This window comes from Eleutherodactylus coqui, chromosome 5 (genome assembly GCF_035609145.1).
Source record: "Eleutherodactylus coqui strain aEleCoq1 chromosome 5, aEleCoq1.hap1, whole genome shotgun sequence".
In the NCBI taxonomy this organism is placed as follows: domain Eukaryota; kingdom Metazoa; phylum Chordata; class Amphibia; order Anura; family Eleutherodactylidae; genus Eleutherodactylus; species Eleutherodactylus coqui.
The window spans coordinates 187,282,117-187,354,205 of NC_089841.1; the positions used below are offsets into that span (position 1 = coordinate 187,282,117).

General features: G+C 46.4%; 1 gene segment (V, D, J or C); it reads left to right on the forward strand.

Annotated features, from left to right (window-relative positions):
• Positions 1-30,744: 30,744 nt before the first annotated feature.
• On the forward strand, positions 30,745-32,635 carry LOC136628905 (T cell receptor alpha variable 26-1-like). The segment is given in 2 exon segments: positions 30,745-30,817; positions 32,301-32,635. Coding segments are annotated over 2 exon segments (408 nt in total).
• The last annotated feature ends 39,454 nt before the right edge of the window (positions 32,636-72,089 follow it).

Below are 72,089 nucleotides of genomic sequence, written 5' to 3' on the forward strand. Positions count from 1 at the left end.
GGTGCAGAGAGTCCTCCGCACCTGCAGTGCAGCAGTGTGATCGTGCAGAAACATGGGCGGATCGGCACCCGTGGGACATAAATGCAGGACCAGAACCATCTTTATAACATAAATATAGCCCTAGAAGCAAGCTGATAATATATATACAACCCTAGAACCAAACTCAAAGCATATATAGAATCCCAGAAGCCCTCATAAGGTATTAGTGCCCCATTTTCTCCCCATAAGGTAATAGTGCTCCCATTATGCCCTGTAATGTAATAATCAAAATTAAAAAAAACAATTGCCTAAGGCAATATTGGCTATATGCTGTGTCGCACTAAAACATAACCTTTATTAGAAACATTTTAATTCACACCACAGATAAAGGATAAAAGTACAGATCTTATGATTAGCTAATAGAGATGAGCGAGCACCAAAATGCTCGGGTGCTCGTTGCTCGAGTCGAACTTTCCGCGCTGCTCGAGGGTTCGTTTCGAGTAACGAACCCCATTTTTGTATATCGCCGATGCTCGCTAAGGTTTTCATTTGTGAAAATCTGGGCAATTCAAGAAAGTGATGGGAACGACACAGAAACGGATAGGGCAGGCGAGGGGCTACATGTTGGGCTGCATCTCAAGTTCCCAGGTCCCACTATTAAGCCACAATAGCGGCAAGAGTGCCCCCCCCCCAACAATTTTTACTTCTGAAAAACCCTCATTAGCAAGGCATACCTTAGCTAAGCACCACACTACCTCCAACAAAGCACAATCACTGCCTGCATGACACTCCGCTGCAACTTCTCCAGGGTTACATGCTGCCCAACCCCCACGCACGACCCAGTGTCCACAGCGCACACCAAAGTGTCCCTGCGCAGCCTTCAGCTGCCCTCATGCCACACGCTGGCCTCATAGCCACACCACCCTCATGTCTATGTATAAGTGCGTCTGCCATGAGGAGGAACTGCAGGCACACACTGCAGAGGGTTGGCAGGGCTAGGCAGCGACCCTCTTTAAAAGGGGCGGGGCGATAGCCCACAATGCTGTACAGAAGCAATGAGGACTCCAATCCTGTGCCACCTCCATCAGGAGCTGCAAACATGGCCATGGCAATGGGGAATCCATGTGCCACACAGTATTCATTCTGTCAAGGTGTCGCATAGCTCAATCCACACTGCAAGGGGAAAGCCGTCAGCTCTCTGCCCCCTACCAAAGTCAGTCAGTGCCTTTGTGCCAGACAGGTCAAACACCGCAATGGGAACTAAGTTTGCACTAACAGCATAGGTGGGTCCTAGGAAGCCCAAGACATGAACAAAAAATTGATCTGAGCGGCCAAACATGGCAGACTTGCACCACACCCACGGCATAGGCCTCGGCCCACAGATTCAGCAATCCTAGGCTGGAAGCGGACTTTTACTGTACCCAGGACATAGACTTTTGCACAAACCCTTAGCAATCGCGGGTCTACAGCGGACTCCAATGCTAGCGTAGCTGTGCACGTCTCATTAGCGCTGTACTGCTCCTGTAGTTTGTCCCAATGCAGTGCCCCGGATAGTAGAGCTAACGTCAGATTAAATACAGGTGGGCTTCGGCCAACACTGCATGACGCAGTCAGACTGGGGTTCTTTATAAGTAGACACAGGCAGGTACAACTCCGTGTGGACCGACAGCATGGGTGGGTCCCAGGAAGCCACCGACATTACATAAATAAATCCCATTGCATTGCCCAGCACAGCTGAGGTAACGTCAGATGATATGCAGGTGGGCTTTGGCCCACACTGCATGCCCCAGTCAGACCGGGTTTTTTATAAATAGTCACAGGCAGGTACAACTCTGCAATGGGAATTCCGTGTGCACCCACAGCATGGGTGGCTCCCTGGAACCCACCGGCGGTACATAAACAAATCCCATTGCAGTGCCCAGCACAGCTAAGGTAACGTCAGGTTTAATGCAGGTGGGCTTTGGCCCACACTGCATGCCACAGTCTGACCGGGGTTTTTAATACATAGACACTGGCAGGTACAAATCACTAATGTGAAGTCCCTGTGGACCCACAGCATGGGTGGCTCCCTGGAACCCATCGATGGTACATAAATGTATCCCATTGCAGTGCCCTGCTCAGCAGAGCTAACGTCACATACAATACAGGTGGGCTTCGGCCCACAGTGCATGCCCCAGTCAGACTGGTAATATGTACCTTAACAGTAACCGCGTTGGTGGGAAATGGCCTCGCCACCATCATGTCTTTGGGAAGCCACCGTTTCCACACCCCAGTGACATAGCATTAGCAGCGGTATAGTTAGAGCCCAGAATTAGTAACATTTCAGCGGTAGCATTAGGGACAGGCCCCAGTAACATATCACTAGCAGCAGTATAGGGGGAGCACAGTCTTAGTTCCATTTCAGTAGTAGTAGCAGTCAAGACAGGCCACAGTAACATTCCCGTTGCAGCAGTTTAGGGAGATAACAGTCTCTTTCACATTTCAGTAGTTGCAGTATAGACAAGGCCCCAGTTACATTTATGTAGCAAAAGTGTAGGCCAACCCCACACACCTTGCTGTAGCATGAGTGCAGACGAAGCCCATAAAAATTACTAGGATTACACTGTAGGCGAGGGCCCCAAAAAATTGGTGTACCAACAGTACTAATGTACCTCAGAAAAATTGCCCATGCCCAACCAAGAGGGCAGGTGAAACCCATTAATCGCTTTGGTTACTGTGGCTTAATTTGTAACTAGGCCTGGAGGCAGCCCAGTTAAAATAAAAATTGGTTCAGGTGGGCCTAAGAAAAATTGCCCGTTCGGCGTGATTACGTCAGGTTTCAGGAGGAGGAGCAGGAGGAGGAGGATGAATATAATACACAGATTGATGAAGCTAAAAGGTCCCCCTTTTTTATGGTGATAGAGAGCGATGCTTCCATCCGCGAGTGCAGCCTACGTATTGTTTAGGTACCGCTGCTGTCCGCTGGTGGAGAAGAGAAGTCTGGGGAAATCCAGGCTTTGTTCATCTTTATGAGTGTAAGCCTGTCGGCACTGTCAGTTGACAGGCAGCTACGCTTATCTGTGATGATTCCCCCAGCCGCACTAAACACCCTCTCTGACAAGACGCTAGCCGCAGGACAAGCAAGCACCTCCAGGGCATACAGCGTGAGTTCAGGCCACGTGTCCAGCTTCGACACCCAGTAGTTGTAGGGAGCAGAGGCGTCACGGAGGATGGTTGCACGATCGGCTACGTACTCCCTCACCATCCTTTTACAGTGCTCCCGCCGACTGAGCCTTGACTGGGGAGCGGTGACACAGTCTTGCTGGGGAGCCATAAAGCTGGCAAAGGCCTTGGAGAGTGTTCCCCTGCCTGCGCTGTACATGCTGCCTGATCTCCGCGCCTCCCCTGCTACCTGGCCCTCGGAACTGCGCCTTCTGCCACTAGCGCTGTCGGATGGAAATTTTACCATCAGTTTGTCCACCAGGGTCCTGTGGTATGGCATCACTCTCGAACCCCTTTCCTCTTCGGGTATGAGAGTGGAAAGGTTCTCCTTATACCGTGGGTCGAGCAGTGTGTACACCCAGTAATCCGTAGTGGCCAGAATGCGTGTAAAGCAAGGATCACGAGAAAGGCATCCTAACATAAAGTCCGCCCTGTGTGCCAGGGTACCTGTACGCAACACATGGCTGTCCTCACTAGGAACATCACTTTCCTCCTCCTCCTCCTCCTCCTCAGGCCATACATGCTGAAAGGATGACAAGCAAGCAGCATGGGTACCCTCAGCAGTGGGCCAAGCTGTCTCTTCCCCCTCCTCCTCATGTTCCTCCCCCTCCTCCTCCTCCTCCTCCTCAACACGCTGAGATATAGACATGAGGGTGCTCTGACTATCCAGCGACATACTGTCTTCCCCCGCCTCCGTTTCCGAGCGCAAAGCGTCTGCCTTTATGCTTTGCAGGAAACTTCTCAAGAGGCATAGCAGAGGAATGGTGACGCTAATGATTGCAGCATCGCCGCTCACCATCTGGGTAGACTCCTCAAAGTCTCCAAGGACCTGGCAGATGTCTGCCAACCAGGCCCACTCTTCTGTAAAGTATTGAGGAGGCTGACTCCCACTACGCCGCCCATGTTGGAGTTGGTATTCCACTATAGCTCTAAGCTGCTCATAGAGCCTGGCCAACATGTGGAGCGTAGAGTTCCACCATGTAGGCACGTCGCACAGCAGTCGGTGCACTGGCAGATTAAACCGATGTTGCAGGGTCCGCAGGGTGGCAGCGTCCGTGTTGGACTTGCGGAAATGTGCTCTGACCCGGCACACCTTTCCGAGCAGGTCTGACAAACGTGGGTAGCTTTTCAGAAAGCGCTGAACCACCAAATTAAAGAGGTGGGCCAGGCATGACACGTGCGTGAGGCTGCCGAGCTGCAGAGCAGCCACCAGGTTACGGCCGTTGTCACACACGACCATGCCCGGTTGGAGGCTCAGCGGTGAAAGCCAGCGGTCGGTCTGCTCTGTCAGACCCTGCAGCAGTTCGTGGGCCATGAGCCTCTTCTCTCCTAAGCTGAGTAGTTTCAGCACGGCCTGCTGACGCTTGCCCACCGCTGTGCTGCCACGCCACGCGACACCGACTGCTGGCGACGTGCTGCTGCTGACACATCTTGATTGCGAGACAGAGGTTGCGTAGGAGGAGGAGGGTGGTTTAGTGGAGGAAGCATACACCGCCGCAGATACCACCACCGAGCTGGGGCCCGCGATTCTGGGGGTGGGTAGGACGTGAGCGGTCCCAGGCTCTGACTCGGTCCCAGCCTCCACTAAATTCACCCAATGTGCCGTCAGGGAGATATAGTGGCCCTGCCCGCCTGTGCTTGTCCACGTGTCCATTGTTAAGTGGACCTTGGCAGTAACCGCGTTGGTGAGGGCGCGTACATTGCTGCGTGAGACGTGGTCGTGCAGGGCTGGGACGGCACATCGGGAAAAGTAGTGGCGACTGGGAACCGAGTAGCGTGGGGCCGCCACCGCCATCATGTTTTTGAAAGCCTCCGTTTCCACAAGCCTATACGGCAGCATCTTAAGGCTGATCAATTTGGCTATGTGCACGTTTAACGCTTGAGCATGCGGGTGCGTGGCGGCGTACTTGCGCTTGCACTCAAACAGTTGCGCAGGCGACGGCTGGACGCTGCGCTGAGAGACATTTCTGGATGGGGCCGAGGACAGCGGAGGTGAGCGTGTGAGTGCAGGCCGGGAGACGGTCGTGCCTGTGTCCTGAGAGGGGGGTTGGATCTCAGTGGCAGGTTGGGGCACAGGGGGAGAGGCAGTGGTGCAAACCGGAGGCGGTGAATGGCCTACGTCCCACCTTGTGGGGTGCTTGGCCATCATATGCCTGCGAATGCTGGTGGTGGTGGCTCCCCGGCTGATCTTGACGCGACAAACCTTGCACACCACAGTTCGTTGGTCGTCTGCACTCTCAGTGAAAAACTGCCACACCTTTGAGCACCTCGGCCTCTGCAGGGTGGCATGGCGCGAGGGGGCGCTTTGGGAAACAGTTGGTGGATTATTCGGTCTGGCCCTGCCTCTACCCCTGGCCACCCCACTGCCTCTTCCAACCTGTCCTGCGGCTGCAATTGCCTCCCCCTCTGCAGACCGGTCCTCAGTTGGCTTATCACACGAGGTGGGGTCAGTCACCTCATCGTCCAGCGGCTCTTCCTCCGAATCCTCTGTGCGCTCCTCCCTGGGACTTACTGCCCTTACTACTATCTCACTGATAGACAACTGTGTCTCATTGTCATCGTCCTCCTCACCCACTAAAAGCTCTTGAGACAGTTGTCAGAAGTCCCCAGCCTCATCCCCTGGACCCCGGGAACTTTCCAAAGGTTGGGCATCGGTCACGGCAAACTCCTCCGGTGGGAGAGGAACCATTGCTGCCCAATCTGGGCAGGTGCCCGAGAACAGTTCCTGGGAGTCTGCCTGCTCCTCAGAATATGTCATTTTCATGGAGTGAGGAGGCTGGTTGGAAGGAGGAGCAGCAGCCAGAGGATTCAGAGTTGCAGCTGTGGACGGCGTAGAAGACTGGGTGGTCGATAGATTGCTGGATGCACTTTCTGCCATCCACGACAGGACCTGCTCACACCGCTCAGTTTCTAATAAAGGTCTATCGCGTGGACCCATTAATTGTGAGATGAATCTGGGGACGCCAGAAACTTGCCTCTCTCCTAATCCCACAGCAGTCGGCTGTGATACACCTGGACCAGGAGCTCGGCCTGTGCCCACACCCTGACTTGGGCCTCCGCGTCCTCGCCCGCGTCTGCGTCCTCTAGGCCTACCCCTACCCCTCAGCATGGTGTATTACAAGTAGAGCAGAAACAGAATGCTGTAATTAAATGTGCCGCTTATTGGCCTGTGGTTAGCGGCTGACTTCGCTTACGCAACGCACAGCAGAGCCAGGAAACAATTATGCGCAAGCCTGTAGTGAGACCTAGGTGCGTATGACTGAGCTGCTGCAATGCACAGTGCAGAACCAGTGAAGTGGACAAAGCCCAGTGGTAGGCCTTAAGTATTTTGCCTTAATTTTTTAAAATGGTGAGGTGAAAAACCAGAGACACCGCATGCAGCAGATATAATGTGTACTGTTTCCCTGTGGCGGGATGACGACAATGATGTTACGGAACGCACAGCAGAGCCAGGAAACAATTATGCGCAAGCCTGTAGTGAGACCTAGGTGCGTATGACTGAGCTGCTGCAATTCACAGCGCAGAACCAGTGAAGTGGACAAAGCCCAGTGGTAGGCCTTAAGTATTTTGCCTCAATTTTTTTAAATGGTGAGGTGAAAAACCAGAGACACCGCATGCAGCTGATATAATCTGTACTGTTTCCCTGTGGTGGGATGACGACAATGATATTATGGAATGCACAGCAGAGCCAGGAAACAATTATGCGCAAGCCTGCTGTAACGCTTAGCTGGGTATTAATTAGCGACTACTACCCCCAGCAGACACGCAATAAACTGAAGACGGTCACAGGCAGCCTAAATATAGTATGTTTTTGAAAAAGCCCACTGCCTATATAGCCAGTATACCTCTTTCCCTGTACCACTGACCCTGCCTCACCAGTACTGCCCCTATACTCTGTAAAATGACTGCTGACTGAGGACGCTATGGTCTGCACACCCGATATACAAAAAAAAAAATGTGCAACACTGCTAAAAGCAGCCTAAACAGTACTGCACACGGTCAGATGTGGCCCTAAGAAGGACTGCTGGGGTTCTTGAAGACTGAAATTAAACCTAACACTCTCCCTATAGCAGCAGCAGCACTTTCCCTGATCTCTGTCAGCATGCATCTGTGGCGAGCCGCGGGCGGGGCAGATTTAAATACTTGGGTGTCATCTGATCTCCCCAGCCACTCACTGCAGGGGGGTGGGATAAGGCTGGAATGTCACAGGAGGAAGTTGTAATGCCTTCCCTGTGCTTCTATTGGCCAGAAAAGCGCGCAAATTTCTCAGGGAAGGAAATGTAATGGAGTCGAGTACCGCGTGGTGCTCGTCTCGAGTAAGGAGCATCTCGAACACCCTAATACTCGAACGAGCATCAAGCTTGGACGAGTACGCTCGCAGATCTCTATTAGCTAATAATTAGATTGTGAGAAGCCAGGTGAACAATCACCCTAGTAATACTAATATCCACCAGACACTCGAAAAATAGGAGATAGGGATCCCTCCAAAATACCAACCTCCCTAATAGATGGAGGGGAAACAGTATAGTTCAGGAGATCTGAGCTAAAAATAGATCACCTCTACTAGCCCACTGACATTTTTTGCCAGACCACTGACACTCTCAGGGGAAAATACAAGCTTATAAAAACACTGATTTTGATTAAAATATATAGCCTGGTGTGTTTCTACTTGACCACTTTTCTTTAATCCATAATGTAATAATGCCCCTCACAATATAATAGTGCTACATCTGTACCCCCACAAGGTAGTAGTGTTCCATAAGATAATAGTGCCTCTTTTATGCACCTATAAGGTACTAGTGCCCCATAGGTTACTAGTGCCAGCTTTGTGTCCCATAATTTAATAATGCTTCCTTTGTTCCTCTACAAGGAAATAGTTTCCCTTTTGTGCCCCTATAAGTTAATAGTGCCCCTTTTTCCCCCACAATATAGTAGTGCTTCCTTTGTGCTCTCATAAGATATTAGTACCTAATTTGTGTCCAAGAAGTCCCTCCTCAGTGCAGAGTTTAGGCTTTCTTGTTTAATATGATGGATTTCTCTGTACAGCATTGTCTTATGGAACTATGTAAATTATCCCCCCCCTCCCTGCTCTGTCTCCTCCTCCCTCATGTTCTGAGGTGCTTCACAAGATGCATACCGCATAAAGGTAAAAGATCATCTACCCTAGTGAACCGAAGGGAGACAATCACTACTGCATGAGTTGCATATAGCAAAGTCCAGTCATAGATATAAACATAAACACATACTTTCAAAAATAAGTAAGGGCTCACACTCACTTGCGATAGCGTTTTTTGCAAGAAAAAAAAATCGCAGCGAAATTGCATTTTTTGTGCAATTGCGATGTGTTTTAGTTCTTTGAAAACTCGCATCACATGGTAGGAGTATTTAATAGAGATGAGCGAGCATCCCTGAAAATCCAGTAAAAGTAGTGTAAAAACAAAAAAAAAAGATACTCACCTCCCTTCAGCTGCTGGGGCTCAGCCGTGTCTTCTCGCTGTCCTGGCTCTGAAGCACTGATCTATCAGCAGGCGGGGATTGCAGCAGCACCAACCCCACTGAAAGCAATGGGATAGCATGCTGGACTTCTGCCACAACTGTGACAGCTGTGGTAGAAGTCCGCGGTCTTCTCCCTATGTTTTCAATGGGGCTAGCTCTGCTGCCGCTGGCCCCATTGAAAACACTGGCGATATCACAGCATTTTTCTTGTGCTGCGAGGCGAGCGTTTTCACTTGCTCTCGCAGTGCAAGAGAGAATTAAACGCCAGTGGGTGTGAGCCCTAAGATATCTAAAAATGTTATTTTACGTTTTATTTTTATTGGTTTATATTTTACTATTTGTCACTGAAAGTGCCTGAAACTAAAATATAACCTTTATTAATATTAATGATAAAAAACCAATACTGCTAAGGCAGGATGGTTCCGACCTAAACGGACACAAAATGACAGACAACCATACAAAACAACCACAAAATTAATTGCCTATGGGATTAGCGCAATTTGCTTAAGTAATTAGAATGACTCAAATACAGAATTTTAATATATTATTTAAATTGATAATGATAAGAGGGGCTACCAGATAAGGTGGTGACCGTAGCGGGCCGTTATCAGGTATACAAGGGACCAGAAAGTGGTAGCGCCTACTGAGATAACTCCATGTTGTTATGCATTAATAAGAACATGCCTATTGATGGAAAGACACTGTTCCAAAACAACTAGAGAGCGTCACTCATAAAACCCTAAGTGGTGGATAATGACAATTAGATCATCCACACTAGACAAATATTATACTAGTACACTCGCTTATGGGAGCACTGTACTGAGTCCGTAACCTTATTTGTTACTAGACTTATTCACTTCCCCATAGGGTCATCGATCTGACAAGACCCAGTTCTTAAATTAGGTCAAAGTCTGTATCATCGGAAACAGGCTAGAAGGCTGGACTTGTAATGACAATTAAGTCAGGAGAAGTCCAAGCTACTTATAATATATGTCAATTCGCAAAATTGCGAATTTGATGAACATATAAATAGTTAGCTGAAATCCAATGTGGACCAGGGCGAACAAAATCGTCCGTAATCGTCTAATCGTCAACGCGTTTCCGCAGCGCAAGACAGATTATTTGGCGCGCTGCTTCATCAGGACGAAAATAAGACTGAATGATGCCCAAAAATTGTGCGATGCCAATCAACTGCACACAATTTTTGTTGCAATGGGTTCGAATAGCAAACAGCAGTTGCACAAAAATTGCGCGTAAGAACTGGTTTTTTAATGCGCCAATGTAAGAAGGCTGGTAGATTAATTGCACATTATGTAAAAGCAAATAGAATGGTTTTTAGTGTAGTGTAATTAATAACACTGCTTTACACTAAACAGACGACTGTGGAGGCTGATTTACACAAACAGATTGATTTGCGATTATAATGCAATCAATCTTGTTGCCTTACACTAGACAGTCGACTGTAAAGGCAACCCGATTGGTTTGCAAATAGTGCAATTGACCATGCTGTTTTATAATGAACAGACAGCTGACATAGCAATCCTTATGTTAGATAGGTCCATTAATTGAACACTATTGAACAAACATAGGTGCTAGTGATTAAACAGTCTGAACACCTGATACTTGGCGTTTATTGTCCCAGACTGACAAAAGAGCCAGGGAGGTCAATTAGAAATTGTGATGATAAATTTTCTAACCTGGCTAAAGTACAATACGGTCCTAGATGGTGACCGCTATCTAAACTACACTACCAGCCTCTGTGAGGCATTATTTCAAACTGACAGACCTGGTAACTGTCTGTGCCTGGTCGGTTTAAGTAGGGGTAGCTCCTCCTTGTGGGAGGGGAAGGAACAAGGTGCAACCAAATTGGGTAAAGCATAGGGGAGGGACGGTCCGGAGTGACACGTCTACTAGCCAATCGGGCATATAGTCCAATGTCTGTTTATGAATGACAAGTAAAGATTGATACACGAAAAAAAAAAAAAATGATGCCGCTGCTTACGCGTTAAATGTGGCGCCAGATCGCGCAACATAGTGCCGCTGGTATTGGGTATAGGGCGACATGGTCGCTGGGTTACGGGGATGCGGTTTATTTACGCGATGACGTCAGCCGCAACGTCGCACGTGATGACACTAACACGGCCGAAGCCACGCCCCCTATTCTGCAACCTCGCCGCTAGCATCGGGTTATTAAGCGACGGAGTCGCTTGGTAACGGGGAAGCGGCCTATGACGTGATGACGTCAGCCACAATAGCGCACATAATGATGTTAACCGCGTCTGAAGCCGCGCCCCTTTTGGTGACGTGGGACATGTTAACCAAACGGATCTCCCAATCAGAATACACTCAAACAGACATACTAACGATATTATCGCTACGTCGTGGATTCAGAGGCAAAGCCGTACAAGATATTGATTGGTATAATATAAAATGGGATCAAATAAATGGGAAAGGCTGCGTACCTGGTTACCAACTATTAAATGCTGATAATATTAATCACACAGTGAAAACTAGTTGGTAAGATGAGGTGATGCTATATATAGTATTTCTCATATTGATGTAATATTATATTGCAAACCCTGCTGAACAGGATTCTGCGCAATAATTATAGAGCACCAACAACAACTCAACACCAGGACTAATGCTTATATATTATTAAAGATTATATTTGTTGTTGATTCCATACCAAAGAAATCGCCATTTCCAATTCCCATTAATATCCTCAACCACACACATCCTAGAAGAGAACTGCCCACCGTTGGAACGGATAGGGCAGATCTTTGCGGGTAAGTGCAGAAAAAGGAATTATATTACACCTTTACTTGTACTAGGCTACTTCATTTACCATACCCATTTGGATTGATTAATAAAGTGTTCAATATCTTACAATTTAAATTGTCCAATTCGTCATTGTGAGTATTGTTAAGTTATATCATAATTAAACAGTACTGTATACCGAGAACATTGAAACTAGTACGTTTTAAGCCATGATTACCCCTCGGGATGAAGATCTTAAATAAAAGAAACAAAAGATAAATTTTCGTTTAATCCCTTGGGTGCTAAACAATCAAGTTTGTGAATCCAAAAGGCCTCCTTTTGGAGTAGCCGTCGGTTCATATCGCCTTTACGGCCATTGTCACGTATCAATTCGATACCTCTAAACGAAACCGCTTCAGGATGGTCGGGATGAAATTCCCGCATGTGGGTGGAAAGACTTGTATCCTCGTTTCTATCAATGTTTCCAAGGTGGGCCAACGTACGTCTACGTAGTTGTTGGATAGTTTTGCCCACGTAGTCTTTGGGGCAAGGGCAGGTTGCCAAATATACGACATACGATGATCGGCAATTTATAAAGTCACGAATGAAAAACCTTTTTCCAGTTGTTGCACTTTGGAAATATTTGGTTTTTTCCATAACTGGGCAAGCCTTGCAGCCATGGCATCGAAAGGAACCAACCACCGGGCTTGTTGTAAGCCAAGTTGGGGGGGCAGGTGGTCTTGTATAATGGCTCCGCATGAGACGGTCCCTGAGACTCCTCCCTCTTCTATATGTGATGGCGGGATAGGGATGCAAGGAATCCACTAAATCGGGATCTTCCCGTAAGATGTCCCAGTATTTGGAGATTATTTTCCTGACTTTAGAAGCCTCGTCGTCATAGGTGCCAATAAGTCGTATAAATTTGTCACCTTCGATTTTATCTCTCCCCTGTAATAATTCAGTTCTAGTTTTAGTATTTGCCCCCTCACGTGCTTTTTCCAAAACCTCAATGGGATAACCCCTCCTTTGGAATCTCCGTGTGAGATCCTGGGCTTTTTCGTTGAAATCTTCTTCGTTCGAGCAGTTCCGTTTAGCACGAATATACTGGCCCTTCGGAATGCCATCTTTCAGTGATCTCGGATGATGACTGTCATAATGAAGAAAATTATTAGTAGACGTGGATTTTCTGAACAGTGTCGTAGAAATGACCCCTGATTCCGTTTTTGAAATTTGCAGGTCCAAAAACGTTATAGATTGTTTCTGTACTTCTGATGTCAAAAAAAGGCCCAAGGAATTGTTATTGAGTTCACCAACGAAATCCAGAAATTGTACCTCCGTACCTGTCCAAAGAATAAAAATGTCATCGATATATCGAATCCACATATCGATATATCGGGTCCAATTGGTGGTGCTATCCGCAAAGACGTACTTTTCCTCCCACCAGCCCAGGTACAGACACGCATAATGGGGAGCACAGGGACTCCCCATCGCGGTCCCCCTGAGCTGGTGGAAGTACTTTCGGTCGAACACAAAATAGTTGTGTTCCAAAATGAACTGCAACAGTTCTAGAACCATCTTGTTATGGTCAAAGAGATACCTCCCTCTTTGTTGTAGATAGAAACTCGTAGCCTTTAGACCACCCTCATGCGGGATTGAGGTATAGAGCGCATCTACATCAAGGCTTGCCAAAAGGGTGGTATCGGAAACATGCACATCCGCTAAGCGTCTAAGTACATCTGTCGTATCTTGTACGAATGACGGTAATGATTCTACAAATGGTTTGAGGACGGTTTCAATGTACTGGCTAGAAGCTTGCGTGATGCCGTTTATGCCGGATACAATAGGGCGTCCTTTTAGAGGTGTTAAGCCCTTGTGAACCTTAGGAATGCCGTAAAAGGTAGGAATTTGGGGATGATGTGGATACAAGAAGTTGAATTCAGTGTTGCTAATAAGATGTTGGTCTTTAGCACGTGTCAAGATGTCAAGTAAGTCTTTTTGGAAAGAATCGGTTGGATCCTGATCTAATCTTCCATAACTGGTATTATCGCCTAGGAGATTCATACACATCGTTCTGTATGCTAAATCATCCATGACGACGAGGTTTCCACCCTTATCGGATTGTTTTATCACTATGCTCTTATCGTTTTCGATTTCAAGTAAGGCTTTTTTTTCACCCTGAGTTAGATTTTGATAATGAAAACATCTTTTTTCCGATAGGGGTTTTAGCTCTTCAAATACCATTTTTTCGAACATATTGATGTAAGGGGAGTCATTTATGGGCGGCATACTGGTGCTCTTCAGTTTGAGGTCGGTGAATGGACCCTCACCCGGTGACGAATCGGCCTCTCTTGCCAAGTCCTCAAGATCATTAAGAGCTTGTAGATCCCTAACATCAAGCCCCAATTCAGCACTTTTTTTACGGTTTTGTATGGCATAAAACTTCTTCCATTTGAGTTTCCTGAGGAATAATGATATATCTTTTTTCCAAATAAAAGGGTCATAACGATATGTGGGAACAAATGACAGGCCTTTAGTCAAAAGTTGAGTTTCCTCTATAGAAAGAGATCTTGATGATAGGTTGATGATTTGAAAATCATCCTTATTAAGTGCTGCCAAGTTTGAATTTGCAACTCTACTGTAGGTACTAGGAGGCTTTCCAGTAGTCATTGGATTAATCGTTACAGTTGTTATTGATGCGTTGGTTTCCTGCGCTCCCGCATGAAATAATTGGCGATGGGTGGGCCTAAAAAACGATCAGAGGGACTATAATTCCTCCCTCGATTTCTGGCTCTACCACGGCCCTGACCCCTACCTCTCTGTTTGGGATACTGATAGGGTCTTGAGGAATCACTCCCAGAGAGCTCACTCTCAGAGGAACTAAGATCAGATGGTCCTGAAGCTGCGGACTCGTAGACTCTGTTATCTGTAAAGTCTTTCATGTCACGTTGAAACTGATGGTGTTTTCTATCTTTAAGATAGGACGTATATTTTTCAACGGTTGCTTTTAAGATTTTTTCCTTATTATCATATTCATTGTCCGCGGAGAACTTTTTGGTTTCAATAATGGCCGCATCGAGTGTTTTGCTATTGTTTTCATGAATCTGTTTTTCCTCTGTTAATAATAGTCTCATGAATCTAAATGAGCTCTCAGAGGCCTCTTGTTCCCAAATTTTCATAAATGCAGGAGTTCACATTTTAACCGGAGGTAAGGTGTTAATCCTTAATCCTCTAGGAATTATCTTATTGTCAAGATATTTGGTGAGTCCCTGAACCTCCCACCATGATCGAACGAACTCTTTGTAAACCATGGTGAGATTTTTGAATGCATGATTAATAGAAATCATATGACTTGAATTGGACAAACTTTCGTTTGAAAAGACCATATTGGCCTCAGCTACCCAAGGTGTCGTATCGACGCCACATGATAGGAAACTTGCCATTTTGGAATAGTAATCACTGTGACAACCAAGGCTCTTCGAGCAATTTAAACTATTTGTCACTGAAAGTGCCTGAAACTAAAATATAACCTTTATTAATATTAATGATAAAAAACCAATACTGCTAAGGCAGGATGGTTCCGACCTAAACGGACACAAAATGACAGACAACCATACAAAACAACCACAAAATTAATTGCCTATGGGATTAGCGCAATTTGCTTAAGTAATTAGAATGACTCAAATACAGAATTTTAGTTTCAGGCACTTTCAGTGACAAATAGTTTAAATTGCTCGAAGAGCCTTGGTTGTCACAGGGTTTATATTTTACTGATTTATATTGAAATTTTGAATATAGTACATTCTTTGTAAAAAAAAAAAAAAGCACCTTGAAAAAGTTATCATTTCATTGCAAGGCTCAGACAGATATGAAAATGATTACAGTTGTGGCGTGATTAGATGAATGGTTTTGCCACCTGAGGCCCTAAAAGTGTTTCCACCCATGACCTATAAAAAGCTTTCAGAGGTTACTTGTGTTTAGGGAACCTTTTTTTCCACTTGTGTAGAGCTTGTTGACCACTAAACATGCCCCCTATATACAGTCAAAGAGATTGTGCCCAGTTACCAGAGTTTGAGAGGGGGCACATTGTTGGAATGTGAGAAGCTTGATGGTCGTGTCCACAAGTTGCCCACCACCTGGGCCCTTCTGACTAGACTGTTAGGAGGTGTTGGGACCAGTGGATGCTTAAGGGCACGCAAGGAAGGATGATCGGGCTCAGGATGCCTTCGACAGACCGACAGTAAACAGGATCATCTGACAAACATGAACATCTCCAACTGTTTCATTGTCTGCATTCTGAGACAGGTGGCACCATCATTTCAGGCCCCTTGTTGAAAGCATTTCCAGGTACTTGGCTGAACAAAGTGGTAAAAAAACTCTGCAAATTTGGCGCAACCTAAAACGACGATATAGGTACTCAAGGAGGAATTATGATCAACATCTCTTTTCACTGTATAACCAGCATAATATGAATTTCAAGGCTAACAAGCCTGTTCCTCAGTATTTGCAGAGGACATACTATACATAGAATAATGGCCAAATAAATGAACAACACATGAGATATGTGAGTATTTAATATAAAGTATAGAAGCGAGTATGTGGAAAAAGCTGCAAAATCAAATATAAGGGCACAGTCAAACGAGCGGATATACGCGCATTTTTCTTTGTGGAAAAAACCGCAACGCATGTGCGGGAAAAAATCTGCATGACCACGTCCATTGCCACCCATTTGTTCTATCTTTGCAAGGTGTGGATTTTCGCCCGCATATGCGGTGCATTTTTTTTCCCACGTGTTTCTCCACTCGTCTGACTTAGCCCTTAGTGCTCAGTCACACGGGCGTTTTGACGCACAAATTTTTGAACGCATAACTGATGCGTTCAAAAATTTGCGTGACCTAAGCAGGCGTCACGGTGGAAAAAATGCTGCTATCCGCTCAAAAGGGCTCGGTCACACGTGTGTTTCTCTCTATCCCCTGCTGCGGCTGTGACAGCTGTGGCAGAGGATTTCTTCATCTCTGCAGGGAATGCCATTCTCACTGGACACTGACAGCATTGTCACAGTGACCAGTGACAATGGGACTCCCCGCAGAAATGAAGAAACCCTCTGCCACAGCTGTGACAGCTGTGGCAGAGGAGCGCGATGTTCTCCCATTGAATTCAATGGAGCCGGCTTCATTGAAAGCAATGGGCTGCCGGCAAGCGGTGCAGTGATTTTCGGGGAAGGGCTTCAAATATAACGCCTGCTGAATGGGTTGCCTCTGATTGGCTGAGCACTGTGACCAATCAGAGGCAGCACTCAACCATTCATGAATTCATGCCAAAGCAATCAGGGGTTTCACATACACAGCACACCGGTTTGCCGCAGTTTCACCGCAGGCGTTTTATTGCATGTAAAATTTGCATATGTGACCGCTACTATTGAAAATCATTTGTTCTATCTAGTGCAAATTTTTTGACGTGCGGAAAAGCAGACGTTAAAAATGCTTGTGTGACTGAGCCCTTAGAGTGCAATTTGTGGTGAATGTACAATAAAATCATCAAGAATATAAAACATAATCAATGCATGGTAATAAACAAGAGGTAAGTTTTATTGAACTAAAATAGCAATTATACCCTTGGTTGTACGTGGCAGAGAGCTGGCTAACTAAAACCAACATTACAAATATTGATATCTTACTGAACAATTCCTCTATGAAGTTGTTAATAAATATATTAAAAAGAGTAGGGTCTAATTCTGACCCTTGTGGTATTCTGGAGACTGTGCAAAACTTACAACATTTTCTTAAAGTTTGAATTTATTACCATTATTTCAAATGTCCATCTAAATCATGACACTAAACTCTAGTACCTTTTATTGGCAACCTGCGCCACTGCTACATTCCAGCCAGCTTCAGATTTTCATAATGTTATTTAAAATAGCCACTATTGAGTGCAAAAAGTTTATCTCCATAATGCCCCAATGCTAGCTATTGAGAAGTCTGCATTCACAATTGTATAAACCACTGGCGTAACTATAAGGGATGCAAGGGATGTGGTTGCACCCGGGTCCAGGAGTCTAAGGGGGCCCATAGGGCCTTTCTTCTCCATATATGGAGCCCAGTACTATGAATAAATCATTATAGTTGGGGGCCCTGTTACAGGTTTTGCATTGGGGCTCAGGAGCTTCAAGTTACGCATCTGATACAAACTGTCATCATTACAGAATTTGAAGGCACTGAGCATGCCTGACCTGTAAAGCAGCAAAGCATACAGGTCCTAAACATTGGACACCATCTGAGAACAAAGTGGGAGGAGACCACAGGTAAAGCAATATCTCTGCAGCTTTGTTTAAGGACTGCGGATGTGGAACCACTGTGTCAACCTACTGGGTAGGTGAAGATCCGCTCCAGCATGGCTGACAGCCAACCCCAGCGTGGGAGGTAAAATACCAGAAGAACAGCCCCGTATATGAATGGAAACTAGGGAAGGTATCTTGCCCTGAACTGATAACCAGGAGAGGGAGACCCCTGCCTACAAGCAGAGCACTCATCCCAATAAGGATGACCCCACCGTCTTCCTCTAGGCGCTGACTTACCCTGGCAGGCCAGAACACCTATGGGACAAAGACAGAACAACACTGGGGAGTACAGAAACAAAGGAGGAACAAGCGGAGAAGGATAAAAAGAGAAGTGGACAACGGGAATAACAGACCACGAACAAAGAACGCAAGGTAACTGCCGAAGCAGCGGCTGGACGTGAAGGGGAAAAACTTTCATCAACACTGAAGCAAGGTCCGAAAGGCCCAGTGCAGCTATATAGGGCGGTGATTAGAATAGGAGCATCAGCTGAACAGCAGACCAGAAGCTATTAACCCTAGGAGTGCTTCTGAATATAAGCCCAGGGAACAGAGAGAATGGGACGACGCCCATATTTGCCAGACACAGAAGGAGAAGATTGTGTCTGAACAGTGCACCTAACACTTTGTATAACATTATATTTCAAAACTAAATTTTATCGCCTTGTGAAGCATATAAATTTTACTTTGAATCACTGGAATCTCTTTAATAACCCCCCTCTGCTTTTTATATCACTGACCCACTGGAACACATTCTCACCCAGACCAAGCATGCTACACCAACATAGAAGGGGTTTCTTTACTGTAAGATCCGTTGAAACAATGGAACTCTCTGCCTGAGAATGTGGTGATGGCAAATTCAATATAAGAGTTTAAAAGGGGTTATTACATCTCCATCTACACGGATAATATCATAAATTGCTCTGGATAGACAGTGTGGTATCTTCACTGTAAAATCCCAGCACATCTCACCGCATCTGAACATTGTCTTAAATGAATGCTACTAGTGTTGAGGGGTATTGACATCATTCTAAACTCTGTAGGTGGATATATTTGGATTTCTTGCCCAATGTACATTTGATATATTTTTCTTCATATAGATTTCAGCTATGGCTCACTAGGTGGCACTATGACTTCAAGGCTAAATTACATTCTAGGTCGCTCTTCATGTGTTATGGGTGTAGCTTTGCTCTAGAAAGCATAAAGGGAAGGTTAAAGAGGAAATGTAAGGTTAAAAGCATAGTGACTCAGTTCTGCTCACATATGTGTATGGATTTGTGCTTCATCTGTTCTATTTAACCGTTTACTCTAAATCAGTGTATGGAAGATGTTTCGTCTCAGCACCGGTTTCATCTTCTTTCTATGTGAGTAGAAATCTCGATAATAGACTTAACCGTAAAGCAGCAAAAATGATTTCATAGCTGATAACTTACAGTCCTAACACTAAGGGCGAGCACCCACTGGCGTTTGCGTTTCCCGCGGGGAAAAAACGCAGCGTTTTCGCCGCGTGTCCCGCGTTTTTTTCGCGCGTTTTCCGCGGCGTTTTTCGCGGCGTTTTCGCGGCGTTTTCGCGGCTTTGCCATTAATTTCCATGGAGAAAAATAAGGACACATATGCAACTGACAGTTCCTATGTTAAAAACGCAAACGCAATGCAAAAAAAACGCCAGTGGACAGGAACACATGTTATCTCTATGCCTGTGCAGGAAAAACGCAAAACGCAAAACGCAAAACGCAGGTAAAAAAACGCCAGTGGGTGCTCGCCCTAATGATGTATTTATTTTACTGGAATTTTTTGAGCAGCTCTAAATATTGTCTGCCATTGCTTTCCAGGTTCTTCGTGCACCTCCAATATAATTCAGACACCCAAAATGGAGACCGCGACTGGAAAAGACTTAAATCTCACATGTGACCATCCCTCCCTTCCTAAATCTGACTTCATCCACTGGTATAGGTTATCTCCTGGTCAGGGACCTGTGCACCTAATAGGTGACTACAAGGACACTACATTATCAGACAACCGTAAACTGAGATTAATCTTCAGTGATCAGAGAACGTCCAGTGTCCTCAATATACTGGATGTCACCCCTGAAGACAGTGCAGTGTATATGTGTGCTCAGGGTGGCACAAAGCTACAAACACACTTCCTGCCTGTACAAGATTTCTGAAGTTTCTTTGCACTGAGTTTTAGTAACAGTGTATCAGGTATGGCATGCAACCTGCAATGGTGCCTCTGGGATCCAAAAGCCAAATCATTAAAGGGGTTTCCCATGGAAAATATTATTTGTGACCTATCCTCAGGATACTGAATTACAGATAGGCCTACATAACAGAATCTGACTGTGCAAAAATGTCAAAATTGCTTATGGTCTTAGCACTTGTAAAGGCAATAGTCTTTTGGAACTTGTTAGGACAGTTAAAGCATAATGTCCTGAGCCCTCACAATAGACACACAGATTCTCAGTACAGCGCCTCTCCTTCTCTACTGCAGACAATAGACTTGCAGATGACATGAATCTGCACAAGTTAGTTATAGTTTCAGTCTTTTGCTGGGTGTTCAATTCTGATTGACGGAAGAAATAGGCAGGGTTTTTTCTAGATACCCGCAGTTTTTCCTTTCTTCATTCAGTAAGTCTCTGATCTACAGTATTCGGATACATAACGGAATAAAGTTCCCAAATTATCCGGGGTCTCAATTCCAGCAAGCTCATTCTTCACCAGCTCGGATAATCTTTGTCAAAACTGACCCCTCTGGGTGGCTAGGTTCCGTGTGGTATTGACCGTTCAGCGACGCAATTCAGCTGCATATTCAGCAACAGAGTGTTGCCCTTGTCGCAGATTATGCAATTTACCCTCTGCTGTGGCACAGTGATTTGGCTAATCAAAAACTCGGTCCATAGAAGTAACAAAGGTATCAAGGCTTTTCCACATAAGGCGAGTTCCATGCAAGGGTCTCATCTATCAGACTAATAATTACAATGAATAGTACCTTTTTCCTGTCACTGGTAAAAATGAACAGGTTGCATTTGCAAGTAAATGCAGAATTGGCTAAGGAAACTTGGTACTAACAATCCCCACTGAACTTTGCTGGCAGTGGCATACAGAAATCTCAGCCTGAATAGTCTAGCACCAGTGTCTATAATCCAGAAAAGTTTTCTAGGTAGCTGGCACCAAATTCTTGCAGTTCAGCTATTTGATTCCTCAAGGTGGTCACAGTGGCCTCCTTTTGTGGGCAAGATTATTTCTGTAATGATCAGGTGCCGGTTTGGAGCCCCTTATTGCGACCAGTGCAGGTCAGTAGCATAGTTAGGGAAAGCCAGAGGTTAGTACACAGGACTAGCAGTTCTAGTTTAGAGCAGTGTTTCTCAACTCCAGTCCTCAGGGACCCCCAGCAGGTCAGGATAATCCTGTTTTCAGGATATTCTATAGTAGGAACACCTGTGGCAATGTCTCAGGCACTGACGATAATAACAGCACCTGTGCAACACTGAGAAAATCCTGAAAACATGACCTGTTAGGGGTTCGTGAGGACTGGAGTTAAGAAACACTGGTTTAGAGGAGCAGGCAGGTAGTGTGGTCAGGGGAAGCCAGAGGTCAGTACACAGGAATAGCAGTTGTTTAGAGGAGCAGGCCAGGTAGTGTGGTCAGGGGAAGCCAGAGGTCGGTACACAGGAATAGCAGTTGTAGTTTAGAGAAGCAGGCAAGTAGTGGAGCTTGACTAAAGGCTAGAAGCAATATAATATTGCAATAATCAGATATTCAAAGGCAGCATCCACGCAATCCATTTCAGTTTAAAAGGAACTTTATTCCATATTAGTCCCACCAGCAGCAATAAACATATGCGGCAAACCAGAAGAATTGATACAGCGATGCTTCGATCTAAACAGATCTTTGTCAAGCCTGTCTAACACACTCAACTGCACCGCTTAAATACATACACAAGTACACAATTAAAATACAATTACCTTTAGATGTGGGGGCAGCATCTGTCAGTGTCTCCAGAGCCAGGTCATCAGCGTGCGATGAAGGAACCACCTAAGGAGGCGCCTGTATGCTTGTGTCATCAGCGCACAGATCGACATGCACTATAGGCGACCGCTAGTTAACCTGCGCATGCGCAGGATTACTGGCCATCCACACGAGAGGAGCACCGCCATCCCAATCAGTAGCGGTAAACTCCTATCTAATGCGCATGCGCCGGGCTCCGTACGGCTCACAGAGGAAAACACAACGCTTGGTTCCCCGGGCAACAAGCCGTGTCCTTGGAAAACAAAGCTATGGAGGCCTCAATGTACAAACAAATAATTTTTTTCCCTACAACACGGCCACCAAAAAGGCAAATCATTTACTTCCCTGACGCCAAATCAGCCAATAATTATAACAGCAAACAGCCATTTTACTAATAAAGGGGAATGCCTAATGGATTCGATAACTGCTGGATGACACAGCAATACACAGCTCAATATACAAATACCTAAAAATGAAGGCAAATAGCCAACAAAAACAGACTGCAAAGAAACAAAAAAAATTTTTTGGAGCATAACTTTATTGGGAAAAAAGAAACGATAAGAATAGCATTAGGTATTCGCCAACAGGTATATCCAAACGAAGGAAAGTAAGTTAAAGCAGACCATACTCCAAAAGACACTGGCATATGCGTTACCCATTTGAAGAGAAAAAGAGAAAACGTATCAGAATCAAATAAGGTACAACCAAAATAAACCAATAAAAAGAACAATCATAAATAGAGATGAGCGAGCACCAAAATGCTCGGGTGCTCGTTACTCGGGACGAACTTTTCGCGATGCTCGAGGGTTCGTTTCGAGTAACGAACCCCATTGAAGTCAATGGGCGACCCGAGCATTTTTGTATATCGCCGATGCTCGCTAAGGTTTTCGTTTGTGAAAATCTGGGCAATTCAAGAAAGTGATGGGAACGACACAGAAACGGATAGGGCAGGCGAGGGGCTACATGTTGGGCTGCATCTCAAGTTCCCAGGTCCCACTATTAAGCCACAATAGCGGCAAGAGTGCCCCCCCCAACAACTTTTACTTCTGAAAAGCCCTCATTAGCAATGCATACCTTAGCTAAGCACCACACTACCTCCAACAAAGCACAATCACTGCCTGCATGACACTCCGCTGCCACTTCCCCTGGGTTACATGCTGCCCAACCCCCCCCCCCCCCCACGACCCAGTGTCCACAGCGCACACCAAACTGTCCCTGCCCAGCCTTCAGCTGCCCTCATGCCACGCCACCCTCATGTCTATTTATAAGTGCGTCTGCCATGAGGAGGAACCACAGGCACACACTGCAGAGGGTTGGCACGGCTAGGCAGCGACCCTCTTTAAAAGGGGCGGGGCAATAGCCCACAATGCTGTACAGAAGCAATGAGAAATCCAATCCTGTGCCACCTCCATCAGGAGCTGCACACGTGGGAATAGCAATGGGGAACCTATGTGCCACACACTATTCATTCTGTCAAGGTGTCTGCATGCCCCAGTCAGACCACGGTTTTTTATAAATAGTCACAGGCAGGTACAACTCCGCAATGGGAATTCCGTGTGCACCCACAGCATGGGTGGCTCCCTGGAACCCACTGGCTGTACATTAATGTATCCCATTGCAGTGCCCATCACAGCTGAGGTAACGTCCGATTAAATGCAGGTGGGCTTCGGCCCACACTGCATGCCCCAGTCAGACTGGGGTTCTTTCGAAGTGGACACATGCAGTTACAACTCCCTGTGGACCCACAGCATGGGTGGGTGCCAGGAAGCCACCGGCGGTACATAAATATATCCCATTGCAGTGCCCAACACAGCTGAGGTAATCTTGTGCTTAATGCAGGTGGGCTTCTGCCCACACTGCATGCCCCAGTCAGACTGGGGTTCTTTAGAAGTGGATACATGCAGTTACAACTCTCTGTGGACCCACGGCATGGGTGGCTCCCTGGAACCCACCGGCGGTACATAAATATATCCCATTGCAGTGCCCAACACAGCTGATGTAACGTCAGCTGTAATGCAGGTGGGCAAAATATTCATTTGATTACACTGTAGGCGAGGGCCCCCAAAAATTGGTGTACCAACAGTACTAATGTACCTGAGAAAAATTGCCCATGCCCAACCAAGAGGGCAGGTGAAATCCATTAATCGCTTTGGTTAATGTGGCTTAATTGGTAACTAGGCCTGGAGGCAGCCCAGTTAAAATAAAAATTGGTTGAGGTGAAAGTTTCAACGCTTTAATGAGCATTGAAACGTATAAAAATTGTTTACAAAAATTATATGACTTGGCCTTGTGGGCCTAAGAAAAATTGCCCGTTTGGCGTGATTATGTGAGGTTTCAGGAGGAGGAGCAGGAGGAGGAGGAGGAATATTATACACAGATTGATGAAGCAAAAAGGTCCCCGTTTTTGATGGGGATAGAGAACGATGCTTCCATCCGCGGGTGCAGCCTACGTATTGCTTAGGTATCGCTGCTGTCCGCTGGTGGAGAAGAGAAGTCTGGGGAAATCCAGGCTTTATTCATCTTGATGAGTGTAAGCCTGTCGGCACTGTCGGTTGACAGGCGGGTACGCTTATCTGTGATGATTCCCCCAGCCACACTAAACACCCTCTCTGACAAGACGCTAGCCGCAGGGCAAGCAAGCACCTCCAGGGCATACAGCGTGAGTTCAGGCCACATGTCCAGCTTCGACACCCAGTAGTTGTAGGGAGCAGAGGCGTCACGGTGGATGGTTGTGCGATCGGCTACGTACTCCCTCACCATCCTTTTACAGTGCTCCCGCCGACTCAGCCTTGACTGGGGAGCGGTGACACAGTCTTGCTGGGGAGCCAGAAAGCTCTCCAGGGCATTAGAGAGTGTTCCCCTGCCTATGCTGTACATGCTGCCTGATCTCCGCGCCTCCCCTGCTACCTGGCCCTCGGAACTGCGCCTTCGGCCACTAGCGCTGTCGGATGGGAATTTTACCATCAGTTTGTCCGCCAGGGTCCTGTGGTATAGCATCACTCTCGAACCCCTTTCCTCTTCGGGAATGAGAGTGGAAAGGTTCTCCTTATACCGTGGGTCAAGCAGTGTGTACACCCAGTAATCCGTAGTGGCCAGAATGCGTGTAATGCGAGGGTCACGAGAAAGGCATCCTAACATGAAGTCAGCCATGTGTGCCAGGGCACCTGTACGCAACACATGGCTGTCCTCACTAGGAAGATCACTTTCAGGATCCTCCTCCTCCTCCTCCTCCTCAGGCCATACACGCTGAAAGGATGACAGGCAAGCAGCATGTGTACCCTCAGCAGTGGGCCAAGCTGTCTCTTCCCCCTCCTCCTCATGCTCCTCCTCCTCCTCACCGCGCTGAGATCTAGACAGGAGGGTGCTCTGACTATCCAGCGACATACTGTCTTCCCCGGTTTCCGAGCACAAAGCGTCTGCCTTTATGCTTTGCAGGGAACTTCTCAAGAGGCATAGCAGAGGAATGCTGACGCTAATGATTGCAGCATCGCCACTCACCACCTGGGTAGACTCCTCAAACTTTCCAAGGACCTGGCAGATGTCTGCCAACCAGGCCCACTCTTCTGAAAAGAATTGAGGCTGACTCCCACTGCGCCGCCCATGTTGGAGTTGGTATTCCTTTATAGCTCTACGCTGCTCATAGAGCCTGGCCAACATGTGGAGCGTAGAGTTCCACCGTGTGGGCACGTCGCACAGCAGTCGGTGCACTGGCAGATTAAACCAATGTTGCAGGGTGCGCAGGGTGGCAGCGTCCGTGTGGGACTTGCGGAAATGTGCGCAGAGCCGGCACACCTTTCCGAGCAGGTCAGTCAAGCGTGGGTAGCTTTTCAGAAAGCGCTGAACCACCAAATTAAAGACGTGGGACAGGCATGGCACATGCGTGAGGCTGCCGAGCTGCAGAGCCGCCACCAGGTTACGGCCGTTGTCACACACGACCATGCCCGGTTGGAGGTTCAGCGGCGCAAGCCAGCGGTCGGTCTGCTCTGTCAGACCCTGCAGCAGTTCGTGGGCCGTGTGCCTCTTATCTCCTAAGCTGAGTAGTTTCAGCACGGCCTGCTGACGCTTGCCCACCGCTGTGATGCCACGCTGTGCGACACCGACTGCTGGCGATGTGCTGCTGCTGCTGCTGACACATCTTGATTGCGAGACAGAGGTTGCGTTGGAGGAGGAGGAGGAGGAGGAGGGTGGTTTAGTGGAGGAAGCATACACCGCCGCAGATACCAGCACCGAGCTGGGGCCCGCAATTCTGGGGGTGGGTAGGACGTGAGCGGTCCCAGGCTCTGACTCTGTCCCAGCCTCCACTAAATTCACCCAATGTGCCGTCAGGGTGATATAGTGGCCCTGCCCGCCTGTGCTTGTCCACGTGTCCGTTGTTAAGTGGACCTTGGCAGTAACCGCGTTGGTGAGGGCGCGTACAATGTTGCGGGAGACGTGGTCGTGCAGGGCTGGGACGGCACATCGGGAAAAGTAGTGGCGACTGAGAACTGAGTAGCGCGGGGCCACCGCCGCCATCATATTTTTGAAAGACTCCATTTCCACAACCCTATACGGCAGCATCTCCAGGCTGATAAATTTGGCTATGTGCACGTTTAACGCTTGAGCGTGCGGGTGCGTGGCGTCGTACTTGCGCTTGCGCTCAAACACTTGCGCTAGCGACGGCTGGATGGTGCGCTGACAGACATTGGTGGATGGGGCCGAGGACAGCGGAGGTGAGGGTGTGGGTGCAGGCCAGGAGACGGTAGTGCCTGTGTCCTCAGAGCGGGGTTGGATCTCAGTGGCAGGTTGGGGCACAGGGGGAGAGGCAGTGGTGCAAACCGGAGGCGGTGAACGGCCTTCGTCCCACCTTGTGGGGTCCTTGGCCATCATATGTCTGCGCATGCTGGTGGTGGTGAGGCTGGTGGTGGTGGCTCCCCGGCTGATCTTGGCGCGACAAAGGTTGCACACCACTGTTCGTCGGTCGTCTGCACTCTCAGTGAAAAACTGCCAGACCTTTGAGCACCTCGGCCTCTGCAGGGTGGCATGGCGCGAGGGGGCGTTTTGGGAAACAGTTTGTGGATTATTCGGTCTGGCCCTGCCTCTACCCCTGGACACCGCACTGCCTCTTGCAACCTGCCCTGCTGCTGCCCTTGCCTCCCCCTCTGAAGACCTGTCCTCAGTAGGCGTAGCAAACCAGGTGGGGTCAGTCACCTCATTGTCGTGCTGCTCTTCCTCCGAATCCTCTGTGCGCTCCTCCCTCTGACTTACTGCCCTTACTACTACCTCACTGATTGACAACTGTGTCTCATCGTCATCGTCCTCCTCACCCACTGAAAGGTCTTGAGACAGTTGCCGGAAGTCCCCAGCCTCATCCCCCAGACCCTGGGAACTTTCCAATGGTTGGGCATCAGTCACGATAAACTCCTCTGGTGGGAGAGGAACCACTGCTGCCCAATCTGAGCAGGGGCCCGAGAACAGTTCCTGGGAGTCTGCCCGCTCCTCAGAATGTTTCATTGTAATGGAGTGAGGAGGCTGGGAGGAAGGAGGAGCAGCAGCCAGAGGATTCTGAGTTGCAGCAGTGGATGGCGCAGAACTGTGGGTGGACGATAGATTGCTGGATGCACTTTCTGCCATCCACGACAGGACCTGCTCACACTGCTCATTTTCTAATAAAGGTCTACCGTGTGGACCCATTAATTGTGCGATGAATGTGGGGACGCCAGAAACGTGCCTCTCTCCTAATCCCGCAGAAGTCGGCTGCGATACACCTGGATCAGGAGCTCAGCCTGTGCCCACACCCTGACTTGGGCCTCCGCGTCCTCGGCCGCGTCCACGTCCTCTAGGCCTACCCCTACCCCTCAGCATGCTGTATTACCAGTAATGCAGAAACAGAACGCTGTAATTAAATGTGCCACTTATTGGCCTGTGGTTGGAGGCTGACTTCGCTTACGGAACGCCAGGAAATAATTTTGCGTAAGCCTGCTGTAACACTTAGCTGGCTGCGTATGAATTTGGAAAACTACTACACCCAGCAGAGACCCAGAACACTGAGGACACTCACAGGCAGCCCAAATAGATTTTTTTCCCCAAATGTTTTTGCAAAGGCCCACTGCCTATATTCAATCAATATATCTCTTATCTCTCTGCGTCACCACTTCTGGCCCTGGAGTATGTCAAAGAACTGCAGAGTGTTGCACTGTGGACTGCAATACAGCGGTGATTTAACAGCCCAGACAGAGCCAGGAAATAATTTTGCGCAAGCCTGCTGTAACACTTAGCTGGCTGCGTATGAATTTGGAGAACTACTACACCCAGCAGAGACCCAGAACACTGAGGACAGTCACAGGCAGCCCAAATAGATTTTTTGTCCCCAAATATTTTTGCAAAGGCCCACTGCCTATATTCAATCAATATGTCTTCTGTCCCTGCCTAAGCGCTTCTGGCCCTGGAGTATGTCAAAGAACTGCAGAGTGTTGCACTGTGGACTGCAATACAGCGGTGATTTAACAGCCCAGACAGAGCCAGGAAATAATTTTGCGCAAGCCTGCTGTAACACTTAGCTGGCTGCGTATGAATTTGGAGAACTACTACACCCAGCAGAGACCCAGAACACTGAGGACACTCACAGGCAGCCCAAATAGATTTTTTTCCCCAAATGTTTTTGCAAAGGCCTACTGCCTATATTCAATCAATATATCTCTTCTCTCTCTGCGTCACCACTTCTGTCCCTGGAGTATGTCAAAGAACTGCAGAGTGTTGCACTGTGGACTGCAATACAGCGGTGATGTAACAGCCCAGACAGAGCCAGGAAATAATTTTGCGCAAGCCTGCTGTAACACTTAGCTGGCTGCGTATGAATTTGGAGAACTACTACACCCAGCAGAGACCCAGAACACTGAGGACACTCACAGGCAGCCCAAATAGATTTTTTTCCCCAAATGTTTTTGCAAAGGCCCACTGCCTATATTCAATCAATATATCTCTTCTCTCTCTGCGTCACCACTTCTGTCCCTGGAGTATGTCAAAGAACTGCAGAGTGTTGCACTGTGGACTGCAATACAGCGGTGATGTAACAGCCCAGACAGAGCCAGGAAATAATTTTGCGCAAGCCTGCTGTAACACTTAGCTGGCTGCGTATGAATTTGGAGAACTACTACACCCAGCAGAGACCCAGAACACTGAGGACACTCACAGGCAGCCCAAATAGATTTTTTTCCCCAAATGTTTTTGCAAAGGCCCACTGCCTATATTCAATCAATATGTCTTCTGTCCCTGCCTAAGCGCTTCTGGCCCTGGAGTATTACTGCAGGGCGCAATGCTCTGCACGGCCGATATACCAAAAAGAAAATGTGCAACACTGCAAAAAGCAGCCTCCACAGTACTGCACATGGTTAGATGTGGCCCTAAGAAGGACCGTTGGGGTTCTTGAAGCCTAAAATACTCCTAACACTCTCCCTATGGCAGCTCCACCAAGATAGCACTTTCCCTAAAGTATGTCAGAACGCATCTGTGGCGAGCCGCGGGAGGGGCCGATTTTTATACTCGGGTGACACCTGATCTCGCCAGCCACTCACTGCAGGGGGGTGGTATAGGGCTTGAACGTCGCAGGGGGAAGTTGTAATGCCTTCCCTGTCTTTCTATTGGCCAGAAAAGCGCGCTAACGCCTCAGAGATGAAAGTGAAAGTAACCCGAACATCGCGTGGTACTCGTTATGAGTAACGAGCATCTCGAACACGCTAATACTCAAACGAGTATCAAGCTCGGACGAGTACGTTCGCTCATCTCTAATCATAAATAAACAATAATAAATAAAGATAACAACACACAACAAACCACAATAAAGCAAAACACAAATACAGACGCCTAAAGAAGAAAAAGGAAAAAACTGAAAAAAACAAAAAACAGAAAGCCAAAGTCTATACAGCCCCATAAAAATGCAAAATAACTGACCCATAGAACACCTCAGAGACATACAGCAGTATTGAATTCTACATTAAGTTCAACCCTCGACTGCTGTCTAGCTCTAACGGCTGCAGCAGTCACCAAATCATCACACATCTCTGCCAGTCTACCATCAAGCTTATCATCAGCGGTATTCCTCCGAACCCTAAGGCACTGACTCCATGGTAATGCCTCCAATAAGCTCCTAGGGTGGCAACTGGAGTAGTGTAATAGGTTGTTACGGTCAGTATCCTTACGGTACAGATCCGTCAATAGCGACGTGCCCGTCTTTAGTACTGAAATGTCCAAAAACTGAATTGTGGAAGTCGAGGAGGTTAAAGTAAAGCTCAGTTCTGGTACCAACTGATTAAGGAATGCATTCAAATCAATCAGTTCACCATCAGAGCCATTCCAAAGCATGAACACATCATCTATGTATCTCCACCAGCAACCTACATGTTGCCAGTGTGGAGACACATAGATGTATGTCCTCTCGATGTGGTCCATGTACATACCCGCATAAGTAGGGGCCACATTAGACCCCATAGCGGTACCCTGGCGCTGCCTGTAAAAAGTGTTGTTAAAAAGGAAATAAATATTTTACAAAATAAATTCCAGCAGTGCCAGGGCAAACTGCAGGCATGTACTGGACCACAGTACTGGACTTAACAGGAGTATGGAATAATGACAATCAATGTTCAGCAAAGAAGCTATACAGCTCTCTGAATAGCTTAGCAGGAAGAGCCACCACCTGAAGTACAGCAGCTCCTGGATTGGAGTCCTGAATGTGTAACAAGTTATACATATGTACATGTATAAGCCGAATTATAAATGTTGTGTGACCTGTAGCACTCCATTGTACTGACAGGGGCACAGACCTTATGTAGCAATTTCTGAAGGTTTTCAATAGTTACCAGAGGTGTAAGTAAAGGCTCAGGGGCCCGGGTGCAAAGGTTCAGCTGGGCCCCTCTCCGTCTTCCATCTGTACCAGTACCAATACCTAAAACCATGCTAATTTACATACATGATTTAGCCCCTTCCATAAGCATTCTAAACATGGGTGTGCATACATTTTTAAAGCACTATATTGCAAAACATATTATGTATGACCTCAAATATTCATCTGCAGGTATTGGACATGACACCAGATATGCATTACTTCATTAAAGAATTTTGATTTTCTGTGAATCCACTTTATGCTAAGTCTACAGATGATGGACTTTTTTTCAACTTGGTTTTCAACACCATTCTACATCGAACCTGCAGCAAAATCCACTTGTGAAACATGCAGATAATTGTTATGAATTTGCAATAGATTTACAACTAAGACTGCAAAAGGTGAAATCTGTGTTGATTTCTGCAGCTTTTCCCCAAAATAATGAGCATAACTGTAAATTTCAAAATCCACAGCATGCTCCAATTTAGGGTGACTACCCACTAGCCTTTTTTTTTCTGCTGCGATTTCGCTGTGTTTTCTTTTCCAATTGTCAATGGGACCTTCTAATGTTAAAAACGCAACACACCAAAAACGCAAGTTGCGTTGTCTTGTGTCACGTTGCGTTTTTATCATTAGAAAGTCCCATTGACACTTGGGGAAAAAAAACGTCACAAATTCGCAGCAGAAAAAAAAAACCGCTAATGGGTAGTCACCCTCAGACTTGGAATTGTTTTCCGATTGAGTACGGGGCTTTCAGAACTCCATCTACACTAATAACATCATAAGTTGCTCTGGATACACAGTGCGGCATCTTCACTGTAAGGGCTCAGTCACATGGGTTTTTTTCCGCACATCAAAAAATTTGCACTAGATAGAACTAATGCTGTAAACTAATGGGACAGCATCCAGGGGTTTCACATCCAAGGAATCCCCTGCTGCAGCTGTCACAGCTGGGGATAGCTGGCAGCGCTCTTCTTGAGCGGATAAATGCTGCTAGCAGAGTGTCTTCTGCTGTGATGCCCGCTTCAGTCACGCAAATTTTTGAACGCATAACTTGGGCGTTTTGACGCACAAATTTTTAAACGCTTGTGTGACTGAGGCCTAAAATCCCAGCACATCTCACCACATCTGAACATCATTTTAAATTAATGCTATTACTGTTGAGGAGTATTGAAATCATTCTAAACTCTGTAGGTGGATATATTTGGTTTTCTTTCCCAATGTACATTTGATATATTTCTCCTCATATAGATTTCAGCTATGCCTCACTAGGTGGCACTATGACTTCAAGGCTAAATTACATTCTAGGCAGCTCTTTATGTGTTAGGGGTGTAGCTTTGCTCTAGAAAGCATAAAGGGGAGGTTAAAGAGGAAATGTAAGGTTAAAAGCATAGTGACTAAGTTCTGCACACATACCTATATGGATCTGTGTCTTATCTGTTCTATTCAACTGTTTCCTATAAATCAGTGTATGGAAGATGTTTTGTTTCTGTGTGGCTTTCATCTTCTTTCTATGTAAGTAGACATCTTTATAATACACATAACCTTATAGCTGCAAAAATGATGTCATAGTTGATTTCTTACAGTCCTAACATTAATGATATATTTTTTTACTGGATTTTTTTTTTTTGCACAGCTCAGCAAACTCTAAATAATGTCTGCCATTGCTTTCCAGGTTCTCCTTGCACCTCCAATATAATTCAGACACCCAAACTGGAGACCTTGGCTGGAAAGGACTTTAATCTCACATGTGACCATCCCTCCCTTTCTGCAACTGAATACATCTACTGGTACAGGTTATCTCCTGGTCAGGGACCTGTGTACTTAATACATGATTACAAGGACACTACATCATCAGACAACCATAAACTGAGATTAATCTTCAGGGATCAGAGAAAGTCCAGTGTCCTCAATATACTGGATGTCACCCCTGAAGACAGTGCAGTGTATCTGTGTGCTCAGGGTGACACGAAGCTACAAATACACTTCCTGCCTGTACAAGATTTCTGAAGTTTCTCTGCACTGAGTTTTAGTAACAGTGTATCAGGTATGGCATGCACCCTCCAATGGTGCCTCTGGGATAAGGTTAAAAAGATCAATAGTCGATAGTATCGACTATCGCTGAACAAACTAACGAATATAGTAAAATATCGGTGGAAAACTATCGATATTTCAATATATCGACTTTTTAAAAGCCTGAATAAAAATAACAGGTCTAGGGTTAATAAAGCAACACAATCAGCAAAAGAATCATAGTTTTCTTTTAAAACTTTAAACAGTTGAATTTATTATTAACTTCTATTAATAACATGAAATTATATTAAAGTTACAAATGAAAATAAAAAATTACAGCTGAAACATATAATTGAAATGAGGTATATGAAAAGAAGTTTTTTATCATTGGCCCCAATAATCGTTATCTAATGAGCCAAGAAATATTAATTTGCTGGCATGCTCTCCCTTCAAAATGCTCCTTCCAGCAGACAGAATTTCACCAGCTTTTGAAAACATTCTTTTTGCAGGAACTGAAGTAGCAACTACAGAAGGATGTTTTCTACCAAGCTGGTACAAATTGGAGTAGGGTTGGCATATTTCCGTCCATATTTGAAGAGGATTGTCTCCTAAACGACCTGGGGGGCATTTTTAAGTACAATGAAAGTTTTGGTGTTGTTTCATCTAACGTTCTTCGTTTTGTTTTGAGGTTCCAGGTCTTGTCTACAACCTTCTGATGAGAGCTCCATAAAGAAAACTCAGCATCTAAAAAAAAGAAAAATAAAGGGATAAAGATTAATAAACTTACCTGGGGAAGCTGAGGCTGCCGTATCGGAATCCAAAGATTCTTTATCACTGAGGTCCACAGCTAACATCATGTTTTTTAATATTCTGACCATGCTAGCCTTCGCAGCAGAATCCATGAAGTATGCATCTTTGAATCTCGGGTCAAGAATAGTACCCAACACTAATATTGATGCATACACTATTTTCCCAAAACGTTTCACCATTTCTTTTAATATAGAATTATGAGAGGAGAGCGCCAGAGAAATAAAAAATCAAACAATATCAAACGTGGTGAGGTAAAGCAATTACTCACCGGGTGCTCAGGTGAGACCAAGCTGGAAACATGGATCTCACCGGCATCGGAATCCTAGAAGGTGTATATGAAGCTAAATCCCTTATCCGTAGAGAGCCGCACAGTATTTATTACGAGTAGCATCCAAAAATTATTGGGGCTCGTTACATATCATTAGGAAAAAGAAAAACAATCCTTGCGCTCACGGGAAAAGCAGGAAAATAATCGATTGATTAATTTTACTTAATCAATTTATTAAACACATAAAATACATACGTTGATCTGAGCTACGCGTTTCTGCGACTTACTTGTCGCCTTTTTCAAGCTCAAAAGCACATTTTAACACGATCATTTTATACAGACATTTAAAAGGCTGGCTTACCAGACACTGTGCAATTACCGGTGCATACCGTTCAATTAGTGTGTTTGGGCGGAGATCCCGCTACCTAGGAATGATCAAATTGACGTAATTACGTCACTCTTTGACTCGCTTTATGCGTGTCAAAGTTTTTTACAATGAACTTTATCAACACATGTTTAAAGGTTCCGACAAGGGTTACTTTTCTCGATCCATCTACTAAAGGAATAACACCCGATTTAATAGTTTACACATATTATGTCCATCTATAATTTATATACTACCATTACGTCAATTTGATCATTCCTAGGTAGCGGGATCTCCGCCCAAACACACTAATTGAACGGTATGCACCGGTAATTGCACAGTGTCTGGTAAGCCAGCCTTTTAAATGTCTGTATAAATTGATTGTGTTAAAATGTGCTTTTGAGCTTGAAAAAGGTGACAAGTAAGTCGCAGAAACGCGTCGCTCAGATCAACGTATGTATTTTATGTGTTAAATAAATTGATTAAGTAAAATTAATCAATCGATTATTTTCATGCTATTCCCGTGAGCGCAAGGATTTTTTTCTTTTTCCTAATTTCTTTTAATATATTTGATTTAAGCATTTCTGCCATTTTCCCTGCAGGCTGCAATAATGTTATTTTTAGAGATGAGCGAACGTACTCGTCCGAGCTTGATACTCGTTCGAGTATTAGCGTGTTCGAGATGCTCGTTACTCGTAACGAGTACCACACGATGCTCGAGTTACTTTCACTTTCATCTCTGAGACGTTAGCGCGCTTTTCTGGCCAATAGAAAGACAGGGAAGGCATTACAACTTCCCCCCTGCGACGTTCAAGCCCTATACCACCCCCCTGCAGTGAGTGGCTGGCGAGATCAGGTGTCACCCGAGTATATAAATCGGCCCCTCCCGCGGCTCGCCACAGATGCATTCTGACAGAGATCAGGGAAAGTGCTGCTGATGCCGGAGCTGCTATAGGGAGAGCGTTAGGAGTGATTTTAGGCTTCAAGAACCCCAACGGTCCTTCTTAGGGCCACATCTGACCGTGTGCAGTACGGTTGAGGCTGCTTTTAGCAGTGTTGCACAATTTTTTTTTTTTTGTATATCGGGTGTGCAGAGCATTGCGTCCTCAATCTGCAGTCATCCAACGCAACATCTACCTCGCAATCAAGACTTGTGAGCGGCGTGGCAGCGGTGGGCAAGCGTCAGCAGGCCGTGCTGAAACTACTCTGCTTAGGAGAGAAGAGGCACACGGTCCACGAACTGTTGCACGGTCTGACAGAGCAGACCGTCCGCTGGCTTTCGCCACTGAGCCTCCAACCGGACATGGTCGTGTGTGACAACGGCCGTAACCTGGTGGCGGCTCTGCAGCTCGGCAGCCTCACGCACGTGCCATGCCTGGTCCATGTCTTTAATTTGGTGGTTCAGCGGTTTCTGAAAGGCTACCCACACTTGTCAGACCTCCTCGGCAAGGTGCGCCGGGTCAGCGCACATTTCCGCAAGTCCAACACGGACGCTGCCACCCTGCAACATCGGTTTAATCTGCCAGTGCACCGACTGCTTTGCGAGGTGCCCACACGGTGAAACTCTACGCTTCACATGTTGTCCCGGCTGTATGAGCAGCATAGAGCTATAGTGGAATACCATCTCCAACATGGGCGGCGAAGTGGGAGTCAGCCTCCTCAATTCTTTACAGAGGAATGGGCCTGGATGGCAGATATCTGCCAGGTCCTTGGAAACTTTGAGGTGTCCACCCTGATGGTGAGCGGCGATGCTGCAATCATTAGCGTCACCATTCCCCTGATGCCTCTTGAGAAGTTCCCTGCAAAGCATAAAGGCTGATGCTTTGTGGGCGGAAACGGAGGTGGGGGAAGACAGTATGTCGCTGGATAGTCAGAGCACCCTCATGTCTATATCTCAGCGCGTGGAGGAGGAGGAGGAGGGGGAGGAGCCTGAGGAGGAAGCGACAGCTGGTGCCCATGCAGCTTGCCTCTCATCCATTCAGCATGTATGGCCTGAGGAGGAGGAGGAGGAGGATACTCAAAGTGATCGTCCTAGTGAGAAAAGCCATATGTTGCGTACCCTGGCACACATGGCTGACTTTATGTTAGCATGCCTTTCTCGTGACCCTCGTGTTAGACGCATTCTGGCCACTACAGATTACTGGGTGTACACACTGCTTGACCCACGGTATAAGGAGAACCTTTCCACTCTCATTACCGAAGAGGAAAGGGGTTTGAGAGTGGTGCAATACCACAGGGCCCTGGTGGACAAACTTGGGTAAACGTCCCATCTGACAGCGCTAGTGGCAGAAGGCACAGTTCCGAGGGCCACGTAGAAGGGGGGCGTGGAGATCAGGCAGCATGTTCAGCGCAGGCAGGGGAACACTCTCCAAGGCCTTTGCCAGCTTTATGGCTCCCCAGCAAGACTGTCTCACACCTCCCCAGTCCAGGCTGAGTCGGAGGGAGCACTGTAAGAAGATGGTGAGGTAGTACGCAGCCGATCGTACCACCGTCCTCCGTGACGCCTCTGCTCCGTACAACTACTGGGTGTCAAAGCTGGACACGTGGCCCGAACTCGCGCTGTATGCCCTGGAGGTGTTGGCTTGCCCTGCAGCTAGCGTCTTGTCAGAGAGGGTGTTTAGTGCAGCTGGGGGAATCATCATGGACAAGCGTACCCGCCTGTCAACTGACAGCGCCAACAGGCTTACACTCATAAAGATGAACAAAGCCTGGATTTCCCCAGATTTCTCTTCTCCACCAGCGGACAGCAGCGCTACCTAAAGAACTTTGTCAATCTGTGTATGCTATTCGTCCTCCTCCTCCGGCTCCTCCTCCTGAAACCTCTCGTAATCACCGCGAATGGGCAATTTTTCTGTGGGCCAAAAGGCTCATATAACTTTTCTAAATAATATTTATCTGTTTCAATTCGCATTAAAGCATTGAAACTTCCACCTGAACCTATTGTTTTTTAGACTGGGCTGCCTCCAGGCCTAGTTAAAAATTAAGCTACAGTACGCTAAGCGATTAATGGGTTTCACCTGCCCTCTGGGTTGGGCATGGGCAATTTTTCTGGGGTACATTTGTACTGTCGGTACAATAATTTTTCGGGCCCTCGCCTACAATGTAGTCCAAGTAATTTTTATGGGCTTCGCCTGCACTCATGTTACACCACTGTGTCTGGGGTTGGCCTACACATTTGCTACAGAAATGTAACTCTGTTCTGCCTACCTACACTTCTGCCACAGTAATGCTACAGGGGTCTGACTATACTTCAGCAACAGAAATGTTACTTCGGTCTGCCGATACTTCTGCTCCTGAAATGTTACCTTGGTTGGTGTATACTGTTTCTACTGTAATTTTACTAATACTGGGCTCTGCCCATAATGCTTCAACGGAAATGTTACTGGGGCAGGTCTATACTGCTATAACAGAAATGTAACTAATAGTGGGCTTTGCCCATACTGCTTTTACATTACTGTTGCTGGGGCCTGTCTATACTCCTACTACTGAAATCTTACCAATACTACGCTCTCCCTACACTGCTGCCAGGGAAATATGAATCTGCTGCTTTGACCCTACTGCTTCTACGTTGCTGTTGCTGGGGCCTGACTATACTCCTACTACTGAAATCTTACCAATACTATGCTCTCCCTACACTACTGCCAGGGAAATGTGAATCTGTTGCATTGTCCCTACTGTTTCTACGTTACTGTTGCTGGGGCCTGTCTACACTCCTACTACTGAAATCTTACCAATACTACGCTCTCCCTACACTGCTGCCAGGGAAATGTGAATCTGCTGCTTTGCCCATACTGCTTCTACGTTACTGTTACTGGGGTCTGTCTATACTGATACTACTGAAATGTTACTGGGGTCTGTGTATACTGCTGCAAATGAAATGTTAGTGGGGTCTGTCCTCACTGTTGCCAATGAAATGTTACAGGGGTTTGTGCATACTCTTACCGCTGAAATGTTACTAATTCTTGGCTCTGCCTATACTGCTGCTACTGCAATGTTACAGGGTAGTGGAACCGGAGGCTTCCCAAAGAGATGATGGTGGCGAGGCCACGCTAATAGGTTCCACAGGCGCGACAACTTTTCAGCGACGCGGTCACTGGGAAGGTGCATATAACCACGGACATGGGGACAGGACACGTACTGCCTCAAAAACTTCCCCGTCCTCCTCCTCCAACAATGAAAACATTCTTGGCCGAAGCCCACCTGCATTTAATCTGACGTTAGCTCTGCTGTCCAGGGCACTGCAATGGGATATATTTATGTACCGCTGGTGGGTTCCGGGGAGCCACCCATGCTGTCGGTCCACACGGACTTCACATTAGGGAGATGTACCTGCCTGTGTATACTCATAAAAAACTCTAGTCTGACTGGGGCATGCAGTATGGGCTGAAGCCCACCTGCATTTAATATGACGTTAGCTCTGCTGTCCAGGGCACTGCAATGGGATTTGTTTATGTATCGCCGGTGGGTTCCAGGGAGCCACCCATGCTTTGGGTCCACACGGACTTCACATTAGGGATTTGTACCTGCCTGTGTCTATGTATTAAAAACCCCGGTCAGACTGGGGCATGCAGTGTTGGCCGAAGCCCACCTGTATTTAATCTGACGTTACCTCAGCTGTGCTGGGCAATGCAATGGGTTTTATTTATGTAACGATGGTGGCTTCCTGGGACCCACCCATCCTGTCGGTCCACATGGAGTTGTACCTGCCTGTGTCTACTTATAAAGAACCCCAGTCTGACTGGGGCATGCAGTGTGGGCCGAAGCCCACCTGTATTTAATATGACGTTAGCTCTGCTGTTCAGGGCACTGCAATGGGATTTGTTTATGTATCGCCGGTGGGTTCCAGGGAGCCACCCATGCTTTGGGTCCACACGGACTTCACATTAGGGATTTCTACCTGCCTGTGTCTATGTATTAAAAACCCCGATCAGACTGGGGCATGCAGTGTTGGCCGAAGCCCACCTGCATTTAATCTGACGTTACCTCAGCTGTGCTGGGCAATGCAATGGGATTTATTTATGTAACGCGGTGTCTTCCTGGGACCCACCCATGCTGTCGGTCCACACGGAGTTGTACCTGCCTGTGTCTACTTATAAAGAACCCCAGTCTGACTGGGGCATGCAGTGTGGGCCGAAGCCCACCTGTATTTAATTTGACGTTAGCTCTACTATCCGTGGCACTGCATTGGGGCAAACTACAGGAGCAATACAGCGCTAATGAGACGTGCACAGCTACGCTAGCATAGGAGTTCGCTGTAGGCCCGCGATTGCTAAGGGTTTGTGCAGAGGCCTATGTCCTGGGCGCAGTGAAAGTCCGCTTCCTGCCTAGGATTGCTGAAGCTGTGGGCCGAGGCCTATGTCGTGGGTGCAGTGCAAGTCTGCCATATTTGGCCGCTCAGATCAATTTTTTTTTCATGTCTTGGGCTTCCTAGGACCCACCTATGCTGTTGGTGCAAACTTAGTTCCCATTGAGGTGTTTGACCTGTCTGGCACAAAGGCACTAACTGACTTGCGTATGGGGGCAGAGCGCAGATGGCTTTCCCCTTGCAGTGTGGATTGAGCTATGCGACACCTTGACAGAATGAATACTGTGTGGCACATGGATTCCCCATTGCTATGCCCACGTTTGCAGCTCCTGACGGAGGTGGCACAGGATTGGATGTCTCATTGCTTCTGTACAGCATTGTGGGCTATCGCCCCACCCCTTTTAAAGAGGGTCACTGCCTGGCCCTGCCAACCCTCTGCAGTGTGTGTCTGCGGTTCCTCCTCATGGCAAACGCACTTATAAATAGACATGAGGGGTGGTGAGGGCAGCTGAAGGCTGCGCAGGGACACTTTGGTGTGCGCTGTGGACACTGGGTCGTGCGGGGGGGTTGGGCAGCATGTAACCCAGGAGAAGAGGCAGGGGTGTGTCCTGCAGGCAGTGCTTGTGCTTAGTTGGAGGTAGTGTGGTGCTTAGCTAAGGTGTGGCTTACTAATGAGGGTTTTTCCGAAGTAAAAATTGTTAGGGGGGGCCCACTCTTGCCGCTATTGTGGCTGAATAGTGGGACCTGGGAACCTGAGATGCAGCCCAACATGTAGCCCCTCACTTGCCCTATCCGTTTCTGTGTCGTTTCCAGCACTTTCTTGGGTTTTGCAGATTTTCACCAATGAAAACCTTAGCGGAGCATGGGTGATATACAAAAATGCTCGAGTCGCCCATTGACTTCAATGCGGTTCGTTACTCGAAACGAACCCTCGAACATTGCGGAAAGTTCGACTCGAGCAACGAGCACCCGAGCATTTTGGTGCTCGCTCATCTCTATTGACTAACATTAAATTTCCACATTTAAAGTGACATGAACATTATTACATTATTACATCACATCACTGCAGGTTACATGACAAAAGCCCACTTGTGATGTTATAGCAGTTTGTGATGTCACAGTACAGATGTAAAAAGTGATGCAAGATAACCAGCTTTGAAAAAAATATTGTGTTACTCTGGTGAATGGTTTGAGTAATACAAGATTTTTTTTTTCACTGTGCTCAGCCAGTCAGAGGCAGCACTCACCCATTCATGAATTTATGAATGGGTGAGTGCTGCCTCTGATTGGCTGAGCGCAGGGACCAATCAGAGGCAGCTCTCAGCTGTTATTCTATAGCTGAGAGCTGGCTCTGATTGGCTACAGTGGTCAGCGAATCAGAGGCAGCCCATTCAGCAGGCGGGGATTTTAAATTGTGGAGATTGTGGGGAACTTTCAATTCAATTTGGCTGAGCTCTGTAACCAATCACAGGCAGCACTCAGCTGTCATTCAAGGAATAGCTGAGTGCTGCCTGTGATTGGCTGAGTGCTCAGACAATCAGACACAGTGCTTTCAGCTGACGGGGATTTTTAAATCCCCGTCAGTTGAAAAATCTTCAGTACAGACCCGGGATAACACGTGGCAAGACCCACTGGACCCCGACACCGGCGGAGAGATGACTATATATGTTTTTTTATTTTTTACACACGTTTGCGATGATTTTCAGGGAAGGGCTCATATTTCAACCCCCACCCCCCAAAAAAAGAATCGCCGCAGGCAGTCCACTCATCACTGAATACTGTAACAGTACTATCACAGTGTTCAGCGATGAGAGGAGGGGGGAAGGAATCCTCTGTCACTGCTGTTACAGCAGTGGCAGCAGATAATGATCATCGCCCATTGATTTCAATGGCGTCTGAGCCACTCTCGCGCGTCACATGGCATGCGTAGGAGACAAATTTAAATTTTTGTCCCCCGAATGTATGCCTTACACAAGCTAGCCAGGGGAGCCAGGGAGCCATGCGGCAAGACCCACTGGACCCCAACAGCGGCGGAGAGATGAGTACATATATGTTTTAATTTTTTACACAAGCTAGGGATGATTTTCAGGGAAGGACTCATATTTTTTAAGCCCTTCACCAAAAATCACTGCTGTATGCCTGCATCCCATTGCATCATATCTCCTAAACTATACTAAATATTTTTAAAAACATTACACTCTCAAGTTCAGAAAGAATCATAGAATTTAAATTGTAAAGAAAAAGGTGACAATTTTTAACATGTAAATAATAAAAAAATGCATCACTTGAGTGGCTAATGTCTATACCCTTTAATGGTGTAGTGCTTTAAAAGGACATCTGGTCCCCTCTTAAACTCCTCTATTCATTTTGCCATAACCACGTCCTCAGGCAGAGAGCTCTACAGTCTCACTGCTCTTAAAGTAAAGAACCCCCTTTTGTTTTGGTGATGATACCTTCTTTCCTCTAGATGTAGAGGATACCCTCCTGTTACCATCACAGTCTTGGGTATAAACAGATTATGGGAGAGATGCTTGTATTGTCTCCTAATGTATTTATACATAGTTATTTGGTCGCTTCTTAACCGTCTTTTTTCTAGGGTTAATAATTAGAGATGAGCGAGCACCAAAATGCTCGGGTGCTCGTTACTCGGGACGAAATTATCGCGATACTCGAGGGTTCGTTTCGAGTAACGAACCCCATTGAAGTCAATGGGCAACTGGAGCATTTTTGTATATCGCCGATGCTCGCTAAGGTTTTCATTTGTGAAAATCTGGGCAATTCAAGAAAGTGATGGGAACGACACAGAAACGGATAGGGCAGGTGAGGGGCTACATGTTGGGCTGCATCTCAAGTTCCCAGGTCCCACTATTAAGCCACAATAGCAGCAAGAGTGGGACCCCCCCTCCCAACAACTTTTACTTCTGAAAAGCCCTCATTAGCAATGCATACCTTAGCTAAGCACCACACTACCTCCAACAAAGCACAATCACTGCCTGCATGACACTCCGCTGCCACTTCTCCTGGGTTACATGCTGCCCAACCCCCCCCCCCCCCCCTGCACGACCCAGTGTACACAGCGCACACCAAATTGTCCCTGCGCAGCCTTAAGCTGCCCTCATGCCACGCCACACTCATGTTTATTTATAAGTGCGTCTGCCATGAGGAGGAACCGCAGGCACACACTGCAGAGGGTTGGCACGGCTAGGCAGTGACCCTCTTTAAAAGGGGCGGGGCGATAGCCCACAATGCTGTACAGAAGCAATGAGAAGTATAATCCTGTGCCATCGCCATCAGGAGCTGCACACGTGGGCATAGTAATGGGGAACCTATGTGCCACACACTATTCATTCTGTCAAGGTGTCTGTATGCCCCAGTCAGACCGCGGGTTTTTATAAATAGTCACAGGCAGGTACAACTCCGCAATGGGAATTCCGTGTGCACCCACAGCATGGGTGGCTCCCTGGAACCCACCGGCTGTACATTAATGTATCCCATTGCAGTGCCCATCACAGCTGAGGTAACGTCCGATTAAATGCAGGTGGGCTTCGGCCCACACTGCATGCCCCAGTCAGACTGGGGTTCTTTAGAAGTGGACACATGTAGTTAAAACTCTGTGTGGACCGACAGCATGGGTGGGTGCCAGGAATCCACCGGCAGTACATAAATATATCCCATTGCATTGCTCATCACAGCTGAGGTAATGTCATGTTTAATGCAAGTGGGCTTCGGCCCACACTGCATGCCCCAGTCAGACTGGGGTTCTTTCGAAGTGGACACATGCAGTTACAACTCCCTGTGGACCCACAGCATGGGTGGGTGCCAGGAAGCCACCGGCGGTACATAAATATATCCCATTGCATTGCTCATCACAGCTGAGGTAATGTCATGTTTAATGCAAGTGGGCTTCGGCCCACACTGCATGCCCCAGTCAGACTGGGGCTATTTAGAAGTGGACACATGTAGTTACAACTCCGTGTGGACCCACGGCATGTGTGGCTCCCTGGAACCCACCGGCGGTACATAAATATATTCCATTGCAGTGCCCAACACAGCTGATGTAACGTCAGCTGTAATGCAGGTGGGCAAAAAATTAATTGGATTACACTGTAGGCAAGGGCCCCAAAAAATTCATGTACCAACAGTACTAATGTACCTCAGAAAAATTGCCCATGCGCAACCAAGAGGGCAGGTGAAACCCATTGATCGCTTTGGTTAATGTGGCTTAATTGGTAACTAGGCCTGGAGGCAGCCCAGTTAAAATAAAAATTGGTTCAGGTGCAAGTTTCAACGCTTTAATGAGCATTGAAACGTATAAAAATTGTTTAGAAAAATTATATGACTGAGCCTTGTGGGCCTAAGAAAAATTGCCCGTTCGGCGTGATTATGTGAGGTTTCAGGAGGAGGAGCAGGAGGACGAGGAGGAATATTATACACAGATTGATGAAGCAAAAATGTCCCCGTTTTGGTGATAGAGAACGATGCTTGCATCCGCGGGTGCAGCCTACGTATTGCTTAGGTATCGCTGCTGTCCGCTGATGAAGAAGAGAAGTCTGGGGAAATCCAGGCTTTGTTCATCTTGATGAGTGTAAGCCTGTCGGCACTGTCGGTTGACAGGCGGGTACGCTTATCTGTGATGATTCCCCCAGCCGCACTAAACACACTCTCTGATAAGACGCTAGACGCAGGACAAGCAAGCACCTCCAGGGCATACCACGCGAGTTCAGGCCACGTGTCCAGCTTCGACACCCAGTAGTTGTAGGGGGCAGAGGCGTCACCGAGGACGGTCGTGCGATCGGCTACGTACTCCCTCACCATCCTTTTACAGTGCTCCCGCCAACTCAGCCTTGACTGGGGACCGGTGACACAGTCTTGCTGGGGAGCCATAAAGCTGGCAAAGGCCTTAGAGAATGTTCCCCTGCCTGCGCTGTACATGCTGCCTGATCTCTGCGCCTCCCCTGCTAGCTGGCCCTTGGAATTGCGCCTTCTGCCACTAGCACTGTCAGATGGGAAGTTTACCATCAGTTTGTCCACCAGCGCCCTGTGGTATAGCATCATTCTCGAACCCCTTTCCTCTTCGGGAATGAGAGTGGAAAGGTTCTCCTTATACCGTGGGTCGAGCAGTGTGTACACCCAGTAATCCGTAGTGGCCAGAATGCGTTTAACGCGAGGGTCACGAGAAAGGCATCCTAACATGAAGTCAGCCATGTGTACCAGGGTACCTGTACGCAACACATTGCTGTCCTCACTAGGAAGATCACTTTCAGGATCCTCCTCCTCCTCAGGCCATACACGCTGAAAGGATGGCAGGCAAGCAGCATGTGTACCCTCAGCAGTGGGCCAAGCTGTCTCTTCCCCCTCCTCCTCATGCTCCTCCCCCTCATCCCCCTCCTCAACGCGCTGAGATATAGACATGAGGGTGCTCTGACTATCCAGCGACATACTGTCTTCCCACGCCTCCGTTTCCGAGTGTTTCCTTTTGTTTCTCAAAAGGCATAGCAGAGGAATGGTGACGCTAATGATTGCAGCATCGCCGCTCACCATCTGGGTAGACTCCTCAAAGTTTCCAAGGACCTGGCAGATGTCTGCCAACCAGGCCCACTCTTCTGTAAAGAATTGAAGAGGCTGACTCCCACTACGCCGCCCATGTTGGAGTTGGTATTCCACTATAGCTCTACGCTGCTCATAGAGCCTGGCCAACATGTGGAGCGTAGAGTTCCATTGTGTGGGCACGTCGCACAGCAGTCGGTGCACTGGCAGATGAAACCGATGTTGCAGGGTGCGCAGGGTGGCAGCGTCCGTGTGGGACTTGCAGAAATGTGCGCAGACCCGGCGCACCTTTCCGAGCAGGTCTGACAAGCGTGGGTAGCTTTTCAGAAAGCGCTGAACCACCAAATTAAAGACGTGGGCCAGGCATGGCACGTGCGTGAGGCTGCCGAGCTGCAGAGCCGCCACCAGGTTACGGCCGTTGTCACACACGACCCTGCCCGGTTGAAGGCTCAGCGGCGCAAGCCAGCGGTCGGTCTGCTCTGTCAGACCCTGCAGCAGTTCGTGGGCCGTGTGCCTCTTCTCTCCGAAGCTGAGTAGTTTCAGCACAGCCTGCTGACGCTTGCCCACCGCTGTGCTGCCACGCTGCGCGACACTGACTGCTGGCGACGTGCTGCTGCTGACACATCTTGATTGCGAGACAGAGGTTGCGTTAGAGGAGGAGGTGGAGGAGGGTGGTTTAGTGGAGGAAGCATACACCGCCGCAGATACCAGAACCGAGCTGGGGCCAGCAATTCTGGGGGTGGGTAGGACGTGAGCGGTCCCAGGCTCTGACTCGGTCCCAGCCTCCACTAAATTCACCCAATGTGCCGTCAGGGAGATATAGTGGCCCTGCCTGCCTGTGCTTGTTTATGTGTCCGTTGTTAAGTGGACCTTGCCAGTAACCGCGTTGGTGAGGGCGCGTACAATGTTGCGGTAGACGTGGTCGTGCAGGGCTGGGACAGCACATCGGGAAAAGTAGTGGCAACTGGGAACCGAGTAGCGCGGGGCCGTCGCCGCCATCATGCTTTTGAAAGCCTCTGTTCCCACAAGCCTATACGGCAACATCTCCAGGCTGATCAATTTGGCAATGTGCACGTTTAACGCTTGAGCGTGCGGGTGCGTGGCGGCGTACTTGCGTTTGCGCTCAAACAGTGGCGCTAGCGACGTCTGGATGCTGCGCTGAGAGACATTGCTGGATGGGGCCGAGGACAGCAGAGGTGAGGGTGTGGGTGCAGGCCAGGAGACGGTAGTGCCTGTGTCCTCAGAGGGGGGTTGGATCTCAGTGGCAGGTTGGGGCACAGGGGAGAGGCAGTGGTGCAAACCGGAGGCGGTGAATGGCCTTCGTCCCACCTTGTGGGGTGCTTGGCCATCATATGCCTGCGCATGCTGGTGGTGGTGGCTCCCCAGCTGATCTTGGCGCGACAAAGGTTGCACACCACTGTTCGTCGGTCGTCAGGCGTCTCTGTGAAAAACTGCCACACCGTAGAGCACCTTGACCTCTGCAGGGTGGCATGGCGTGAGGGGGGCGCTTTGGGAAACAGTTGGTGGAGTATTCGGTCTGGCCCTCCCTCTACCCCAGGCCACCGCACTGGCTCGGCCTGTGCCCACTCCCTGACTTGGGCCTCCGCGTCCTCGCCCGCGTCCACGTCCTCTAGGCCTACCCCTACCCCTCAGCATGGTGTATTACCAGTAGTGCAGAAACAGAACGCTGTAATTAAATGTGCCGCTTATTGGCCTGTGGTTGGAGGCTGACTTCGCTTACCGAACGCACAGCAAAGCCAGGAAATAATTTTGCACAAGCCTGCTGTAACACTTAGCTGGCTGCGTATGAATTAGGAGGACAACTGCACCCAGCACAGACCCAGTACACTGAGGACAGTCACAGGCAGCCCAAATAGATTTTTTTTTCCAAATGTTTTTGGAAAGGCCCACTGCCTATATTCAATAAATATATGTCTTCTGTCCCTGCCTCACCACTACTGGCCCTGGAGTATGTAAAATAACTGCAGACTGTTGCACTGTGGACTGGAATACAGCGGTGATGTAACGGCCAACATAGAGCCAGGAAATAATTTTGCGCAAGCCTGCTGTAACACTTAGCTGGCTGCGTATGAATTAGGAGGACAACTACACCCAGCACAGACCCAGTACACTGAGGACAGTCACAGGCAGCCCAAATAGATTTTTTTTCCCAAATGTTTTTGGAAAGGCCCACTGCCTATATTCAATAAATATATGTCTTCTGTCCCTGCCTCACCACCACTACTGGCCCTGGAGTATGTATAATTACTGCAGGGCGCAATGCTCTGCACGGCCGATATACAAAAAAAAAAAAATGTGCAACACTGCAAAAAGCAGCCTCCACAGTACTGCACACGGTTAGATGTGGCCCTAAGAAGGACCGTTGGGGTTCTTGAAGCCTAAAATACTCCTAACACTCTCCCTATAGCAGCTCCGGCACCAACAGCACTTTCCCTCCTCTATGTCAGAACAAATCTGTGGCGAGCCGTGGGAGGGGCCGATTTATATACTCGGGTGACACCTGATCTCGCCAGCCACTCACTGCAGGGGGGTGGTATAGGGCTTGAACGTCGCAGGGGAAAGTTGTAATGCCTTCCCTGTCTTTCTATTTGCCAGAAAAGCTCGCTAATGTCTCAGAGATGAAAGTGAAAGTAACTCGAACATCGCGTGGTACTCGTCACGAGTAATGAGCATCTCAAACACGCTAATACTCGAACGAGTATCAAGCTCGGACGAGTACGTTCGCTCATCTCTATTAATAATCCCAATTTTGATAGCCTCTCTGGCTATTCCAGTCCTCTCATTCCATTTATTAATTTAGTTGCCCTTTTTTGAACCCCCTCAAGCACTGTAACCCCTTTCCTGAACAGCAGTGTCCAGAACTGTACACAGTATTCCATCTGAGGCCTAATAAGTGCCTTATACAGAGGAAGAACCCCTATGCCTCTTTTAATGCACCCCTAGGCTTTATTTGTCCTTGTCGCAACTAACTGGTGATGGTGCTTGCCTGTTTTGAGTAAAATCCTATACTTTGTACAATACTCAAGTCATGGCCAAAGAGGTGTGTGAGGAGGTATTGGAGCACATGGTGAACAACTTGGATGATTTCTCCGTATTATCTCATGATAGTGATGGGAATTGTCATGAATAGAAGAGGGGGAAGATGGGGAGATCCCGATCTATGCCGGTTCTATCACCGATTTGTCTCGGATCGATTAAGATTCTTAGAAATGTTTTTCCAAATGTGGTTCCTCATACACAATTTCACACAATTTCATATTTGTACCACAAGATGGCAGTAGCATACATATATTACATTTGTTTAGTAACTGGTTTAGTAACTCTTTCCTAACTGGTTTTATATCACCTATACATGAGTAGTAAAATGTGTTTATGACTTGCATGTTAACTGCATGCACATATTAATTGTCCTAATAAATTCTTACTACAGATGCACCCAAATGTTTAATACATTCCTATAGACGTGAATGAGACTGTATTGCACATACATATATGTGGAGATCTCCAAGCTAGAAGTTGGGAAAGCACTGTGGTTTATTCTTGTGATTTGTCGGGATCCTCCAGCAGCTCATGATCAAAGATTTACCAAAACGGAGGTACAATTTAATCTGTTAATTAGATCAAGACTTCAATTTTGAAGTTAAAAGGATATGAATTCCATAGTGATATCTTCACTTGTATGAACTGATTTAGTATATCAGATTTACAATATAAAATCCTTTACAGGAAGATATTGGACTGATGAATAGCAGGCTGGAGGGGACAGATTTCCCAGTGACACTTTTATAGGTAGAATCTTCTGCCATTGGATGACTAGTTTTGCACATAATCCCCTCCCCCATAAACTTCCTGCAGTCAGAGCCTTTCATACTGTATATTCTCTGTGCTTCTTCATTGCTCCCGCAGACTCCAACAAACATGTTCAGTTCAGCCTTCCTTTATCCTCTTCTTGTAGCCTCTTTATTATGTAAGATTTTATATATTGTCTTTGGATGTCCAGTCAACGTGTTCCACTTTCATCATTTAAAGGACTCATTTTGTGTCTTTTGATTATATTGATACCAGAAGTTATATTTGCTCTTTATTACATTTGCAGATGTGTTTGCTATAACTATTTCTACAATCTTTCTTTCAGATTGTACTTTGGGCCAGACCGTCACCCAGTCGCGACTGAATACATTAATCAGTGAAGGAGGGGAGGTCACACTAGGCTGTAGCTATGATCAAGTGGCCTCTAGTATGTATTGGTACATACAGAAACCAGGTCAGGCTATTAAACTATTACTCAGTACTTATACTACAGACTCAGATCTGGAAGAAGAATACAGAGGTCGCATGTTCCCTCTCTTTGACAAGGCAAACAGAAAGTTTCCTCTGAATATCACCAACGTAAGGATGTCTGACACCGCGATGTATTACTGTGTGTTCAGTGCCACACTGTACTAGGCACATGGGCAGGATGTACAATAACCTACAGTGTCAGCCACCTGACACATCAGCCAAAATGTATGCTTACATGTACACCCTCCGTCGCTGGGGAAGGGGTGTGGAGTGGGCTTGAATGTTAAGCAGCTGAAACCTGCTGGCTATGACCATGATTAAAGCTTGCTCTGTTCACAGTAGTTTAAACACTTAGATGCAGCAGTCAATGTGGATCACCGCCTCTCAGCTGTTAGTCAGAGGGGACACCCTTCATCACCACATCTTCTCACCTGCAATGCAATTATGGGGAGCTAATGGTTTGGCTTGGCACCCTAGGGTCTGGTGAAGGTTTCCAGGCCTGCCACAGATTTATGCCCTGATTGTGAGTTGCTTAAAACGTCTAAAATTAGCTTTTTGTTGCCACATTCTGACACCCATAACTTTTTTATTTTTCCATTGATGGAGCTGCACGAAGGCTTCTTTTTTTTTCACGATGAGCTTTAGTTTTTTATTGGTACCACAAACTAAGGCAAGCTACAGAAGCTTCTTTCTGATAAATGAGGCTTCAGCTTCTGAAATATGTTGGAACTGATCCTGTACAGCCATCATATAAGACTCAGGACTAGTTCACACTAGTACTAGGGGTTCCTGTTTTCCAGCTCTGTTGGAGGAGCAGAAAAATGGCAACCCCTGGCATAACATATCCATCTTATGATGGAACCAAACAGTGCAGAACATATATATGATCGCCACTGACATTGACAAAGAAAATAATAAAATATTGTGATTTTATTTATTTTATTAGTAAAGTTATTACATTTTAAATCCTGTTCGTGACACCACTTGCAAGAGGCAGCTGCTTAGGTCCTCTGAAGTGACTCCCTGTCATCTGCGACAGAGCCACAATGGCCTCATCGTGACATTATTGTGATTTTATTTATTCTATTAGTAAATTGTGACACAAGCACTACATGAGCACAAGAATGTTAAATGTGATGCAATTTAGAAATCACAAGAAAAAGGGTTTAAAACATAACTTTCTTTTCCATTTCTTTTTTGATGTCAGTAGCGATCATATATCAGTGTACACATACAAACCTTTTATTAAAAGTGGTTATTTTTTTTACATGTTCGGAGTATCATTAACAGGAATAATGTACCTGGAGTTCTTATTCCTGTTCTGGGTAACAGATGACAGTGCTGTTAGTTTTCCTTGGACCGGTTTAATGGCTCTTCAGTGGCGAGAACTGTGAGCAATATACACCTTCGTTTTGGCCCAGGTTATGAGGGTATTCCATGGCTCTGGTGTCCACAATAATAACTCTGCTCTGTATTTCGGGCCCTCTCATCACGATAAAATGTATACTTCTGTGTTTTGCCTCTCGTGTCTCAGCCACCTCGCAGGGACTCCCCTGTGACAGGCCGCAACTCGCCTCTGGATCCAACAACTCTTCCATTAGCTTCCAACAGCTCCCTGACTGCAATGCTGACAGGGATATTTGTTCTCCCAGTAATGCTAACTCACTCTCTATACACCCTAACACTGTCTCTCTCTCTCTCTCTCTCTCTCTCTCTCTCTCTCTCTCTCTCTCTCTGATGGACACCCGAGAGATCTAAATCTCTCACTTGTCTGACTAACTCCTCTCAACTACATACATGGTCAAACTGACTAACTATATGGTTCCCTTGTTTAACAGCTGACTTACTGACAAATTCTGTGCACTTTACTGTTCTGATCTGACTGAAATCTCACTGACTGACTATCTTTTCACTATTACTTTGACATGACTCCACTCCTACCTCTCTCTCTCTTCACTCCCCGGACCTACACGATCAACTGCCTCCCAACCGTCACTCCCCTGACTTGCAGCCAATCAGAGTTCAATCTGCTGGCAACCAATCAAAATTAACTGTCCACCTGGAGGATTATTAATCGCTCTGTCATAGGGCAAATTAAGTAGTGGTTAACTGCTGCTGGTTATACATAAACTGAACGCCACCATTTAAAGGCAAGGCGCTTTTGTAGGACCCATTTGGGCCACTACATATAGACATGTCAACTTACCTAGTGTTACAGTTTGCGGCCATTGACTTACCCATCCTGACACCCGCAGCATAGACTCACTGCCTCCTTCCTCCAGGCATCCAACCTGGTGTCTAAACTAGAGCTGTTGACAGCCTGCAGGGTGCATGCACATTCACGACCATGCTCTTAAAGGGCTAGTGCCCCTCATACAAAGTCTTCCTCCTCCAATGATCTATTACCCTATGGTATATTAGGCATCTTCTCCCTAGAGGGTGTCTGATCATCAAGGTTCTTTTGGTCTGTCTCAATATGTGCTGTCTAGTAAGGTCTGTCTCCCTGGTTTCCTGATAAGTACTTGGTTATTCCCTGACTTCGCTCCTGTCATTGCTTCTGATCCTTGTTCATTCATCTGACTATGCTTGTGTCTGCTGCTTGCCCTGACCTCTGTTCTGAATTTGAAATTGAACCTTTTCTCTGTGACCTGTGCTCTGGCTTTATTCGCCATGATGAATTGTGCCATCTCCCTGATCCGACATATTTGATGCTTCTGTTCACATCCTCAGCTCAGGTCTGGAGAATAGGAGATAACTTGTTGATTGAGGGGTTCGTGTCCCAAATCCTCTTCACTGTGGGTTTACTCCATCAGAATGAGGAGGAAATTGAATGTAGCACTGGTCAGGTAAACGCACTGTTGCTCCATTTTCATTTATGGGACTGCTAGAGATAGCTGATCAGCAAGTGCTTGTGTCTGCTACCTGCCCTGACCTCTGGCCTGAATTTGAAATTGAACTCCCGCTCTTGGGATCGGTGGGGGTCTTCCTTGTGGGTAGGAAATACCTTGTTATTCTGGTACAATCCCTTTAACTAGCATCAGCCACCACTGTGCTAGGACTATACCTGAGTAATGGGACCCCACAGCGAAGCTCACATCCCAACTGGTAGGATTAAAGGGTGAAAACCAGGGAACCTCAGGTGTCTCCTCAAGATTTGGCCCAAAGCCAAATCATGTCTCAGTGGACCCCTGTCTGCTGATCCTGACATCTGGGTTTCCTGGGAGACACCCGTTTCAAGTCCCCCCTGCCACTTCCCTCTTCTAGTCCCCCTGCTACTGGTCTAACACCCAGCAGAGAAGTCATTTAAAAAAAAGGTGATTATAATACTACATTATTTTATTTAACTGTGGAGGGAAACGTAATTACTGCGAGGGCCAGCAGGGGGCAGCTAACTACTCTGGGGGGCAAGTGAGATGCAGCTAATTATTATCATTTGGGCCTGTAGGAGACAGCTAATTAAGGGCTTGGTCACACAAGCAGAGATCCGCGCGTTTTTCCCCGCAGAAAGAAATGCACCGTGTGCGGGACAAAATCTACATGACCACGTCCATTGCCACCCATATGTTCTTTCTCCGGTAGGTGTGGATGTTTGCCCACACCTGCGGTGCATTTTTCTTTCCGCATGGAAAAACGTGCGGATCTCCGCTCGTGTGACCGAGCCCTAATGGGGCAGCCACAAAGGGGGGGGGGGGGGGGGCTAACTATTGTGAGACCACAAAGGTGGCATTATTATTTTGTGGTGGGCATAGTGTGGGAACTGTTACTTTATAGCAGATACAGTGAAGGGGGAGTCTTCATTCTCAGGTTTGGTGGAGATTTTGGCAGTCGAAACAATCAGAAAATAATGTCAAATCTTAGAGTTGGGAAAACCCTTTTAAAAGTGAACATGAAAAGTTAGTATTCATTATAAACACCTGATTTTATCAGCATTGACATGTCTAAATATGACGATGAGAAGCCGTGAGTTGTCCTCCTTCCCCAATTTGTCATTTCCTGGGAGGCACAGTCTCTTCTATAGTGTATCTCCTCTGTATGTCCTCATTGTCAGATAAGACCTGCTAACATGCAGAGCTCAGTGCTCTTCTGTCTTCTATCATCATCATTAATGTGTAAGTAGTGATGCTTCACACGGTCAATAAAAGGGATGATTATGTTTCTATAACACTGCATTGTAGGGTGGCTGTTTTATCACAATGTGTTTTCCGCTTGCATTTCTACTAACATTAACTTTTTATATTTTAGATTGCACTTTGTGCCAGACGGTGACGCAATCTCCTGTGCATGTATTAATCAGCGAGGGAAGGGAGGTCACGCTGGGCTGTAGCTATGACCAGACAGCTTACAATCTCTTTTGGTACATACAGAAGCCGGGTCAGGCCATTAAGCTCTTACTCAGCAGTTCCTTTAAAGATTCAGATCTGGACATAGACTTCAGGGGTCGGGTGCATTTTTCCTCTGACACAACAAACAGAAGGTTTCCTCTGAATATCTCCAACATAAGGATGTCTGACACCGCGATGTATTACTGTGTGTTCACTGCCACACTGTGCTAAGTACATGGGCAGGATGTACAAATACCTGCAGTGTCTGCCATGTGCTATCAAGTCTGCAACTTCAAATCTCTCTGCATAGTAACATTTCTAATTTCTTGATTTACATTGAACCATTCCGACCTGCATTTTTCACATGTGTATTTGCTGCACACTACATATTACACACGTAAAAAATACTCACATAATACACAGGTACATACGCCCTTGTGAGTGAGCCCTAACCTTTATTTTATCCATTTCAGCTTTTGCTCATTCTGAGCTGAGTGGGCAGTACCGTCAGTGATTGACAGTTATAAGTGGCTGTCAGTCACCGATAGGACCCCCCATTGGACCTCTCAGCTTAGAATAAGCAAAGGTTTAAATGAATAAAACACAAGTTATACTGAATCATGTTGTATCAAATTAATTCCTCCTGATCTATAACATCATGCCTGTTGTTTGGACAGCTTGTTCAAGTTGAGAGATTCCCTTTAACACAGTGAATAAATCGTTTATGTTCATCTGATGTTAGGAAAAATATTATCTTTCTTCATCAATCAATCTTAAAGAATTCAGCATATAAACCATATACAGTATAAGGCCAGTTTCAGAATGAGCATATTGTAACACGTCCATAATATAGATTAGTATTACAGACGTGTTAGGGCTTCTACCCACTAGCGTTTTTTTAACGCTGCGATATCGCTGCATTTTTCAATGGGACTTTCTAATGTTTGTGCTTTTGCGATTTTTGTGCAATGCCATTTTAACATTAGAAAGTCCCATTGAAAAAAACAGCGATATCACAGCGTTAAAGAAAACGCTAGCGGGTAGAAGCCCGTACAGATTACATTACAACCGTATCTCATCAGTATCTCATCAGTATTTGATCTGTTTTTTCCTCCCTATGGTTTATTTTCTACTAGGCAAATACTGATCCGCATTTGCGCAGTTGAAAGCAATAGCCATATGGAAAACTCAAAAAATAGGTCATGCTGCATTTAAAAGAAAAGGCCATCAATAGATAAATACATTTAAATTAGTTCCATATTATAGTCTGCAAAACATGGACCAAATATGGAGCTAAAATAAGCTTGTATGAAAGTGGCTTAGAACTGGCCTTGCTGCAATCAGCATTAGGGTACACAGACATCATATGTCCCCAAGGCAAAAGCCAGAATGGACTCCACTCTACCAAATGTACTACATTGGAATTATAGAGATGTCCCACAAAAATTCAATTGTCCCACAAAAATTCTATCTCCGGATATTCCAGAACTAATGAAAAGAATAGCGCCACCTGCTGTTTCTGTTGAAGAGACATTCTGTGTCCTATCAATTTCAGTAAATGTTCCAAGGTGATCACATCTACTCAGTCTTGCTTTTTTGCAGTGGAGCAGAGGGAGAAACAAGACTGAGCATGTGTGACCACCTTGGAACAATTACTGAGCTAAACACAATGACCCCTCCCCTGTGCTACGAATGACCCCTACACCACTGTACACTAGTTTGACCAATTCTTGGGAGGGGCACAGTGTTCCCCAGATGTGTGGCTGTATTCCCATGCAATTTGGGAGGCTTTGGCTACATTTGAAAGGGCAAATGAGTGAGCCTGATTTTTACTCCCATTGATATTAATGGGAGTCAGAATCGACCATTCTAAATGATAATTTTCATGAAATCGTCTCGATAGTGACACAAGCCAATTATTCCACTAGTTGCTTATTACTGCTTTAATCCTCCTCCCATGTCTCCACTCCCGTACCTCAGAGCACCAGAGAGGATGAGACAGTGGGAGGAGGATTCAAGAGACTTACATTGGCATACTGTGCAGAGATAGGAGGGAGAGCACTAGGTAACAGTACAGGCAGCCTCACTTTGTGCTCCCCTGGTTTAGAGGCCTGGCCAACTATGACCCCTTAGATTCCTGTAGCTATACTACTACCCTGAAAATAGTGTCATAGTGCACCTGGAAAATAACAGTGCCACATACTGTACTACCATCTGCAAATAAATGTCAAATATAAGATCCCTGAAAAAAATGTAGCATACAAGCCCCCATAAAGACAATAGTACTCCAGCACAGTGCCTCCAAATATGTGGCCACATACAGCAAATAATAAATGCTCACCTTTCCCTGTTCCCATGTAGTCATTCAGTGATGCAGGTGGTGTTCTAAGACAGATGATGTTTTTGTGATGTAAGTATATTCATGTGTAATGTGAATGTGTTCATGTATATCTCTTGGTGATATCAGTACTTAACCTTTTCCTAAGAAATAATGTAAATGTGTACACAATATTACTGATTTCATGTAACTTAGTTTAACTATCACCTATTTTATACATTTTTTTATTTATTATCTTATTAAAATAATTGTGTTGTATCAACCCACTTGTGCTTCTTTAAAGCCATATCCAAACTTGTAAGAATTTTACTAACTTCTGATTTGTTTCGTCCCAAATCCAAATACTTGCTTGCATTTTGTGTCTTTTCAATAAAGATCTGAATAAGAATTCTACATGTTTTCCTTTTTCATACAATTGTCCACACAACACAAAACCCTATCAAACTGAGCAGCACTGTGTCAGCTGGGAAAAAGCCATTTGACTTTAATAAGTTAAGGAAAATTCAATTTTAGGCCGGCTGCATATGGACAGATTTGCATTTTGGATTCTATAGCAAATACCTCTCATAACATGAGGAGGCAAAATTGCAGCATTTTCTATGTTTAAGTGGAGTCCGTGTTTATGGCCTCCATTGAAATCAATGGAAGCGGTCCAACCTGCTGCCCTTCCGCAATTCCGCCTAGCGATGACGTGGGAAAAGCAGGGGTTTAAGAAAAAAATCTGTACTGCACATGTCCGATGAGCCGTGCGAACCATTTGCAGTACAGAAAAAAAGAAGAAGTGGCAGGTATGCACGGATGCCTCTGGGCACAGGGTCGGAATCTGCTGAGGGCTCCCGCATACAAAATTCGACCCGGTCTTGTGCAGTTGGCCTTAGGCAGGCAGGGGGTCTACAGAAAACAAAAACAAATTGGCAAGTGGTCTACAGGGCAAAAAAGTTTGGGAACCTCTGCACTAGACCGTGAGATCTGAAGTTTGAGATGCAGTACTGTGAACCAACACATGATGGCGCCAAGATCAACCCTACAGTATTTTCAGTATAGCTACTCTCTTACATGATCACTCTACCCAGTTTAGACAATTAAAAATGTTCATCAGTTTACATTTTAATAACATCTGTTCCATAAAGCAGCTTTAATAAGCATTACTTCATAAAAAAATACCAGACTGTCACGTTGCCAATCTATTGCATCTACAAAGGGAAGTGGTTCTCTCATTAAGTGCGCATGCAGAAATAGTCTGTGGGAGGAGGGGAGCATGAATATATCATTCTGAATGAACTGCATTAGGCTCATCTTAGGCCCAATGGTACAATGTTTCAAAAGTAAGGCTATACAGTATGCACACTGGCTTTTTTTCCATCCGATATTCAGATTAAAAATATTGACCATTCATTTGAATGGGTGTAGCACACAGACATTTTTTTTACTCAGACTAATAGTTTGAGTAAAAAAAATTGCAGCATGTACAGATGAGCGAGCACCAAAATGCTCGGGTGCTCGTTACTTGGGGCGAACTTTCCGCGATGCTCGAGAGTTTGTTTCGAGTAACGAACCCCATTGAAGTCAATGGGCGACTCGAGCATTTTTGTATATCGCCGATGCTCGCTAAGGTTTTCATTTGTGCAAATCTGCAAAACCTACGAAAGTGATGGAAACGACACAGCAACGGATAGGGCAGGCAAAGGGCAACATGCTGAGCTGCATCTCAGGTTCCCAGGTCCCACTATTAAGCCACAATAGCGGCAAGAGTGCCCCCCCCATAACAATTTTTATTTAGGACAAACCCTCATTAGCAAGGCACACCTTAGCAAACCACCACACTACCTGCAACCAAGCACAATCACTGCCTGCGGGACACACCGCTGCGTCTTCTCCTGGGTTACATGCTGCCCAACCCCCCCCCCCCCCCCCCCCTTTCTGCACGTCCCTGCGTCCAATGGGGACTCCTTGTGTCCACACACTACTCATTCTGTTTGGGTGTCAGATACCTCATCGACAATGCAAGGGGTAAACCATCTGCACTCTGCACCCTAGCCAAGTCTGTCAGTGTTTTGGGGACAGACAGGTAAAACACCTCAATGGGAAGTCTGTGTGCACCCGCAGCATGGGTGGCTAGCAGGAACCCACAGACGGTACAGAAAGAAATCCCATTGCAGCGCCCCGGATAGCTGCCGTTACGTGAGAGGAAATACATGTTGGCTGCGGCCCACACGCCATGCCCTAGACATTCGTGGTTTCTTTAAAAGTGCCAGGCAGGTACAACTCTGCTATGGCAAGTCTGTGTGCACCCGCAGCATGGGTGGCTAGCAGGAACCCACAGACGGTACAGAAAGAAATCCCATTGCAGTGCCCCGGATAGCTGCGGTTACGCGAGAGGAAATACATGTTGGCTGTGGCCCACACACCATGCCCTAGTCAGTCTGGGTTGTTTTTAAGGCCCGATAGGTAGAACACCGCGATGGGAAGACTCAGTGCACCCATAGTATACACAGACCCCTGTAATATTCCTGTAGCAAAGGTATAAGCTGACTGCAGTAACAGTTATGTTGCAGAAGTCTAGGGAGACCCCAGTAACATTTCTGTAGTAACAGTATACACAGACCCCAGTAACATTTCATTAGCAGAAGTATAGGCAGACCCCAGTAACATTTCTGTTGTAACAGTATAGACCGAGCCGAGTGACATTTCTGTAGTAACAGTAGAGGCAGACTCCAGTAACATTTCAGTAGCAGCAGTACAGGCCGAGGCCAGTATTTGTAACATTTCTGTACTAACAGTATAGACAGCCCTCAGTAACATTTCTGTTGTAACAGTATAGACAAAGCTGAGTAACATTTCTGTAGTAACAGTATAGGCAGACCCCAGTAACGTTTCTGTAGTAGCAGTATAGGCAGACCCCTGTAACATTTTTGTAGCAGCAGTATAGGCAGACCCCGATACCATTTCTGTAGAAGTAAAGGCAGACCCCAGTAACATGTCTGTCGCCGCAGTATAAGCAGACCCCTGTAACATTTCTGTAGCAGAAGCATAGGCAGACCCCAGTACCATTTTTGTTGCAGAAGTATACGCAGACCCCCTGTAACATTTACGTGGCAGCAGTATAGGCAGACCCCAGTATCATTTCTGTAGCAGCAGTATAGGCAGACCCCACCACCATTTCTGTTGTTGAAGTATAGGCAGACCCCAGTAACATTTTTGTAGCAGAAGTATACGCAGACCCTTGTATCATTTCAGTAGTAACACTATAGACAGATCCCAGTAACATTTCTGTAGCAGAAGTATAGGCAGACCCCTGTAACATGTAAGTGGCAGCAGTATAGGCAGACCCCTGTAACATGTAAGTGGCCGCAGTATAGGCAGGCCCCTGTAACTTTCTCGTAGCAGAACTATAGGCAGGCAGGCAGAACCCAGTTAAATTTCTGTAGTAATAGTAAAGGCCAACCTCTGAAACATTGGGATACCATGAGCGTAGGCAAACGCCGGAAAAATTAGTTGGATAAGAGTGTAGGCGTGGGCCCAAAAAATTAGTGTACCAAGAGTACAAGTGTACCTCTGAAAAATTTATCAACCAAGAGGGCAGGTGAAACCCACAAACATTTTTTTAAAGCTACAGCTCACTGTTGCTTAATTTGTAACAGAGCCTGGAGGCAGCCCTGTAGAAAAAAAATGGTTCATATAACAGTCTGAATACTTTTGAAACTTAGAAAATTGTAAAAACATTGGTAGATGTAGATGAGCCTTTTTGGCCGCAGAAAAATTAGCCATTCAGCGCGATGACATGTTGTTTCTGGAGGAGGAGTAGCAGGAGGAGGACTAATGTCAAAGACAGATTGACAAAGAGAAATGCCCCGTTTTCCCGGTGATAGAGAAGAGTGCTTTTATCTGTGGTTGCAGCGATAAGAATCTTTAGGTTCCGATGCTCTCCGCCGGTAGAGGAGAGAAGTCTGGGGAAATCCAGGCTTTGTTCATTTTTATGAGTGTAAGCATGTCGGCACTGGCAGTTGACAGGCATGTACGCTTGTCCATGATGATTTCCCCAGCTGCACTAAACACCCTCTCTGACAAGACGCTAGCGGCAGGGCAAGCCAGCACCTCCGGGGCATACAGTGCAAGTTCGTGCCACGTGTCCAGCTTTGACACCCAATAGTTGTATGGAGCTGAGGCATCACGGAGGACGGTGGTGCAATCGACTACGTGCTTCCTCCGATTCAGCCTTGACTGGGGAGTGGTGACGCAGTATTGCTGGGGAGCCATAAAGCTGGCAAAGGCCTTGGAGAGTGTTCCCCTGCCTGCGCTGAACATGTCGCCTGATCTTCACGCCTCCCCTGCTACTTGGCCCTCGGTACTGCGCCTTCTGCCGCTAGTGCTGTCAGATGGGAAGTTTACTATCAGTTTGTCCACCAGGGCCCTGTGGTATTGCATCATTCTCGAACCCCTTTCCTCTTCGGGAATGAGAGTGGAAAGGTTCTCCTTATACCGGGGGTCGAGAAGGGTGTACACCCAGTAATCCGTGTTGGCCAGAGTGCGTCTAACGCGAGGGTCACGAGAAAGGCATCCTAACATGAAGTCAGCCATGTGTGCCAGGGTCCCAGTACGCAAAACATGGCTGTCCTCACTAGGAAGATCACTTTCAGGATCCTCCTCCTCCTCGTCCACAGGCCATACATGCTGAACAGATGGGAGGCAAGCAGCATGGGTACCCTCTGAAGTGGGCCAAGCTGTCTCTTCCCCTCCTCCTCCTCCTCCTCCTCCTCCACGCGCTGAGATATAGACATGAGGGTGCTCTGACTATCAAGCGACATACTCTCTTCCCCCGTCTCCTGTTCCGACCGCAAAGCGTCAGCCTTTATGCTTTGCAGCGAGCTTCTCAGCAGGCATAGCAGAGGAATGGTGATGCTAATGATTGCAGCATCGCCACTCACTATCTGGGTAGACTCCTCAAAGTTTCCGAGGACATGGCAGATGTCTGCCATCCAGACCCACTCCTCGGTAAAGAATTGGGGAGGCTGACTCCCACTACGCCGCCTATGTTGGAGCTGGTATTCCACTATTGCTCTACGCTGCTCATACAGCCTGGCCAACATGTGGAGCGTAGAATTCCACCGTGTGGGCACGTCGCACAGCAGTCGGTACTCTGGCAGATTAAACCGATGTTGTAGGGTCCTCAGGGTGGTAGCGTCCGTGGTGGACTTGCAAAAATGTGCGCAGACGTGGCACACCTTGCCGAGTAGGTCAGATAAGTGCGGGTAGTTTTTCAGAAACCGCTGAACCACCAGATTGAAGACGTGGGCCAGGCATGGCACGTGTGTGAGGCTGCCGAGCTGCAGAGCTGCCACCAGGTTACGGCTGTTGTCACACACGACCATGCTCGGTTGGAGGCTCAGCGGCGAAAGCCAGAGGTCGGTCTGCTCTGTCAGACCCTGCAACAGTTCGGGGGCCGTGTGCCTCTTCTCACCTAGGCTGAGTAGTTACAGCACGGCCTGCTGACGCTTGCCCACCGCTGTGCTGCCGCCCTGTGCCACACAGACTGCTGGCGACGTGCTGCTCACTTTTCTTAATTGAGAGGAAGAGGTTGCATAGGAGGAGGAGGGGGAGGGTTTAGAGGAGGTGGCATAGACCGCCTCAGATACAAGCACCGAGGTAGGACCCGCTATTCTGGGTGTGGGTAGGATGTGTGTGGTCCCAGGCTCTGCCTCAGTCCCAGCCTCCACAAATTCACCCAATGTGCCGTCAGGGAGATATAGTGGCCCTGCCCACCAGTACTTGTCCATGTGTCGGTGGTTAAGTGGACCTTCCCAGTAACCACGTTGGTCAGGGCACGATTGATGTTGCAGGAGACGTGCTGGTGTAGGGCTGGGACGGCACACCGGGAAAAATAGTGGCGACTGGGGACCGAGTAGCGTGGACTGCCACCGCCATCATGTTTTTGAAAGCCTCCGTTTCCACAAGCCTGTACGGCAGCATCTCCAGGCTGATCAATTTGGCAATGTGCACGTTTAAAGCTTGAGCTTGGCGGCGTATTTGCTCTTTCGCTCCAATGCTTGCGCTAGCAACAGCTGGACCCAGCGCTGAGAGACATTGCTGGATGGCGTCGAGGACAGCGGAGGTGAGGGTGTGGGTGCAGGCCAGGAGGCGCTCGTGCCTGTGTCCTGAGAGGGGGGTTGGATCTGAGTGGCAGGTTGGGGCACAGGGGGAGAGGCAGTGGTGCGACCCAGAGGCGGTGAACGGCCTTCGTCCCACCTTGTGGGGTGCTTGGCCATCATATGCCTGCGCATGCTGGTGGTGGTGAGGCTGGTAGTGGTGGCTCCCCGGCTGATCTTGGCACAACACTGGTTGCACACCACTGTTCGTCGGTTGTCCGCGCTCTCACTGAAAAACATCCACACCTTTGAACACCTAGGCCTCTGCACGGTGGCTTGGCGCGAGGGGGTGCTTTGGTAAACAGTTGGGGGATTCTTCGCTCTGGCCCTGCCTCTACCCCTGGCCACCCCACTGCCTCTTCCAACCTGTCCTGCTGCTGCACTTGCCTCCCCCTGTGAAGACCTGTCCTCAGTTGGCTTAGCAAACCAGGTGGGGTCAGTCGCCTCATCGTCCAGCGGCTCTTCCTCTGTGCGCTCCTCCCTTTGGACTTACTGCCCTTACTACTACCTCACTGATGAACAACTGTGTCTCATCATCATCGTCCTCCTCACCCACTGAAAGCTCTTGAGACAGTTACCGGAAGTCCCCAGCCTCATCACCCGGACCCCGGGAACTTTCCAAAGTTTGGGCATCGGTCACGACAAACTCCTCAGGTGAGAGAGGAACTATTTTTTCCCAAGCAAGGCTGGGGCCTGAGAACAGTTCCTGAGAGTCTGCCTGCTCATCAGAATGTGTCATTTTCATGGAGTGAGGAGGCTGGGAGGAAGGGGGAGCAGCAGGGAGAGAATTCAGAGTTGCAGCAGTGGACGGCATAGAAGACTGGGTGGTCGATACATTGCTGGATGTATTTTCTGCCATCCACGACAGGACCTGCTCACACTGCTCTGTTTGTAATAAAGGTCTACCACGTGGACACATAAATTATGATATGAAGCTGGGTACCCCAGAAACTTGCCTCTCTCCTAATCCTGCAGCAGCCGGCTGGGATTCACCTGGACCAGGAATTCGGCCTGTGCCCACACCCTCACTTGGAACTCCGCGTCCTCGCCCGCATCCACGTCCAAGTCCTCGACCCCTACCCCTACCCCTACCCCTCAGCATGGTGGATAGAGCAGACACAGACCGCTGTAAATAATTAAGGAATTATGCGCGTACACTTTCATGCTGAGAGCGAAATTACAACGTTAACTCCAGGCAGAAAAAAATTGTAAGGAAGGCCGCAAACAAACCTAGCAGTGCAATACTGATGCACCAAAACTCCCACCAGGCACCCAGTAAAATGCAGACGGTCAGAGGTAGCCCAACGAATGAGCTTTTTGGTGTTTTTTTTGGAAAAAAAGACAGGCTATATAGTGTGTATATCACTTTCCCTCTATAGGTGGCTGTGTTGGCCGTACGCTGAACGTCAAATTCCCTACAGACACAGACCGGTGTAAATACTCATGGAATTGTTTGCGTACACTGCTTTGCTGACAGCGGTATTGTAAGGCAAACTCCAGGCAGAAAAAAATAGTCAGGAAGGCCACAAACAGGCCTAACTGCAATACTGATGGACTAAAACTCCCACCAGACACCCAGTAAAATTTAAACGGTGAAAGGTAGCCCAACAAAGGGTTTTTTTTTGTTTTTTTTAATAGAATACAGACTGTATAGTGTGTATATCACTTTCCCTCTATAAATGGCTGCGTAGGCCGTACGCTGTGCGTCTCAAATTCACTGCGGACACAGACCAGTGTAAATAACTATGGAATTGTTTGAGTACACTTTGTCACTGAGAGCGGTATTGTAAGGCAAACTGCAGGCAGAAAAAAATAGTCAGGAAGGCCGCAAACAGGCCTAACTGCAATACTGATAGACTAAAACTCCCACCAGACACCCTGTAAAATTTAGACGGTCATAGGTAGCCCTAAGAAGGACCGTTGGGGTTCTTGTAGACAGGATTCTACACTACCACTGTCCCTATCTCAGCAGCACTGTCCCTATACTCTGTATAATTGACTGCAGACTGAGAACGCTATAGCTGTAATGGCCTGCACAGCCCAAGATGAAAAAAAAAAAAATTTGTGCAAAACTGCTCCAAGCAGCCACAACAGTAATGCACATGGTCAGATGTGGCCCTAAGAAGGACCGTTGGGGTTCTTGAGGACAGGAACCTACACTAACACTCTCCCTATAGCAGCAGTAGCACTTTCCCTAATGTCTCCCAGTGTGTGTCTGAGGCGAGCCACGGGCAGGACCGCTTTAAGTACTCGGCGGTCACTTGATCTCACCAGCCACTCACTGCAGGGGGTGGGATAGGGCTGATATGTCACAGGAGGAAGTGGTAATGTCTTCCCTGCATGTGATTGGCTAAAAAATGGCGCTAAACATGCAGGGAAGGAAATGGAATTGACTCAAGTACCGCGTGGTGCTCGTCTCGAGTAACGAGCATCTTGAACACCCTAATGCTCGAACGAGCATCAAGCTCGGACGAGTGTGCTCGCTCATCTCTATTTGACATCCTTTTGCAGCGTCATTCACGACAACTGTCTTATGTTTTTCAATTCTGATTTTGTAACCAGGATCATCCTTCCATGTTGAAGGGTTTTTGTCTTCAGTTTATTCTCTTCTTCTTCACTTTTGTCTGCTTCCAGCATAACTTGAGCCATATTTGCCTTAACCGCTGTTGGAACATTGTCATCAAGTAAGGATAGAGCCACAGTTTTGGGAAAGAAGTACCAGAGGTGGTTGGAAAATGTTTTCGCAGCAGCCTTACTGATTTCTGGATCAATATCCTGATAAAATTTATTAGTTGACGCATGAATAGGAAATCATGATAAGGTGCTATGATTGCTTCTGATAACAGAAACCAGTCTGGAGCAAGAAAAGCACATATTGTTCTGGCAGTTCTTTTCCCTTTGAGATAACTGAAACTGATCTTGAAACAGCTATATCTTGAATGCATAAAATTGTCTTTGTCATCCACCTAGCATAACTTACAGCTTCTGGTATACAAAACTATATCTTGTTCTTTGCAATGCCACCAAGACAGATCATTGTTTACTCCAACAACTCTCGGTAACACAGGAAAAGTACTGCATCAACGTTACTGTCCAAATCGCATAGCATAAATCACGCAGAAGATAATTGTATGTTAAATCAGTTGAAGCGCCGGCTTTACTTAGCAATAGCGATGCTAATTAAATTGATAAAAACTTGCATTAATTTCCATTACTAGTGCTTATAAGTGATTATAAATAAGTAAATTAAAAAATTTTGATCTGAAAAAATGAATTTCCGGGCAAAAAGAGTTGTCTTGCAGTTGTCCGATTGAGCTAAAATTTTGCACAGATCGTTTTTCTGTTGATTGGAACAAGATAGGTGGGTGAGAGATAAACTTTTAAAAAGTTGAAAAATAAGGGCCACCTGAGACCACATCTCTGGAATAAAAGCAGACATGTTGTTGCTGTCAACTTGGAAACATTTGAGAGAAACCCAAACAATACTCAGTGGACAGTTGTTTGAAAGGAGTTATAGTCATTCGGTTCCAGGGATCACTCAACTTCCAGTCAAACAAAAACAGTTGCAGTGAAACAGGTTACTTTCGCAATGGCTGTGGTGATTTTGGTAGCGGTAGCTCCCACAGTGTTCTTCTGCTTTCTACTAGGGACCAGTTAGGCAGTGTGATGTGATGGGATAGGACAGCAACTGTTCTCCTTAAGGCCTTCCTTAGAGAGGTATCCCATGTCTTAGGGCTTGAGGGAGAACAGGATCCAAATCACAGGTGATTTCACTAGAAAGAGTCAGGACTCATACGCCGAGTGCTGCTTACAGAGCGGGCAACGAGGGATCCGCAAGGCCTAGTTTTTCAGGAGCACCAGAACACAGGTGCTGCTCTCTAGGCTTCCCTCTGTTGCAGCTGCTCTGAGATCTTGCCCTTGCTTTCAGGCCGGACCAGGTTTTAGCAGTGGCTCTGCCTTTCCTGGGGCTGAGGGGCGTGGAGTTGGGTGAGTGATGTCAGTTCTCACCTGTCTCCAGATGCCCTGCCCTATTTAAGCTGTTCTAGAATTGACCTCAGTGCTGGTCAATTTCAGTCTGCTCCTGAGTCTGCTGTGAGAGCACAGCTTCTCGTTGGAGCTCCATTTCCCTGCTGCAGTCTGCTGCATTGCATTGCTTATGGTATTTAGGACTCCCTGGTATGGATTTATCAGTGTCCTAGGTACACATGTGGGTCCGCACTTATCAGAACGGCCCACAGACAGGGCTCGCTCCTGGGATAAGGGGTTTTGTTGAGCGAGAGATTTCCCCATTTTGGTTTAGTTAGGTTTGTTATGCACAGCGTTGCTTTGGTTTAGTTATGCCCAGTTGTGCTTCTTTACATTTATTTATCTTTCATGTCCAGTCAGAATACAGCACGCTCTCTCTCTGCCGGAAGTCTCAGAGCTTCCATCCAGGGAGGGACCTGCTGCCTCATCACAACACCAAAACATTTAAAGGTGCAGAGGCACCACTATTATAACTTATTGCCACTGATACCACAATATAAAACAAGGGGGCGCAACCCGAATAAGAAACAAAAAGAAAAAAAACAAAAGTAGAAAGTTGTCAAAGTGAGGTTATTCAGGGTAGGGGAGAAAAGGGTAGAGGACACCCTGTGTTTGCCTCTGTATAGCACACAATATCCTCTACTCATACCCTCAGTCATGAAAATAAAAACCACTGACAGATTTGACAGCTACCTAACAATGAGCTCTGGGTAAATGCTGAGAGGGGAGATCTTTCATATGTTCTGGCACATCTTCATTTGTTGAGGAAGTGACATAGATTCAACAGACAACAGCTCACTCTCATTTTCTTCTCTCACTTTTTCCCCCTACTCTGGTATATACACAAGTGAAGCCATGTACCTCACAGTCCTCATCTGTATCTCTGGGATGTTGCTTATAGGTAATTAAAATTATATTTATATATATATAATGATATATTGCATTAATTGTTTCTACTGACCTTCTATCTACAGATAAAGGTGATGGACAAACTGTAAACCAGACATGGACCTTGCAGAATGTCCCCTCTGGACAGCCTATACTCTTGGAATGTACCTACAAAGTATCTGTTACTCCTAATGTATTTTGGTATGTGCAGTATCCGGGTAAGGAGCCATTGATGCTGGTCAATGACCTGACGGAGAAGACCAACAAAGGATTTTCAGTGATACATGATAAGAAAAAAATGGCTTCAAACCTACAGAAGGAAAATGTGGAAGTCGCTGACAGCGGTGTCTACTTCTGTGCAGTGAGGGACACAGTGAATAAACTCCAGGGCTCACCTGTCATATAACTGCATCGCCGACTTCCTTCTTACATGATGTTACTACAATGTCAGTAATATATGTGATGTTTCATTGGAAACTTATGCAAACACAGGAAACTCCATGAAGATGTTGCCCGTAGGGCGCTTTCCCACGACAGTTTTTGTGTTCAGTTTTTTGTGAGCCAAAATCAGGAGTGGAGCGAAAGTATAAATGGAAAGATTTGTAGTTCTTCCACTACTGGTCTTGGCTCACAAAAAATTGAACACAAAAACTGTTGTGTGCAAGCACCCTTAATCAGAATTAAACCTAGAGCTGCAAAGCAAAGCTGCTAACCACTGAGCCACCGTAGGTTATTTACTGATGGTGCATCATGGTTCAGCCCTTTTAAAATAGCAGTTGGAATGCAATGAACCCACTTACTAGTCTTGCATTTGGGTCCTCTGTTGTTTCCACATGACCTTGTACCATTACCCATGTGTCACAGAGCTTATGGACTAAATCATTTTTTATGCTCTATATGCTTTATACACGTTACCTTTGATGGATTGCTACCTGACTACTGACCACTGCCACATTTGCCCTATATCTTCCAATCAAGAAAATGCAAGGAGAGATTTCTAACCTTATCCATTGTTTATCGCTGTGAAGTTTGCCCTGTTTAGAAGTAAGGGTTCATGGCTGCAGCGGCTTCAGAGATAGTTTTCTTGTAATTACCTCTTTATTAATACAGTACAAATATTTCTGACAACCAAAAAAGAAAGATAAAAACAAGTAAAATCAGGCACATATTTCAATTAAATATTATATAATCACCAAACACGACCCCAAGCCAAGAGGGATGCCCCAGAGAAAGAAAGTGAAAAAGTGAAAAAAAATATTTTACAAAATCATAACAAATTACATTTTCAACCATTTAATCGATTGTAAATTAAGTTTTGTCTCTCAATCCATGAGTTCCACAACCGAAAGAACGCTTCCATTCTATTTTTCATCTGAAAACATAACTTTTCAATATTTATGACTTGATGCATCTGCTCCTTCCATTCATAAACAGATGGAACCTGTGCTGCAACCCAGTATCTTTGTATTTTATTACATGAAACAAAGCCCTCATAACTTTAGGAAGACTTCGGACTTGATTCCTCACCCATGATATATACAGTTGGATCAAGAGTACTTGTATTTTGTAACTTGGACAGCTTCACACTCCACAGGAGATGCATCGAGTCTCAAGTCCCAATTAAACATTTAGGACATCTTTTATCTGGTGTATAACCAAGACTATGTGGTAAAAAATTGAGTCATTATCTGTGATACATTCAACGAACTACAGAAGATCACCCTCAATATCCCACCCAAGTGTTCTGTAAGTTCACCAAATTTTATCACCACCATTTTTTATTCCAAATTAACAATTTTCAAATCAGACCTTAGTAACATTGTAGCAGCCCAGAGTTAGGGCCCCCACAACACTTAGTCAGTTACCTCATGTGAAATGTCTGTGTGTCTGTGTCGTTTATTGTGATGAAGTTATGTGTATTGGCCTAGATAGTTCATCCAAAGGTCAATGTCTGGTGTCAGTGTTGACTATCTTGCATATGTCTGTACCCCTTTCACCCTAACCTGCTGTGTGTCATGTCAGTTGTCAATGGCTGGGTTAGGATTGGTTAGAGGGCGGGGTTATGTTTAGTCAGGCTAGAGAGAAAAGGAGAGTAGGAAAAATGTAGTCAGAGAGGAAGGACATGAGGAGCTCAGCTTAGGCTCAGACCAGCAAGTCTGAGCCAAGCTCAAGTAGAGCCCAGCCTAGGTTTAGGCTGGGATTCATTTGAGGAAAAGGGTGAAAGACGAGTCATGGAGACAGCCACTTTTCCTCCCTGCCTAATCATGGATACAAGCCAGGGAAGACTCTGCAAACCTAGGAAGGAGGACAGGCCTAGAGATTGTGAGTGGATATTATCCCGGCTAGGTCAGAAGTTAGTGTGTCTAGGAAAGAAACTGAGAGACCATTTGCTTACCTCCATTCCTCCATGATCAACCGCCCAAAGCAGTCACCAGATAACTTAGACTGGTGGCCTCATCGTTCCTAACGGAGAGAAGGTTAATGCCTGTTATATGTGTCACCAGCAAAACTGTTGGAGTTGTTGTTACCTGTAACATGTGCAAATTGTGAAATGTTCATTAACCTCTTAGAGTAAACTGTGTGCCTCTGGTTTTACTAAAGCTCTTTGAGTCTGGACTCTTTATTTCATCATTGCTTGATACTTGGAGGCACTGGCATCACATGGGACTTTTACTACTGTGGTTTCTAGCCACCCTTGTGTGATCTCTCTATGCACGGGCCTTTGTTTCACACAGAGTAGCCACTGACATGATTGGGCCTGAGAAAAAGATAAACCACTTGAGTTACATCTACCAACTCCAGCTCGCTGTGACGTGACATATACGTTTGGCACTATTTACTTGGGCTATATTCATAATTTTGATTAGTGGAAAACTGACCAATTTTAGTGTGAGTATATATGTGTTTTAGATCAGTTTTTGCATTTTTAACGAGTGTCAGGTGAGCATCATCCATTTTTTACGTGCATCACAAAAAGCAAAAGGCCAGAACAATTGATGCAATTGGAGTCAATGGGTGCATAGAAAAAGTAATGCCCACACATGCCATGTGAGTGCTCTCCATTTTTTTATTGACTCGAAATAGAAGCTGGATGTTTGTATACATTATTGATACACTATTGTGCTGTTTTTAGTTATCAGAGTAGTGACACCATAGCATTGCTATGGAAAGCGCCGGCACCTGTCCACGAGCGAAGAATCATTGCGATTCTCCGCTCGCAACAGGCAATTCGCAGCATGCTGCGTATTGCCCCGATTCTCTGCGGTCAGCCTATCTATTAGATAGGGCTGACCGGCGGAGATTCACCGACGGCTCCTGCTCCCGGGCGGTGGCTCCCGCAGCAGAGCTTTGCTGTGGGATACCACATCGCCTGTGGACAAGCGGCCTTAATCATTAATTCGTTTTTACAGCACTAGAAATTATTTACAAAATGCTGTAAGATATATATAAATATACCAGAATGTTGGAGCAATTAGCACACATTATAATGAGTGGTTTATCATGCTTCTAGGTGTAATATTCTGCACAAACACAGGATGGCAGAAGGCGCTTAATACAACGATTGACAATGAAGGTCTGATATAATCTCTACTGCATTTATCTACCTAAACACTGTAATTTATGTAGAATATGGAAGATGTATTGTAGACTGAGGTTAGGAATCATCCTGTTTGGCATTTAGAGTATATTCACATTTGGCTGATTTGTTGCCTAAATATCTGCCGCTGGCCATTCATCTGAAAGGAGCTTGTAGACTCCAAGCGCTTCCTGTCAAACACCTCCATTCAGATATATCGGACTGATTTTCACCTACAGAAAATTTCTGCAACAAATCTGCTGTGTGTGATTATATCCCAATATACAGTAAGTGAATTGTTACAAGTGGATATGGAGTAATACTAATTCTGTTAGACTTAGATTATAGGGCAGATTCACTAATACTGAATGGTAAATTTGGCAAATCTTTAGATTGTCTAGTCCAACTTTACCCCACCTATTAGTTTTCCTAGTTTTCCCACTGTTTTTGCAACACATTTTGACACATTTTGGAAGGAAAGGTCACATTTAGGCTACACCCTCTTTCCTGCAAAACCATGCCCCTTTTCAGGCATGGTATAAAAAAATGCCTAAAAGTGCCAAAAACACAAATCATAAATATAATACAAAGCATGTAAAATAGTTTTCTGTCACAATTTGTACCAAAAAGCTCATGCATTTCTAAAAGCAAATCTGCTCCCAATGATTACATTTGCCTTATAGATATACTGCCTCTGTTGCAAACTCCATTGCAGAAATAGAGCTTCATGCACGACTAATCTTGTCAAAACGACAGCCAACACCATAAGGGGCCGGTAGTATCCAGTACACAGTAGATCCAGGTCTGTTGTTCTCCATCATAAAACATTGCTACAATACACTTTCGTAATGTAATAATGTCGGCTGGACACAAGACAGCAGAACTGGATTTCACCTATGGCAGTCTCATTTCCTGAGTACTAACAGTATCTCCCAGTGCTGAGAGACCCCCAGAATTTATAGCAGGGCTGAGTTGTGTAACAATATAGTCAAATGGACAATTATATAAAGCATGTATCAATACTAGTAAGTAATGCAAAAGCAGGAACTCACCAATAAAAGAGGGCAACAGGGAATTCAGATGAATGGAACAAACGGATGATGATGGACAGATGATAGAGCAGATGGTTGGTGGAACCATAAACAATAACCGAACAATACCTAACCTTAATACTAGGTCCCTATAAGACTATCCCTTCTCTATTTGTGACACTGACCCTAAGGGTGCCTTCACACTTGCAACCACGATATCACTGTTTTTTGGGGGGGTTTTAAACGCAAATACAGTTAGGGCCAGAAATATTTGGACAGTGACACAAGTTTTGTTATTTTAGCTGTTTACAAAAACATGTTCAGAAATACAATTTTATATATAATATGCACACTCCCAGCTGCAATATGAGAGTTTCCACATCCAAATCGGAGAAAGGGTTTAGGAATCATACCTCTGTAATGCATAGCCTCCTCTTTTTCAAGGGACCAAAAGTAATTGGACAATGGAATCTAAGGGCTGCAATTAACTCAGAAGGCATCTCCCTCGTTAACCTGTAATCAATTAAGTA